We start from the raw sequence: 72,089 nt of genomic DNA, 5'->3' as shown, positions 1-72,089 counted from the left end.
AATTCCCAGCACTTGCATGGTAATCCAGAACTCCAGTTCCAGGGAATATGATGCCCTCTTCTGGCCTCTATGGGCACAAGGCACAGACGTGGGACACAGACATCCATACAGAACATACACACATAAAAATTAATTAATTAACTTAAAAGTAAATAACCCCTTAAATGCTAATCATGTTAGTGTATACAGGGACATTGATGGTACTTTATGTATTTACATTAGTTATTGTGGATATGAGTTAAAAGGGAAAGAAGAAACACAAAATAAGACTAGGAATTAACATTGGAATATTGAAAAAGAAAGTAGAGAAAAATCTAAGTACAAGTGGGAACTTTAGGGGGGAAAAGAAGATGAATGACTTTTGGCTCAATGTAGATTGATTGCAGACCCTAGTGGTTCACATCTTTAGTCCTATTATTCAGGAGGCAGATACCAATAGATCTCTGAGTTCAAGGCTAGCCTGGTCTACAGAGAGTTTCAGGAAAGCCAGGGCTACATAGAGAAATCCTGCCTCAAAAAACCCAAATAAATAAATAAACGAATAAATAAATAAATAAATAAATATAAAGGTAGACTAAAGGGAGAGAGGTAACTATATACTATTAGAAAATGTAGAACACTCACATCTCTCAAGAGACAGAGGCACAGTGACTGTGAAAATCAGGCCATGTTCGTTGTGTTGTTTTTCTGGAGCAGAAAGAGTAAGTAAAGAATGAAAAGTAAATGCAGATCAATAAGGGACAAGAGAAAATTGGAGCTAAGCTGTGATGCTAAGATTGAGTACTACTTTAAAAAAAATGGAAGCGAGCTAGAAGGAGAAGAGCTGGGAGGAAACTAGATGGGGAAACAGACTGGCCTGACTGTTGGCTTTCATCTGGACTCCCTTACATTACTTCTCGAGCCTGAAAAGCTCTTTTGCCTCTGGGCTGTCTTTAGTGGTGGGTAGTGACATTCTTCCCTCTGCATCTTCATTTGGATGAGCAGTTCTCAATCTATAGGTCAGGACCCCTCTGAGATGAATGACCCTTCCAAAGGGGTTGCCTAAAACCATAAAAAAAATCAGATATTTATATTATGATTCATAACAGTAGCAAAATTACAGTTGTGAGGTAGCAATGAAAATAATTTCATGGTTGGGGATCACCACAACATGAAAAACCTGTATTAAAGGGTCGCAGCATTAGGAAGGTTGAAAAATCAGTGTTTTGGATGATAGGATTAAACAGTGCTTCACGGTGGAATCTCAGATCTGGCCACACATCTGGGGATTCCTTCTTGGATTCCTATGGGAATGCTGGCTCCACAACCCTGCAGCTCTGGACAGTGGCTGTAAACGTCTCCATGTATGTTTTGGTTCCTACTATGTTTTCAGCCCTCTGAACACTATGAATGTTTAGTTTAAAGTTTCATATAGAAAAAGAAAAAAATCTTTCCTTCAATCCTCTGGTATTCTGTGTGTCATATTTCTGCAGGTAGTCCAACAACATTTGGTCTGGGTTTCCTGAGAATGTGGTTCTCAGAGGTTCTCTGGCTACCAAAGACGTCACAGCGGTAGAAATCTATCTCAAACTGTGTCTTGCTTCTTTGTGTATTGTGCAGGCCAAGCACCCAGCACCGAGGGTCAAGGCTTTATTCCTGCATTCTCCTGTTGTGGCTGCTGCCCCTCAGCCCTGCCTATGCTCCCCTTTCCCCAGCACTTTAGACTGTTCATTGTCTTTCTGGTAGCTTTATTTTCCCCAGATAATCCCAGATTATTTCCTGGAGAAATCGTGGCTGATAGTGCCAGAGTATCTTCCACCATCTTGGGTTCCCGAGCCTGCTTTGGTCTAAGTAATTCTATCCCAGAAGAGATGGAATTTTTATTCAAGTGTGGATAGATAGGAAATATTTTGCAAGGTTGAAGAAAATTATAATCTCAGAAATAAAAAAAGGAAAAAAAGTAGAAAAGTGAAAAGCTGGTAGAGATGATGGGGTGACATTAAACATGGAAGAAAGACTATTAGTATATTTTTAAAATGCTGAACGCTGGGGTGCTTACCAACATTGCAGTAATAAATGGTGGCCTTAAACACCCTAATTGTCGTGCTAGAAACCTCATCCAACTACTGAGGGATCTGGATGCAGAGATCCATGACTAGGCCCCAGGTGGATCTCTGGGAGTCCAATTAGCGAGAATGAGGAGGGTTTATATGAGAGAGAATTGTTGAGACCAAGGTCGGATAAAGCACAGAGACAAATAGCCAAACAAACGGAAACACATGAAATATGAACCAATGGCTGAGGGGTCACCAACTGGATCAGGCCCTCTGAGTGGGTGAGACAGTTGATTGGCCTGATCTGTTTGGGAGGCATCCAGGCAGTGGCACCGGGTCCTGTGCTCATTGCATGAGTCGGCTGTTTGAAACCTGGGGCCTATGCAGGGTCCCTTGGCTCGGCCTGGGAGGAGGGGACTGGACCTACCTGGACTGAGTCCACCAGGTTGATCTCAGTCTGTGGGGAAGGCTTTGCCCTGGAGGAGATTGGAATGGGGGGCGGGCTGGGGGGAAGGTGAGGGGGGTGGGAGGGGGGAGAACAAGGGAATCTGTGCCTGTATGTAGAACTGAATTGTATTGCAAAATAAAAATTTAAAAAAATAAAAATAAAAAAATAAAAAAAAATAAATGGTGGCCTTTATAGCCCAGCCATATGCTGTTTTCTCTTCTAGATCAGGTGACATTTTAGCTTAGAAGAGTATATTTTTAATAGTCTAGTCTACGGATTAATAATTGATAAATTGTAAGAAATGGATAAATGGGAACAGAGTCAGAAGTGTGTGTTAGTCTGTTTTTCACTGATGCTATCAAGTTTAATAGCTTTCTTGTGGTACATTTTGAAAGTTTGTACAAAAAGTACTGTAGAGACAACTGATTGCTACGAAAAGTTGAAAGGGGGAATAGAGTGTCATCCAAAGAAAGTAAAAAGGGGGTTTTCATTTTTCTCTATATGTTTATGAAAGCACATTTTTGATTTTTTTCTAACATGAAGTTATAATAATAAAAATGATTATTTAATGTCTTGATTCTTTACTATGCTGTCCATAGTTATGCATTTAATATTCATAACAACCCTAAAAAGTTAGTACTGTTCAAGTTAATTCATCGAAGTGGGGAGAAAACTTAAATTCTTAGCCCTAAGCCACTCAGCTAATGAACAGCCTTTGAACTTCAGTACTTCTGATTCAAGCACTGCTGGCGCCGCATCAGAAAGGGTACCACCAGTTTGTACCTGTGTGTGCTTAGTGTCAAGACCCTGGGTATGTGTTACAAGTGGGTGAAAAAGAATGCTGGCGCAAAATCAAATCAACCAGGTGTGGGGGAGCACAAAAACCCTCAGGGTGAGATGTGGAGGATTTTAATCCCATCTATGACTCACTGCTGGGTAAGGCTATACAGGAATACAGGAGCAAACTGTTTACTCGTCATGAACCTGGGAGAGTCACATTTTCCTCGAGCAAAGACTATAAAAGGATGATTGAATGTGTAATACCCCAAGGAAACAAATATGACATATGATCAACCTTAAAATTCTTTCCTTGGAGTCTTTGAAGCTGACATTTGAACTCTCTACAGGATTCATTGAGTCTATTTCTGTGCCTAAGCTACCTTTTCCATGAAATTTGAGAATTACTTAAAGTCACTTTACAATTCCATTAAAAGGAAGGGAAGTTAGACTTAATAGTTACAAAAGAAATTCTAGTAATAGCATTCCATTAATTGGACCTATTTACCCAGTACTGACAAGGTTATTCTAGAGATCTCTGGATGGTTCATTAGTAGAAAGTTATCACTGAAACAAAAAAGCAAGTACATTACAAATCTTCATAAGACCCTAAAGCAAGTTTGACCTGGGGCATGCTTTTGTCTCTGTGTGAATGTGTGAAGGGTATCTGTTTCATTGACCCAAGGTTATAAAAAACATATTTAGAAATTATTCCCACGTCATAGAAAGGTCAAAACAGATAACTAGTGGACAATTATTTGCAACACTGTAATTTAAACAGTCAGCGACATAAAATCAAGTTCATGTCAATTCAGAGCCCACAACATGCCTAAAAGATACAACCATTGAGAAGTTCAGAAATCTGTTTGTGGTGGCACATATCCAATGCTGACCTTTCCAGTTGGCACTCCTGGAATGCTACACATATATCCAAACTACATTAAATCATGGGCCTTGGTATGGTTCACAACCTACTTTAAGAAGTTTGGATCTAGGACATCCAAAGATTCGATATTTACTCTAAGCATCTAGTGAGAAAATGGGAAAGTGGTAGAGAAAAATGATGGTGAATATATATATATTTTAATTGGAAATGGATTTGTTTTCATACAATACACTCAAATCATTGCTTCCCTCCCCCGACTCCTCCCGGTTCCTTCCCACCTCCCCTCTCATCTGGATCTATATCCTTTCTGTCTTCCCTTAGGAAAAAAATTTAAAATAAAATAAGATAAATCAAAACTGAGCAAATCACATTGTGATATAACAACCAAACAAGAAAAAGAGCCTATGAAAATGTATAATAAATGCATATATATGCAGAAATGCATATATATGCAGAGGCATACACATTTTTACACTCTGGAATTGCTGCTTGAGTGGCCAAAAGCCTGAGACTAGATAGACCAGGGACCTAAGGAAAAACCAAATACTATTGTTCTACTAAAGGAATACAGTAATAAAATAACACTTTAAGATATTTTGCTCTACTCAATGATCCCTGACTCACTCAGCCATCATTAGAGAAGTTTATTCCTGCAGTAGATGGAAACACATATAGAGACCCACAGACAATATGCAAAGAGTAAGAAACACTGAAACACTCAGCCACAAAAGGGTTGTGGATAGATGTCTCTATCAACTTTCTCTGCTCAGGAACTCTGCAGAAAACAAGGCAGAAAGAGTGTAAGAGCCTAAGAAGTTAGAGAACACCAAGGAATCAAGGCCTTCTAGACACAATGGGGCTGGAGAACATAAAAACTCACAGATATTGAGGCAGCATGCACAGGACATTCATGGGTCTGTACCAGCCCGGGTCCTAAAGCTGAAAGAAGTGGACACATACACCCACCCCTAACACAAAAGCTATCTCAAACTGATAGCCACTTGCAAATGAAGAATTGGTTTTCTCCAGGGAAGTCTTACTAGGGAAAGAGACCACTCTTGAGGATATTCTCCATGTCCAGCAAGTAGATGGCCAACAAAAACACAAACTCAATATCATCATTGGAGTTTCTTTGTCTTATAATGTTAAGTCAGGGCATTTTGCTTAATTTTGTTTTTCTTCCTTACAGGTCCTTTGCATATATATTCAGGCCTAAGGTTTGGGTTTTTTTTTTTTTTTTATATTGTAGCTGGAGTTTTCTCCAGTCCCGCCAGGGCCCGCAGCCACTCAGACCCAAGTAAACACACAGAGACTTATATTACTTATAAACTGTATGGCCATGGCAGGCTTCTTGCTATTTAATTCTTATATCTTAAATTAACCCAATTCTATTAATCTATAAGTTGCCATGTGGCTTGTGGCTTACCAGTACTTTATATCTTACTTTTCATGGCAGTGGCAGCTGGCAGCATCTCCTCACTCAAACTTCTACTTCCCAGAATTCTCCTCTCTGCTTATCCCACTACACTATATTTCCTGCCTGGCTACTGGTCAATCAGTGTTTTATTTATCAGTCAATCAGAGCAACACATTTCACAGCATACAGAAAGACATCCCCAGCAGAATGTGTGTTTTTAAGTGATCATTCTGGCAGAGGCTTGGAAGAGTAAAAGGAACTGAGTGGAATCAGTGTTGATAATTTCTTGGAAAGAATAAAAGTTAACATGTATCTTTCAGAATTCAAGATGATAAAAATAGAGTATAAAACATATGTATCTGAAGCAAACGCTGAAACAAGGAATATATCCATATGATCACAATGTAATGTTTGTTCAGTGGTAATAATGGAAAGTGTACTGATGGAAGAGGTAGGGGATTGTAGCAATTAGGGACCAAGAAAAATACCTTGCTAAAGAGGATTTGAATGAAACTGTGATAGAAGTGGAGAAATAATTCTTAAAGGATTCCTTTTGTATCTCAAATATTTAGTGTAGACTGAAGAACTGCACATCAAAAACTAAGAGATTAAGCATCTAGCACTGTACAGTTAGTGTGTGGAGGTCAAGTTGTACAGCTCACAGACTTTATTTTGGAGCAGATGGCCTCCAAAGAAGACCTAGTGAAGATAACAGTAAAAAAACCAGGCAAGCTGTTGGAAAAGAAAACAAAACCAAGAAACAAACAAGCAAGTAAAAGACAGGTCAAGGGAATAAAGAGATTCGGGAATGTCTGTTTCAAATGCTGCAAAAAGTTCAGTAGAAAGAGTTCTCAAGGTTTCTTTGTCAGCTTTTTCTAGAGCACAAGCTTGTGCCCGTATTCCATAAAGGGGTATGAGTTCATTTCTGTCTCCAGTTACACCTAGACTGACTTGATTGTGGCCTTTGTTCAATGTGTCATTTCTGTAAGGCACATAGGACTGGATCTCTTTCATTTCTTTTCTTTTTTTTTTTCTCTTTTCTTTTATTTTTTGCCTTGGTTTTCTCCCCCACATAATATTTTTATTAATTAGTTGGGAATTTTATACAATGTACCCTGATCAGACTTCCTTCCTATTCTTCCCAGGGCCACCCTCCCACCCTTGCTACCGCTCCAAATAAAAATAAACAACAACAACAAAACACCAAGTCCAATTTGTGTTGTCCATGTACTCATTGGGGCATGGTCAAACTCCCCATGGCCAGCCTCTTAAAAAAAAAACAAAAAACAAAAAACAAAAAAACAAAAAAACAAAACCTGTGTCCGTTCCAACTCCTACCTGGACCAGAAGCTATCAACTGTGAAGAGCTACACTTCAGTATCTTTATCACAATATTTAAGGATTCTCCTCAATAGCTTCCCTGTCTGGGATCCTCCCTCCCTCCCTCCCTCCTTTACTTACTCCCTCCCTCCCTCCCTCCCTCCCTCCCTCCCTCCCTCCCTCCCTCCCTTTCTCTCTCCCTTCCTTTTTTTTTCTTATTTTTTTGGGGGTAGGGAAAGGTTGTCACAGAAGAATATCTATCATTCTCACTTATGGGTGTACAGTCATCAAGCAAAAGAAGCTTTCTTGCCCATAGCAGCCTGCAGCAGCAGAGATCATGGACTTCTACACGGTTTCAGGAGGCAGCACGATGGATGGTGGGCATCAACATGGTCTCTGGCCACAGACATCAACATGGCTTCTGACAGCAGAACAGACCATGAAAATCTTTCAAGGAAGCTTAATTCAGAAAATGAACCACTCTTCATCTCGGATATCTTGTTGTTGCAAAAGAGCCAGGGTGATCGTGCATGTGGTTGGACAGCATGTCCCGGGCAAGACCTGCCTGAGCTCCAGGCTGCTGTATACCACTCTGCCCTTGGCACCAGCTGTCCTGCAGGTACTTGGGGCATGCCCAGAGTGTTTACAGGCCTGTACTCTCCTCCTCACAACTGGGCAAGCAGTGCAAGTGGCAGCAGCTGCAGCGGCTCCATGCCATGGTCAGGTCTAGGGGCAGAGCAGAGACGCTGACCTGACCCAGTGGTGGCAACAGGGTAAGGTGGGCCTGGTGGGGGCCAAAACCTCCTAGTAGCACCACGACAGGCCCTACTCAGCAATGACATGCTCCTTTGTCCTCTGCAGCCATGCTCCCAAACCTGTTACTCCCCCAACTCTAGTTCTGCTTCTCTTCACCCACCATGGGCACCTCTTGGTTCCCTCATCCTTTTTTTCCAGTTCCATGAAACCACTTTTAAAAAGCATTTCCCATAAGACCTGCCTTTTTAAAAAGTTGTTCTAAAAATGCTACGTGCTCTGCATGGTCATCCTCCACCTTGGAGTCTCCTGGATGCCTCTGTGCGTCTCAGGCTTCTTGGAGAGGACCTGTGGCTGGTGATGCTGGTGGCCACCATCTTGAATCTCTGTTTCTGAATCTTTCATTTCTAATTTTTAGGGAAAAGTTCTATTTCATGGCCAAAGGGTAAAGTATGATGAAGAATTATTCATTTCTTCCTGTTGCTTTAAAATTGATGTATGTATTAATTGTATAACATAATGTTTTAATTATGGTATTTCATATTTGAATATTATGTATATGCATTTTTATCATAGTCAACCCTCCCATTGTGCTCTTCCTCTTCCTCCCCTCAATGGTTCTCTCCTTTTCCCCAAATATTCCTCTTTATACTTCATGTCTTCTTTCTTTGTAAGGTAGTTCCTGTATGTAGTAAAAATTCATGATAGTTACCTGAGTCTGGGTTATTTAACTTAACATGATGATCTCTAATATCATCCATTTTCCTGAAATGACCTCATTTTTATTCTTTGCAGATGAGTAATTTCATTGTGTATATGTGCTACATCTTAAAAAGTAAATGTATACCATTTTGCTATTATCCAGCCATCAATAGATGAACATCTGGGCTGTTTCCATCTCCTTTCTATTGTTAACAGAGCAACAGTGACCATGGTGAACAGAACAGTGAACAGGTGTTTCTGTAGCATGTAGAGAGCTTTGAGTATATACTCAAGGGTGATATAATCTGGCCTCATTTTAGACCTCTTTTTCAGGTTTTGAGGAAGCTCTACACTGATTTACAAAGCAGCTGCACCAGTTTGCACTTCCACCAGCAGGGGATGCTCCTCTTTGCCCACATCTGCTCAAGCATTTGTCACCATTTCCTTTTTTGATCTTAAGCATTCCAATAGGGGTATGATAATATCTCAAGATAGTTTTAATGTGCATTTCCCTGATCATCTAAGGATGATTAATGTTTTAAAAATGATTTTGAGCTCTTATTATTCAATTGTTAAGAAAAGGGAAAATTTGAAATTTGCAGGTAAAAAGAAGGAGTTGGAAACAATCATTTTGAGTGAGGTAACCCAGACTCAGAAAGACAAACATTGTATGTCTTCTTTCATTTGCTGATGTTAGCCTCTAATGTTCAGATATTTATGTTCCATTTGAAAAACCCATCAAGGTCAGGATATTTATAAGGGGCCATGGCAGTAGGTCAAGGAAGGGTAGATAGGACAAAATAGTATATAGGGCTAAAGGAGAATAATGATAGAGAAAGAGTTTAATGGAGAGGGAAATAAAGGTGTGGGAAGGCAGGGTAGATGATGGGATATGGGGAGGGATAACTAATATTAATGACATTTGGAAAACAAATATGAAAATCTACTACTGTAGAAAGTTCCTAAAATATATACATGCGCATATATGAAAAGTTTAAATGGAGTTACCATAGAACAGAGCAACAATATCCCTGCTAGATACTACAGGATAACAAAGGCAAAAACCCAGTGTAAGGAATGGATTACAACATTTGGAGTGTTATCCAAGTGAGGTCCCACAGATTCCTCAGACATTTCTGGTTATTGTCAATGATCCTGGTTATACTCAAAACATGAAGGTAAGATTTTATTGCCAAAGACATTGTAAAGTTGAGTCATAGAACACGGAGGACTCAAGCTGGTACCCATGTGGAGGATTCATCCCCAGTGGGTAGTTTTCATAGCTATAAGGCATGCTACTGGTGGAGAAAAGCAACCATCAAACTTATCCAGCTGTGACCTCTGTGAAATAAAACAATGACTGGCCAGGCATGTTCATTGGTACAATAGTGGTAGGAACACTATGGGAGTAATCGACCAGACCACCTGATTGGATTTAAGATCCTTTCCACAAGTTGAAGCACTAACCTGCCACTGCTACTGGGGCAAGGAAACTGTGGCTACCTAGGTGGTAGAATTTAGGGGAGAACCTATAACTATTAACTCTACTAAATGAACATAGCATTAAACTGAGACCAACTGAGTTATTTCTATACCCATAGGTTAGTGCGTTGGTCAGTTCTCATCAGGGGAGCTTGTTTTTGTACAAGATGGCTACTCACCCACAACTGATCAAGATGCAGGGGATAAGAGACATTTTTATCATACTGCATGCCCTCAAAGTTCAGGGATCATGACAGGAATATTGTAGGTCCCTGTAGGTGGTAGATGACTACAAGAAAATAGTATTTTTTGGACACAGCTGGACAATTGTGCTTATGAATTGACAGCAATTGAGACAGCTTGCACAAAATCTATACTGGCAAAGGCCAGGCAAAATTTCAGCATGGAATGATGAAGAGGATCTAGAGTCTTGCTCCATCTCTAAGGGACTATTGGTAATTGATAGCTGCTGGGAGAGGGAGAGTAAGTTTTCCTTAATGGTATGGTGCCTGGTGGGTTGAGTACTCTCTGGTGAAGGCTACCTTGATGATATTTATAAGAATGCCTCCATAGGCTCATATATTTTAATGCTTGCTAATTAGGGATTGGTACTACTTGAGAGAGATTAGGAGGTTTGGCCCTGTTGGAGTAGGTATGACCTTGTTGGAGGAAGTGTATCATTGGAGTGGGGCTGTGCTTTGGGTTTTCAAATGCTCAAGCCAGGCCCAGTGTCTCTCTTTCTGCTCCCTGCTGATGTAGGACTTTCAGCTATCTTTCTAGCATCATGTCTGCTTGTGTGCCATCTTGTTTCCCACCATGATGATGGTGGACTAAACCTCTGAATTATAATCCACTTCCAATTAAATTTTTTCCTTTATAAGAGTTGTCATGATGATGGTACCTCTTCACAGCAGTAGAACATTGTCTAAGACAGCTACACATCCAAGAATATATGGACAGCATAAACTGTAATTGATGTGATAAAAATGCATTGTAAGGAATTCTCAAAGAACTAATAAAAATGTGGGGGTTATCTACTCATCCATTGATGGGTTCCAAGGCTGATGCCATTCTGACTACTGTAATTAGAGCCACAGTGAGCATGGCAATACACATAGGTGGTTCCATCATAATGCTGCCTTGATTTCACGGGGTTTGTATCCATAAGAGGTATAGCTAGTATCTTCAGTTATTTTGTTTTGTTTTGTTTTTTCTTTCACCCAGGAGCTTGGTGGGAATACTTACATTTAGTGGCTAAAGGAAGTTGCACGGTGAACCTTGACATGAAAGAGGAGAGAAAATACTGATAAATTTGGACAAGCATGACTCTGTAATCCTACTTCTGTTTATTGACACCAGGAGAAATGAAGATGTAACACTGCACAAAACCTATATGCTGATGTTCATAGCAGCCTCATCCTAATCACCAGGAATAGAAACTACCAAAATTGATATCACCTTGGGATGGAAAGATCAATGTTAGGGGACTGGTACCATGGAATCATACTCATCAAGAAAAAAAAAATAACAAACTAGCAGTGACACAGGAAAAAAATCAAACTTCAGACACATTATGCTCCATGAGAGAGTCAGACTTAAATTGCTACAGGACATGCTATTCTACGTTTATGAGAGTGTAGAAAGGACAAACAGAAAATAAGAACACATCCATGTTTGTCAGAGAAGACAGTAAGTAGAAACAAAAGAATTTCAGAGGGGGTGATGGAAAACTTTCAAATCTTAATTCTCAGCAAGATGAAACAGCTGGGTGCATTTTTAAATTAAGCATCATAAAACAATTTTACAAACATTATTTCATGCAGTTTTCCTTTTTGTATAACCTTAAAGTAAGAAGTCACATTTACTTCTATAAATAATTACTTCATATTTAAATTATTTCACATATAAGTAAAGAGATAGTATATACTTTTGAATAAGTAGCTAGATCACTAGAGACAAAGAAAAGCATACATTAGTTTATATATAGCTTTTTGATGAGGGAGAAATTATTTATGATTCTAGATATAGTTTATGATAAGTATTACTTCTATATGAAATCTTACAATGGAGAAATTTAGTTCTTATATTCTTTTTAAGAAAATAATCCTGAGTATGTCATGACTACTAGAGATTTTATGGTCTGTGTATTTTATAAAAGAAGTTGGCATCAGTAAATGCAAAACACTTTTGAGTCATTCTCGTTCCATATGAAATACTGCATAATCTAAATAAAGAATGCTGTGCTTGATGGGCATAGTATTTTAATTTGGCAATTTTGCAAAACCGTGTTCTGGAAGTTTATAACTTATATGCACGTACAAAAAATTCAACTGACATATATTATTCAAGAGCAAATACTAACCTTTATTTTGTGTATTTTCTAAGAAGGTAGGGTAGAGGTAAAAATTAACAAGGCTATGACACAGGATTAGATATTTCTAAGACTCCATATAGATACATTCCTATGGGCTATCCATCTCTGTGTCATTGTGAAGAACTTACTGTTCACAGCTCCTATTTTCTATATGAACTCCAGGATAAGAGAGACACACTACAGCTCTGCCTGTCTTGCTTTCTAATGACGATGAACTACCAAAGTGCCTCTGTCCTGTGCACTGAAGTTCCTGTCTTGGTTTTGTAGTGTTTCCTAGGGTTTCAGAATATTTTGGGGGAATAGTTTTGATGTTTAAAATTTGAGTTTAAAATATGAATCATGTGTAATATTAAGACCCTTCCTACAGTTAAACTTTCCCTAAGCAGCCTTGATGAAGAGCCTCACCAACACCTCCATGTCTGATAGTGCTCTATTATGTAGGTATCCAAGGCTTTCAAATTATTCACCTCCTAAGTTGCAAAAGCTTTGAGAACTATAGGAAATAATAATAAAAAGTCATAAAAGATCTTCTTGTATTTAGTGATCACCACCAAAATATTCATAGCAAAAAAAAATACATTTTAATTTGGAGGAATGGAGCTAAATCTGACCTCTCCCTGAAGACTAGTTTTCATAGTACTGGAAGATGCTATGCAAGCTATCAGTAACAGAAAATAATCAATAGCCCTACCCAGATATGATGCCTATGAACCACGACAGTGACCATCATAGCAAGATATCCTGAAGGTGTAATAGTAGCATGTATATCTTGGTGTCTAATTGAACTTGAAGCCCACTCAACAGGAGCGAAATCATGCCTGGTACTGTAAACCTATGCAACTACCCATTACCAGTGAGGACATGGATCTTAGAGGAGAACATTAATTTCCTAAAGTAGTATAATTTTTAATTACATTCTAAATATGTATCCTTGTATTCATAGATAGGTACAGATCTTACTCCTCATCAAAGAAGCTTGTTTTTGCAACAGAAAGACAACTATAAAAAGTTACAACTGGTCAAAATGTAGAGAACAACTGGCCACTGGAGTTTTCTTGTGTCCCGCCCAGTCCACCACAGCTCAGACCCAAGTAAACACACAGAGGCTTATATTAATTAAAACTGTTCGGCCATTAGCTCAGGCTTTCCACCAACTAGCTCTTACATTTAAACTCAGCCCATTTCTGTTAATCTATATGTTGCCACATTTTCCTTGGCTTTACCTGTGTGCCATTACATGCTGCACCTTGGATAGCAGATTGGCATCTCTTTTTTTTTTTTTTTTCCGAGACAAGGTTTCTCTGTGTAGCTTTGCACCTTTCCTGGAACTCACTTGGTAGTCCAGGCTGGCTTCGAACTCACAGAGATCCACCTGGGTCTGCCTCCCGAGTGCTGGGATTAAAGGCGTGCACCACCACCGCCCGGCCCCAGGTTGGCATCTCTTGACTCAGCCTTCTTTTTCCCAGAATTTTCCTTGTCTGCTTATCCTACCTATACTTCCTGCCTGGCTACTAGCCAATCAGCATTTTATTTATCAGCCAATCAGAATAACACATATTCACAGCATACAGAACATCCCACAGTAGCCCAGCCCAACTGATCTGTATGTAAGTATGTATTTAAACCTCAGGAAATGTCACAGATGAAAAGGTAGAAAAAATGTGAAAGCTAGAAGTCCAGAAAGTCTGATATGAGTTTGTGTCTTCTAGATCAGACAAAGAAGCCACACCTATCACATCACAGCATTATGGCTACAGAAACAAGACCTGATCAAGTACAAGGCCTATAGATATATACAATCTCAAGAGGTCCCAACACTAGACGAAGGGCTATAAGTGGTTAATGAATATTGAGAGAAGAAAACCTCTTTCACAAGGAAGAGGCCTTCCAATCAATTGTCTATCCTATGCTAAGTGGTCAGCCCCCTAAAATATTATATATATATTCAATGTATTGAATATATAGACTTAGATATTTTATAGTGGCTTTTTTTTACAGGATACCTATAATCTACTGCCTCCCTCTCATGTCCTAATTGTATCGGTAGACTTTTTGGTTCTTATAAAGGTACAGGTCACATAACAATGCAAGACTCTAGCACCGTAATGGTATGTAAATTTCAAAAGAGAATTAAGATTGAATTCTAACTTTCAAATTTTGAATCTAATCTGAAGATGCAGATTCTGGGAAAATCACTCTAAGGCACTTCTGAAATTATTCAAAGAAGATTACACTGGCAAAAAAATTCAGCATTAACATTTGGATTCCGTAATGTGACTCTTCCCAGTGTCAGAGCAAAAGTGTGTCCCAAGGCTATCTACACAATTCTAGAGAATATATGAGCTGAAAACACACTTTCCTAAAACATGAAGAAAATTTAATCTCTCAAGATGTTCAGTATGCGTGCTTTTGGAAAGAGAAGGAAGGAAAGAAGGAAAAAATGGAGTGGGGCCAGAGGAGATAAAAAGCGAGAAAGAAAAGATAATTGGTAACAAATATAGTAACCATGGAAGACTGGCTTAAATCCCTAGCAACTCAGCTAGAGAATTCACTCCTTAAAAGTAATGATTATAAAGCCAAGAGTAACCTAGGAAATGACTACAAGTATAAAGACTGAGAATGTGACATGCACTGTCTAAAAAGGCATGTCTAAGATGTTGTTTATCTGAGCATTTATCTCAATCTGCTCACCACCATATACCCTTTGCCCACTGTCCTAACAAACACTCAATACATATGTATGATGTATTGACTAATCACAAAATAAACATTAAACTGAAATGCACAAGCCAATGAGAGTGTGGTTTCATGCCCCCATGTAGAATTATGCATACATGCATTCATTCTTAGTTTTTGAAATTTTACTTCCTGCCTCACCTCTCCTTACATATATTTTCTATGAGTACAGAGCGGCATTCATTTTCAATCTCACTCTACCTAAGTGTATGCCAGCTTATTTTTGGAAACTTGGCAAAATATATCATTTGATGAATATGGAGATTATACAAGACAAGGAACCAGACAGCACTTATTGAAAACAAAATTTAAGACATAAGACAGCATGCATTTTGCACAGCTACAGTCCTGTCTCTGTCCAGGGACAGCAACATCGCCCAGGAATGACTTCTTTCTGTGTTAGTTGTGAGCTAGATTTTCCATTGTACATTTATTCCGCAGCTAATAAAATAGGGCAGCTTCACTTTTTTTTAATGTTCTGCCAGTGAACATACTGCTACGAACAATAAGTATGAAATAATTTTTTTTTCAGAGAGAATTAGTTTTTAACCATGAAGTTTAGCCAAGTTAGGTCAATTAAGCTTACACTGAAAGCCTCAATTTTGTACAATGGAACATAGATGTCCTTGTAGAGTCTCTATGCAGATTGCTATTTCAGAAATCAATACGTGGCTCAGTGGATAAAGTATATGCTACCCAAGCATGAGGACCTGAGTGTGGGTTCCCAGCATCCATGTGAATGCTGGGTAGGTACACTGACCTGAGCATAGCCAGAGAGTGAAGAAGGTAGAGATAGGAGATTCCTAGTCATTTAGTTAATTATACAAGGCAAATTGGTGGGTTCTGGGTTCGACTCAAAGACCTTACCTTAATATGTAAGATTAGGAAAGCAAATAAAGAAGACACTTGACATCACCCTCAGACTTCAACATACAAATGCATACATGTGCAGCAACACACATGAAAACAAGCATGCACACAAGATGCACACACACACACACATACACACACACACACAGACATCATAGAGACTATGTTGTATAAACTGACCTCAGATCTCAATCTGCTTTTAGAATCAGGTGAGGTCTATAGATGGAATGCACGACAGTCAAACTCTTTCTAAAATTTTTATTTTCGGATTTATTTATTTTATTGTTTTACGTGTGTGACGGCTTTACCTCCTTATATGTACTACGTGTGTTCCTGGTACTCGTGGAGATCAGAAGAGAACATCAGGTCCTTTTGGAGTTATAGACAGTTGTGAGCCACCCTGTGGGTGCTGGGAATCAAATCTGGATCATCTGCAAGAGCAACAAATGCTCTTAACCACTGAATCAATTCTCCAGACCCTGTTCAAACTCTTAATTTCAGCCTTATGCATTTACATTCACAGTTGTGTCTTTCTGTTTATAATTATCCATGAACCAATTATGTGCTCAAGTAAAACATATTTGGGTTCTATCACTTATGAATTCTATGATCTTGGATGAGTTTCTAAATTCTTTTTTACTTCAATGTTCTCATACATAAAATGCAAGTAATGTCTCTGCCTATCTCAGAATAGCTGCTAGAGTTAAGTAAATTAACATATGTGGTGTTTTAAAGTCCTGGCATAAGATACAACCTTAGTAAGTGTTAAGCTTCTTAACTGCCTGGGCTGTGGACCAGGAATTGAATGTGTGGTGATAATAAAGGTAGGACCTAGTTCAGTAGTGGGTAGCACTACTTCTAGCCAGTTCTCTATGGATCACTCACATTTCTGCATGCCTCATGAGCAGCTACACTGATAGTAGTAGCACAACTTTTTCAGACAACAGTAAGGTCAAGGTAGAGAGTAATCTGCAAAGATAGTGTCTTCTTTATCCACAAAGATGGGTGTGCTTGCTATTACATATAGCCAGGCACATACTTTTTCACACACATATTTAAAAGTACATATGACAGTAGTGTCCTCCCCAGGACACTACTCTATGTGTGCAGAGTATGTGTGCAGGTTTGCTTGCAGCCCATTTCAATAGACTGTGGTATCCTAAATTTGGGATTCCTACTTGCAATGTTATCCTGTTGCCCGAGCAGGTGTTATCTGTCCCTTGTCACATTCCTTTGATGATAGTGAAACTCAGTCAGCCCATGCAAATATGGATATTTTGAATACTGATATATCTACAGATACAAAAAAGTATTGTTTTTGTCCTGAATATAGCTTAGATTTCGCTTTTTCACATGCCTGTGATATTTGGGCAGGCTGATTTCTTATTATGCTATCAGGATAGAAGTCTCAGGTCATTTACAATTTTTGACAACCATTAAGTGAATAATGAGAAACATAAAGCATGTTTGTATGAACTCAGGAAAACATATATATGTGTATACATACTGATGAATATAGGAACAAGAGGATGCTTTAGGTGGTTCATTGTATAGAAATGTAGTATTAGGAATATTATATTAAATTATTGCATTGACCCTAAGCATTTAAAATCAAAAGTGAATGAGGATCAATCATCTGATATAAAATGTGAGGCTGTGTTGGAAGGTCATGGTAATTTTCCCTACCACTTTTTCTCCTGCACATAGTAGAGCAAAGAGCATGTAGTATATACTTCATGAATATATATCCAGGTCTACATAGATTTGAACAAACATATTCAGAAGCTTTTGAATGCATCTAACAAATGTGTTCTTTTGGTTGACATTTTCCATAGAAAGTTAATAGGTTAAAGTTAAAACCTTCCTTTTGTTTAGACAGAAGAGGGGAAGTGATGGGGGAATGTCTTTCTGTACAGTGCAAATATATGTTGCTCTGACTGGCTGATAAATAAAGCTGTTTGGCTTATGGCAAGGCAGCTTAGAGGTGGGCAGGAAATTCAAAGAGAGAGACAAGAAGGCAGAGGGAGATGCCAGCGAGCCACCCAAGGAACAATATATAATGGGACTCACATAAAGTCACAGAACATGTGGTGATACATAGATACTATTAAGTTATGGGCTAATTTAAGATATAAGAGCTAACTAGCAAAAAGCTTGAGTCAGGCCCATGCAGTTACAATTAATATAAGCCTCTGTGCGTTTACTTGGTGGACGCAAGTGGGAGAGATTTGTCCTGAACCACCGGCAGGCTGGGACACAGGAAATCTTCTGACTACATCCACATGGGAAGCCTCGTCATTGGCTGAGCACTTGTTTTAGGAAAGTCCTGTTTAACACATAACTAAAGGTAAGAGTATGCTCTGAGAAAATAAAAACCATAAAGTGTTAGTGAATGACAATTTGATATCTTTGTAATCTCATCTCTCATGTCTTTCCTTCAAGAGATGGCTCAGCAATCTGGGTACTATCATACTGTTGCACTCTAGAGAAGTAAAATGAATATGGCAGCATCATCTCCACCCTACTTAATCAACTAAAGTTTGGTTTATTAATATTAATCCTTTCATTCCCATCCCTCCATTGAGACAACATTGACAGTAGCTTTTCCATGTTTGATAAGTGTTTATGGTGGAAAATATTTTATTAGCTCCTTGAGAATTACATACAATGTATCTTGATAATAATTACCCCTCTTCTCCAACATTATCTAGCTCCATTCCTGCTTCCCTACCCACCCAACTTTGTTTCTTCTTTTTGGTTTGTAAACCCATTAAGTCCAGTCTGTGCTATCCATATGCTCTTAGATGAATGGACTTCCTCTGGAGCAGGATTGACCTACCAGCGGCCATACCCTTAAAAAAAACCTGACACTCCCTCTCCAAATGCTTATGTATTTATCCCCCTTATTTTCTAAGGTGAATAACCATACAACAACTATGAAGACCTCACTAAACTGTGACAGTGACCACGCCGTTTTGACCATCAGGTCAGTTTTTGATGGCATGTGAAAGACATCAATATGCGTGGAATTTCGCACCTCGCATTATGTCAGATGAAGAAGGCAACGTGACCTTAATTTCTCAGGATTTAAACTCTAGAGTCTAGTTCCTCTGGGCCTTCATATTATCTAATGAGAATTATAAGTCACCAGGAAGGAACTTGCTGTATTCACCCACGCTAGCCTCTCTTCATTCCATCTCACCCTGTTACTTCTCCTCCACTTAGTCTTCCAGGCTTCAAACAGGCCTTCCCTCAGGGCAGAGTGACAGCTGGAAGCTGGAGAATAAAAACACCAAATTCCTGGTTTCTAAGCTTAAAAAAAAAAAGGATGTAAAAGGTTACTTGAAAATCAGGTTTTCTTTGCTTCTCTTTGCCTTAAAGAGATAAGAATTCTCTGGGGCCTGGAGATCTGTATCTCTTTAGAGAGCCTTAGAGGGGAAGTAGAGTCTTGGTGCTTGGCTTAGGAAGTAGTCTCCTCCCAGGCTTCTCCTTGGAAGAGTCAGCTTCTCAGAGGTGACCAGGAGCATTAGAAGCTCTTTCTAGAAGAGGTTTGATAGGATACACTGTCTGCCTTCTGTGCCCTGGCTCCTGAGTGGTAGCAGCCTATGAAGACCCAGAAGCAAGGAAAACCTATACTGTCTAGGTTAGTGCTAAATCTTTAAGTTTACCCGAGTAAATTGAGAAAACTTTGAGTTGACTGAGTTAATTAGCACTTTGCTAAAATTGCTTTTTATGTTTTCAGGAAGTATAGATTTTATAATAGAGAATACTTAAATGTCAGTTTCTTCTCCTTTTGAGGACACAGATGAACAATATTCTGACAACTGATGATTTACCCATGGATAGAAAAGACATTAACTTAAATATCTAGATTTAAATGACCATCTTATTTGACCTTATGATAGTTTATCAAATAGCATGACCAAAAGCTTTAGAATAAATTATTTGAAACTACATTATGATTCTAGATGTTAGTAAGAAGCATTGGTGGTTCTCCAGTTTTAATGTGCATAAGGAACGTGTAGAAAACTTTCTCAAATGCAGATGCTTATTTGCCAAGTTTGGTCTGAGATGATCTACTTTTTTTTTTTTAATGATTAACTTACTTTTGTTTTATGTGGATTGTTGTTTTTTCCTACATGTATGTTTGTGTCAGGGTGTTGGATTCCCTGGAGCTTGAGTTACAGACAGTTGTGAGCTGCCATTTGGGTGCTGGGTCCTCTGGAAAAACAGCCAGTGCTCTTATGTACTGTGCCATCAGCCCCGAGATTATCTATTTCTAACATACAGGATAACAATCCTGTAGGACCACAGACCACACTTTGAGCAGTAATGCTTTAGTTAATGATTAGTTTTTATATATTTATGGAGCTTGGAGTAACAATTAATATTTAATATAGTATCTCACATTGCCCAAGAATAGCTTCCCCATTTCTTGTCTCCCATCTGTTCCCATCAAGTTTCTCATATTCTCAGCCTATCTGCAGTACTATGACCTGATTATCAAATATCTGAAATTACTAGGTTTTTAAAAATACATTGGTTATTATCCATACAGAACATGATGTGCTTTCAGGAAAAATATAAACAAACAGTTCAGTTTTTTAGAATTTATAAAACTTTAATTCTGTGGAGTTGGCATCAACATGCCATTATTTTAGTATCCATTTTTTTCTTTATTTTTTTAAGAAAGAATGAAATTTTTATTTGGATACTATAAATGAAAGAACTAGGCAAATATTGAAGCAGGAGAAGTATCGTGCTTTTTACTATCTTTAAGCAAGATGAGTAGTTACTGTGTGTCTCTTTGGGATTACAAGATGTGATATTGCAGGGTATTATTGCCTTGTCCCTCTGGTAAAGTCCATTATCATCTAGAGTATGGAAAAACCACTGCAGACTTTAGAGATGACTTTGTCTGTTGAGCAGGAGAAACAAAGTTATAGATAAGAACTTGTGGGTTCTAATGTACAATAGGCAAAATGACCGGGATCAGCCCCAGCTATACATCAGTTCTCCTTTCCTTAGAAGAAATATGCATACAGGGTACAAGCTGTGCTGGGGAAACAGATTTCCTGAGTGGATAATGGTGGACAAATCATTTCCTGATTGGATAATGGTGAACAAATCATTTCCTGAGTGAATGATGGTGAAAGGTTATATAGTGCCCCTATTTTCTAGTCTGTATAATGGTCATAATTACTGCTTTCATTTAATGAGATGCTATGCAGAGGAAATGAGTTAATCTGTGCAAATCATGTAAGACTTACCTGAATTAATTGTAGGCACTTTAAGGGTCAATTATGATTCATTTTAAGCCTCATTATTAATGTTTTCACTTTGTTCCCTTGTCTTGCTCAAGTTGATATGACAGTCAGATAATCTCAACGAGCATTCTGCTTATTGTGCCATCAGCATGAACTTGAATTTACCATCAACAAGATGCTACCCGCTGAATGATGAACTGCTATCATTCATGTATACTTTCTATAATTCTAGTAAGTGTTCTGTCTTCATGTTGTGCTCTGAACTGCATTAGATTAAGAGGTTACCGTCATAACTGCCTAGAGCATAACAGAATTCAGACTAATTATCCAAAATATCCTAATGTTGACATTATTCTAGAGAAAAAAAATGTATCTATCTAATGTTCTATAAAATTTCCTTACCAAAGACTGAAATTACTCTGAATATAATATCAGGTAAAGTAGACATAAAAAGTGCTTGGCATCCATGATATTATTTGGCTGAAAGAGACCAAGCCAAGAGCCTTCTGCAACCATCTATGGACTAACAATTCCACAGATTAGACGTCATAGTAAATTCAAATTAAACTTGGCAGGTTTACACTCTTTACCTACCTTCAGTGCTGTGCGAGTCACTAACAAAGTATCTAACTCTGCCTTTTCCCTCCTGGAATTTATCTTTCCATAAGGGAAGCAGTTATCATCATTAAAATGATCAGAGAAACAAAGAACAATAACACTAATTTCAAAGAATGAAGTGTCTAATGTAAGGTGCAGGCAACACAGCATATGATGATAGAGAAGGGGTCTATTTTCCAACATCAAAATTCACTGCTACAGAAGGGACAACTTTAAATGGGCCACTGGAAGTGGATGGGTTATGAATATCTACCAAGTACCTAAAGACAGTGGGACAGTAGTGTTAAAACCTCCTTCCCTGGAGCCTATTTTTATACTGAGAATGAAGTGAGTAGCTGGGATGAAATTAAGTTTTAGGATTTGAAGATGCATACGCACTTCATTTTATGAAACAAACAAACACAAACAAACACAAAACACGAAAATCTGGAATTTGCTAGAAAAGTTATTTTATATCCATAAAAGTTACTAGACTTCAGAGTGGATTTAGAAAGACAAAGTTTCTTTTGTTCTTCTTAAACATTTTTTTAGAGATTATGATTTTTCTCTCTGTTCTCTGCTGACATCTTTTATGCAAAGAGAGAGCATAGCTCCCAGAGTCACCTTGTCCATCGGCCTGGTGAAAATCTGTCTGGGTAGTTTTTCTCTCTGCTGTCTCTCTTGTGAATGACAGCAGCACAGACCCTTGGCTTCATTTATTCTAAAATATTTAAATCAAATTATAAAACTAATGTATTAAAAATGAGAAATAAATTCAAACCAGATCCCTCTGGCTGCTGCGATTTATTAGTTCAATTGGTCTTTGTCTGTGGCTAGTTAGTCTTGTGGATTAGAACACAGTGTTAATGATGCCAAGATCAAGGGTTTAATCCTCCCTGGCCTACTTAGCCATGTTCCATTCCACAGGCAGAACCAAGCTCATAACCAGCTTGGCCTCATGTGAATACATCCACTCGTCAGAGGTAGACATCAAGAATATCACTGAATTAGCCTAGATTTGTCATCACTACCAAAGGAACAAGCAACAATCTCAAGGTGGGCATGCATGGAACAAAGGATTTGTTATGGAGCTAAGAAATACTTGTTCTTACTAATCTTTATTCACATATAAATTTTGACAGCATATGGAAAAATGAAGACATCTAAATATTTATTAGATGGGTTTAAGATTTTAAACGTGTTTTAATTGTGGAATTATTTAACCAGGTTAATCCACATAGCCATCCTCTTACCCTTCGCTTGCCTTTTCATACACAGGCTTAGCAGTATCTTGATATTCACTCATCTCAGATAATATTTTCTATCTTGGCATCTTCTATTTCTAAATATCTGAAAAGCATGTCAGACCAAAAGGGCTATGTAATCATTCAACTCCAATCAAATTTACACACACATACACACACACACACACACACATACACACACACACACATACACACACACACACACACACACACACACACACACACACACATATATATATATATATATATATATATATATATATATATATATATGTATAAAATGACCTAAAATAGTACAGGTTGAAATGTTAACTTTTACTGGGAGGGAGAGACCAGAATAATGCAGAGCGTAGCAGGTGTGGGCCATACTGATTCTTCCATACTCTCCATCTTGAAATGTCCTTAAAATCACTGGGCTGTGTGATTGACTCATGGATTTTTCAACTCAGAACATTGAAAAAGCCTTGAAAATTACCTTTAAAAGTAGTTTTTAGTTGTCCTGGGATAGATCTTAGTTTAGACTTTTGTGTATTTTAAAAATTTCTAAGGTAGACTTGTGACGGGGAAGTACCCTGATATTTTGATGTTCAAGCTGGGTTGCATTCCGCTCTATTTGTTTTGTTAATATTGTGTATTAACCCACACTGAGGCCTTCATAATATTACAGTGACCACTTAGATATATGAGAAGGTATTAGAAATGACAAGAAATATTATATTTAATAACATTAAAATCTGTAGATTGGTAACTATTAAAGAACAAAATGAGAGACCTGAATTCCCCTGTGGCTCTCTTACTTACGTTATGCTTTGATCTTGCAAATCTGGTGTGATTTTTGTAATTTTCATATTTAATTAGCATGTGGTTCCTTAACATGAATAGACACTTCATCTGGTAATCAACCCAACAGTACATTTGGTTTTTTTTTGTTTTTTGTTTTTTTTTTTTTGCAATACTAGATGTTAAACAATGTTTGGTACTTGTGGGAATACAGTAAATGTATATTCAATTCGTTTTCAGAAACTGAGGAAGATTTCAAAGTTAATTTAAAACAAATACAGACTAAGCATCCAAAATAAAATAGTAATCTGAAAAAGAAATTAAAGTAGTAATTTATAATATGTATGGTTTCACTTTAGTTATTAATTTGTGGAATCATGTAAAATGCATCCTTACAAGTCATCGACTATGAGAAACATTCTGGACATAAGGAGCATTTTATACTTTATTTGAGTGAAATAGGGGTTTTAAGATGACTGTAATCTCTTAAGAATATAGAAAAATATGAGAAAGGATGTAACACTAAGAAACTCAACGTTTAAAGTTTAAATACATAAAAATTTAATAGGAAATCGAGGAAGACTGGCTAACATGTAAGAAAACAGTAAGACAGGAGCATGCCACGGATGTACATGAGGGAAAGATAAGCAAGGATAAATTACTTTCAATATCAGTATTTATGAAGCACCAGCTTAGATGAGGTTCTAACAGAGGACTCTGTGTTTGTCAATGTGTCCATTACTGATAACATTATACATTTGGGAGTGAGATACTGTAGAAGAGTCCATGGAACTAGAGAACACAAAGAAAACTGGACTTGAATAATAAGAGAACTTTGAAGAAGACAGAGACAATCCTTGAAAAAGGGCAGAAATCAATGGAGAATTGTTTTAGTTGCTGAATGTTTCAGAGATCACTTAAGGCATTTGGTATGAAGGACAATGGAATAAACAGTCTTATTGTTTCACATGTGAATTTTTATCTCATTGCCATTGTTGTGATTTCACCAATATTAGGCCAGGCAAAGGCAGTGCCTCCCTTCCCTCTAAGCTTTAGAGTTCCCCTTAAAAGTCCTTTTCTTATTGTGCCTATCTATGGTCATTTCTTCAAGCATCTCCTGCCACATGAAATTATTATATTATTTTCCCATTGCTGGATAACCAATTACTATGAACACAGTAACCTCAAATAATGTATGCTTATTGTTTCCTATTTCAGAGATTCCAGAGCTTCTGCTCACCATTTGTGTCAGTGTGGCTTTATTCCTTCTGGAGCTCTTAGGGGAGTCCATTTTTTTGCCTTTTCAACTTCTACTGGACCCTTATAATCTTTGGTTCTTGAGTCCATTCCATCCTCAAAGTCAGTGACTGCACATAGAGTGTTTGTTTTTTTCTTGCTTTTTATGGATATGACATTAACTCTGCCTATCTCCTACCTCCGTAGTTTGAGGCCCCCGATAATTATATTGGTTCTACAACAGATGTTGATGGTTATCTCCTTATTCTAGGATCTACTCATTAGCAGACTAATTTCCCTACAATCTTAACTCCCCTTTGCTACATAAAATAACATACTCTAGTTAGGCATGGTGTTAACAACCCTAAAGACCAAGGCAGGAGCAGCTCATGTTCCAAGCCTATGTGAGCTATCAAGCAAGGCAGGCCTGGTTGTCATTACTCAGACAAAATGTTCCCCTACTCTTTATGCTAATCTGTCCCAAGAGATAATGAGAAAATCCATTACAACTTACCTCTCTTCCCCAAATTTGTTTGGGGATTTGTCTTACTACAATCCAGCTTAAAAAAATTCCTAGAAATTTGTGGTGGTATTGTGTTCCCCAAAATATTGTTCACCCTAATAAACTTATCTGGGGTCAGAGACAGAACAGCCACAATATTAAACATAGAACTTAGGTAGTGGTAGCACACGCCTTTAATCCTAGCATTCCAGAGGCAGAAATCCATGTGTTCAAGGATACAGCTAAGCATGGTGACTCATGCCTTTAATCCCAGAAAGCAAGCCTTTAATCCCAGGGAGTGGTGGTAGAAAGCAGAAAGGTATATAAGGCATGAGGACCAGAAACTAGAAGCAATTTGGCTAGTTAAGCATTCAGGCTTTTGAGCAGCAATTCAGCTGAGACCCATTCTGGATGAGGACTCAGAGGTCTCCAGTCTGAGGAAACAAGACCAGCTGAGGATCCCGCAAGGTGAGATAGCTGTGGCTTTTTCTGTCTCTCTGATCTACCAGCATTGACCCCAGTAACTGGCCTCGGGTTTGATTTTATTAATAAGAACTCTTTAAGATTCATGCTACAGAAATTTGATGAAGCTTAAAAGTGTATGGACCCCAAGTCAGAAAAATTAGAAATGTTTATAATCATTTATCTTTTGTGAGCACTGCAGGGGATGGGATATAGAAAGGCTGGGAAGATTCAGATAGCTGGGTTCAGATTCTACATCAGGACTCAAGAAGAGTGGGTAGTAACACCCACAGAAGATGAAAAGACAGAAAGGTAAACTGTGTGGAACATAATTAGCTAAGAATCTATGGGATCACATTCTATACAGTGCTCTTTATCTGATTATGACACCTGTATGTAATAGTGATGAAAATCTGTGCCCCAGTGACCAGGCTGAATTCTCCTGTCTGAACGACTCTCTAATGCTACATGCCATTGGCCTGTGCATATCATAAGCTTGATTTATATGTATTCATCCCTTCACGTGTTTGCATGTATTAATATGTCTGAGTATGTGTGGTCATCTGTAATGACCACAGACATATAAATTATACACGTTTTATTTATTTCAGTGCCTCACTGTAGGATGATGGGAAGCAGTTGAACCAAGCACTCAGAGTTTCAGGCCTCTTCCAGTCAGTGTCAGTTCTAAGCCCAACCCCCTAGGAGACCTCCATCAGACCACATGCTTGTCCATCTATGAAACAAATTTATAAACTGATGACTCCTTAACAAGAATCACCCTCCCTTTTTTTTTTTTTTAATTAACAAACCAGTGAAGACTACAGTTTTGCTTAAGTTTTTTTTTTTTTTTTTCCTTTCTCACTTCTTGGTCCATTCTTTGTCTAGATTCTAATTCTGGACATATTTCACTTCTTGGTCCATTCTTTGTCTAGATTCTAATTCTGGACATATTTCACTTTTATACTCATTTTCTCTGCTATCACTAGAAAATAGAAGTAAAATATCACCAAAATGTTATTTCCTTGTAAGAATATTTGGCAAGCACATCCAGCACATGGCCTTTTTTTTAGTACCAATGGGTATCCTTTCCTGTGGTGAATATTTGTAGCACACTGTCTTGAGTCAGTGTTCTATCGCTGTGAAGAGACACATGACTTTGGCAACTCTTGAAAAAAAAGTATTTGATTGGGAACTTACTTAGAGTTCCAGAGGTTTAGTCCACTATCATCAAGGTGGGGAGCACAGAAGCATGCAGGCACGCATGGTGCTGGAGCAGAAGCTGAGAATTACATCTGGATCTGCAGGCCCATAGAACTACTGGACCTGGTATGAATTTTAAAATCTCAAAGCCCAATCCAAGTGAAATACTTCCCTCCAAATGGCCACTTCTCTTAATCCTTCTAATCCTTTCAAAGAGTTCCACTCCCTAGTGACTAAACATTGAAACATAAGAGCATATGGTGGCCACTCTTATTGTAACCAACACACACACACTAAAGAACATGGAAGACATAGCAGTTTGGAATATATGCTCGTTTCACATTATTAGTAAACACACACACTAAACGTGGACTAAACACAGCTAAACACAGTCCTGTGGAAGAAACAGATATTTAACACATTATTTTGCCAAAACTAATTAACTAGGATATTCCATGGAATTGAAGTGAAAGTTGGAGCTGTTAAGATGGTTGGGCAGGATGTCTGACCTGGAGGGAAAGATGCCCTTCAATGCAAGCTCTATTTCAGTCACTTGGTTCTGTTGGTCTTAAAATTTCTCACAGTATAAGGAATTTCTCATTTTTCACGTAATAGAAAACTCAAACAATCTGAAACCATGTTCCTCATCATAATCTTCACTGATCCCATGTGCCCTCTGATCTTTTACTAATTTATAATTATTCTGAGTTATTTTTGTTGTTGTTCTGTTTTAAATACCTTATACAATAGATACTTATTAAGCCAACCGTTACATTTTTGGGATTCAGACGTAAAAGTCACATGTTCCTGCACTGAAACAGCCGTGGTTGTGATGGGCAGACTTAAAAACTGGTCAGCAATTGACTTCTGGCTCCCTGAGAAGGACCTGATCTCAAAGCTGTTTAAAGCACTAGCGCCTTGGTTCCAGGGTCAGGATGGGAGCTACACAAGGATGCTGCAGATCCCTAGTCAGCTGAAGGAGCAAGATCAGGCCAAGACGGCAGTGAAATACAAAGGGAACTGCCTCCCTCCCCTGCCTCTGCCTCACAGAGACAGCAACCTCACTCTCCTAAACCAGCTGCTCCTGGGACTATAGCAGGACCTGCACCATAATCAGGAAGCAAGGCTCCACAGGATCCCCCAGGGTTCAAATGCCAAAGACTTAACAGGAGCTGGAGAGTGCACGGCTCTCATAGGTGTGTTCACAGGCCTTGGAGCTCTTGTAATGTGCGACAACTGGAAGTAGCCTTGTAAAGTGGACTGTTGAAATGGGGCCCAGACCTTCCTGCTGGCTCATGGTTCTCTCTTTGCACAGTAGATAAAATTTTGGTGTGAATAAAAAAAAAAAAATTGTTCAGCATTGACTATTTTAAGATAGGAATCCTTTAAGAACTAGAAAGAGTTCTTAAATGTAGAAGCAATGTAGCAAATGTAGAAGATCGGGGTGGATAGCTGTTGACTTTTGAAAAGAAATCATAGTAGGAAATACCAGGCTCTTTCTTCCTCTCCATCCCACCCATTTTTTTTTCTGAGGTTATAACATAACTACAATATTTTTCCTTCCCTTTCCTCCCTCCGATATCTCCCATATGCCCTTTCCACTGAGTCCATAGAACTGTACTTGTACGCATGTTTTCAGGGCTGACCATTTGGTACCGGATAACCAATCTGTATGCCTTTCCCTGGGGAAGTCAACCTCTCCTGCTCCCCACTTTCCTCAGTTGCCTATAGTTCTTTGTGTAAAGTCGGAGCCTTGTGGACTTTCCAACTTGGCATATCTATCTATCTATCGGTGGCACCCATGTTCAGCTCTTGCTTAGAAAATCACGTTGGTGAGACTTTATGGGTGCAAACTCTCTGGTCTTTATACTCTTGCAATCTTTCTGCTCCTTCTTCTGAAATTTTCCCTGAACTCTAGTTGTGGGAGTGTTTTGTAGATGTAGCCATTGTTGTTGGAGAAGAAATCTACAACCACTACTTTGCTAAACCAGCATAATACCTAGCAACAGTCTAGAAAAATGTGTCCTTACACACACAGATAAGAATAGTCTTTATCTCTCAAGGAAACTTCTTTTTGAAATACATGGAGACAACTACAGAAAATCACAACCAATCTCAATGCAGGGTTGGAAGAGCCATGTTCTTTCTTAAAATAAGAGTTTCATACATTTAGAGATCTGTATGAATGCAGGAGAGGGTGTTATGAGTAGGAGTCAGAGTTGGAGGCTTATAGCCCAATTCTACACTATGGAATGTGAAAAGCTACCTTTAAAACACGAGAAAAAGCATCAAGGCTCCATTGGATTTACTGTGGCTAAATCATTCTTGGAGTATGGATCCTGAAGACTAGGTCAGAAGATGTTTGACCACGGGTCTAGGAAAACTGTAAAGGGCATCATCCAAGAGTCTGAACGAGAGGGACTAAATGAACTAAGAGTTATAGCAACAGATATAAAAGCAGGAGAGCAAGAGCATTAGAAGAAGTGTAAAATTTAGGATGTACTAAAGGCTAAGGCCCTGTGAGGAGGCACTGTGAGAAGAGGGGATGTTGGGAGATCCCCAGGTAGTCCCAGTTCAACTGAGAGGTAGGAGTTTCATTATCTAGGGTAGACACGAAAAAAAGAAGCTTAGATTGGGATATGGGTAGATGGATGCTCTTATGACTCTGTACCGTGTGGAGCTGCCTGGACAGGGGCTCAACCAATGAGTGTGGATTACAGGAAAAAGGGTTTAACCAGCGTCTATCAACTTGGGACAAAGGAGTTACAAACATATAAAGCAAGTTCTTCTATATCTCCTTGGTAGGCATAGTCTCCCACCAGAAAGAACACAGTTTACATGAACCCTTAAAAAATTGTACTTTAAGATTCAGTTAATAAAATAATGAATAGATGAGGAAAACTCGTTATGGGATGGCAAAAGTACCCAACACAATCGCTACAGTTTGTGTGAGTGTATGTGTGTTGTACAGCTTTGTATACACATGTAATCACACATATCACCTCTTTAAAAAACTGTCTCCAGATACAGAGGGGGTGGTGGTGGTGGTGGTGGTGATGTGTGGTGCTCGTGCGTGCGTATTTGTGTGTGTGTGTGTGTGTGTGTGTGTGTGTGTGTGTGTGTGTGTGTTTTACTCTATGGCAACACTAATACATTTGACATGCAAAGTGGCATTTCCTTTGAGAAAGACTATGCCTTTTGGTCTCTGTTACAAATTTTTTCGTTTGTCAGAGAGGCAAAGGTTAAGTTAGATTTCATGATTATACTGGAGTATAATAATATTCTTGAAAATAGAATTTTTATTTCATTTTGGAGATTTTAGTCCGTTTGCACATAAGCAACACCTTTAAGGTGTAGCCAAGTAAGTAGCCAATTATCTTCTCCTGCTGCCTTCAAACCGGTTGGTAAATGACGGAAAAGGACATACATCCTGCCAGGATGACAAGCCACCAAGATGTGCCTTTCAAGGGAAGACGCTGCAAGGGAATTCCATATTTTTGGCCTGTGGGCACGCAAGGCAATGTTAACTTTCACTTTGGCTTATTTCTAATGTAGGATCTAATTCTGTATTTTAACCCTGGCCTGTTACAGAACTCTCTTTACACTTGGCCTCCCTTTGATCTTGTACAATCGTCATCGGGGCTGATGCTCCCTGAAAAAAAGCTTCTAGGACTTGGGCAACTTTGGCCCAGCGGCCAGGTGACCGAGACTGGGTGGGGACCCGCAGAGTTTTGTGGGCGCGGAGCCTCTCGCATACCAATCTCCTCCCACCATCATCGCTCGCCGGGAGGCGGAGAGGAAGGGCTGCAAACTTCGCTCCAATCCGCTGCCGCTCTCCCCAGGGTCCCCCTGCTGGGCGACGCGCCCGCTGTGGACTGGAGTTGGTGGAACTTTGCAGATAAACTGCTCCTGAGAGCTGGGGAGGGAAGCTCCCCGCCTCCCCACATTCCCGCTCCTCGGCCCCCGCCTCCCCGGTCCTCGCCCAGCCGCCCGCTCTGGTGATAGGACGAGCCCCAGGCGTGCATTGTGTGTATGCAAAGCATCGCAGGGCTCCTGGGGCAGCTCGAGCCGGGGACTCGGCGGCTGCTGCGGCTGGCGCTGGCGTGTATATATGCTGCTGCTGCTGCTGCTGCTGCTGCCACGGGTGCCACCGCCCGAGACTGAGCCCAGCGCTGTCATGCTCCTGCCGCGGGGCGGGCGGCAGCGTCGTCCTGTCGCTATATAAGCGCGAGCGGAGGGGCCACCCGGAGGGGCTGAAAATGAAGGTGCCCGCGCATGGGCCGCCGCTGATTGCCAACCCCTCCCGAGCTCGCTCCCGGCGTGGAGCCCGAGGCCGCCGAGGACCCGCCTTCGCCGCAGTAGCAGCAGGAGCAGCGACGACGCGGACAGCAGCTGCGGCGGCGGTGGCGGTGGCGCCCCTCCCGCCAGCGCGCAGAGCGGCGGCGGCGACTCCGGGGCCGCCGCTGGCCCCGCTGCCATGAGTTGTGCGGAGGTGATGTATCACCCCCAGCCGTATGGAGCGCCCCAGTATCTGCCCAACCCCGTGGCAGCTGCAACCTGCCCCACAGCTTGCTATCATCCGGCGCCCCAACCTGGCCAGCAGGTGAGTCACCGGCCGGGCAGCCTTCCGGGGGCGGGGACGAGGGGCACCCGGTATCGGTGTGGGTCTCTAACCCGTGTCCCGCCCGGACCCGAGGCGCGGAGGATGCTCTGGGACCTGCAGGGAGTCACAGAAAGAAAGAAAAAGACCAAAGGGCAGGACTGCAGGTGGCGGGGCTGGGATCCCTGGAGAGGCTTTACCTGGCCTGGGGCTTCTTTGAGCTGTGTCACCTGGACACAGAGGCTGTTAACTCCTAGCTGCGCTGGTCGTTGGGATTCAGTTCTCTGAAGCTCACCAAAGGCGTCTGTCTTAGGACTGTGTGAGTAAACTTTTAACCCGAATACTTTGTTTCCTTGGGAAAGTAGGGTTTTTCAGCGTTTTCTGGATTAAGAGGAGAAAGTGTGCCACGGAGGTAGCAGAGGTTACCTGATCAGTGAGCTTCATGAAATGATCGTTCAGGGACTTTTAGGGTGGAACTCTGCTCTGATGGAAGACACATTCAGAGTTAGAATTTATCCATTGCCTTTCTCTCCGGGGCTGTGATTTAGATGACGGGGTTGCCCAAAAGACTCTTCATTCATTTTCCATCCCCAACAAAGCACAGAGCTTGTCTGTGTCCATCTGGGGACTGGTGTTTCTCAGCCCAGAGGTAGCCTTGAGTATCAGCATGCCTGGGCCGCACCCAGCCAAGACATTGAAAATGTCAGTAAAAAGGGCCGAACATCTAGGAGATGATAAGAAAGAGTAGACACCGGAAAACTTGACACTGGGGATCCTTGAGTAGTACTTTGTGGCCACATAGCAAGCGCACCAAAATGTAGTTAGCACTATCTTAAAATCAGGAAAATGTGCATGTGGCAAGAGACGGTACTGAAACAGAGTCCTTGGACTCCAAGGATTAGAGTAGGGCTAATTTCATTGAAACTTAAAAACTACAGCTAGATAGAGTTAGAAAATAATGATTTACAGATTTTATTGACTTGTTTTCATTTCTTAGGAACTGTATGTTTTATTCTGGCCTTCAGGGTTTGGCCCTTGGAGGAATCTGACCTTTGAATTCCTATTTTTCCTTTGCCTCTGTCCCTTTTCTACAAGTACAGGGTTACTCGTTGGGAAAGAGACTATTGCCCTCTGATTAAAATGTGCCGGCTGTTAAATTCAGCTGGCTCTGAAAGGGTACAAATTCAGGATTCACCATTAAACAGCCCCGTCTTAATTAAGACCAACAGGGCACATGAGAGAAGAGTCCACCTTCTCACTAGTCTTAATTTATTTTTTTACTTTAATATTTGACAACTTTACCATTTCAAAGTGAAAAATGACCTTTGATGGGAGAGATGGCAAGCGTTTTTCTAGTTTGTGGTCAAGGGTGATAATTGAAAAGGTTTTAGCTGCTGATGTTTTCTTTGACATATACAAAACAGTAGTATTGTAAGTTCAAGGGAGGCAAGAAGATCTTGGATGTTACTAACACCTAGTTCTGTATGAAACACCCTTTGCTCCATCTCTGATGCCGCAGAGGCCTTCAATTATCAGTTGGAATGTGGATGAGCAACAGACTGAGATGTTTCTAAATATTCAGAAAGACAACTTTCTCTTCTGAAATGTAAAGAATAGTAGAAGTTGTGAATAAGGTTGTTGCTTATGGAGTTATAAAATTAATTCCATTAAAATAGGTGTCTTTTCATGGTAGACATCATCATTGTAATACTCTTTCAGCTAAAACAATCAAAGGCTGTTTTAGACAAATTAAAAATCAGTAGTCATGAAAGCTAGTTTTCAATGAGAACTGACTACAGGTACTTTATCTTATTTTGTGATAGCCCTAAGTTTCAACTCCAAATTCCATTCTTTTGCTAAAACTATCAACAAGCTGACAAATGAATTAAAGATAAAACACCAGAAGAGTCTAAACTGTCTGTGTTGAGAAATTACATAATGCCCAGCTTCTGCTATATTCTGAACTATATTCTGTAGACTTCTTTTAAGTAGATGTTTGGCTGAGTTTCTTGGAAGGATTTAGTTGAGAGGTGTGCATGGAAACTTTCATACTTCTGTGGCTAATTGGCTTATTTGATATTTAAATTTTTCCCTAGTAAATAAACTGTTGGACTGTTATTGGTTGATGGACTAAAGAGACTTGACAGTGTGGCTTTCTTTTTTCTCTTACTGTCGGAGTTTATTTTGATGACCTATATTTTCTATTGGAAGAAAGAGTAAGTCAGGAAATTCTTATCAGCCTGACAACATTTTTAGACTATGCAGTGCGTGGGTGAAGTGGGACTAATATTGACTTGGCCCTAATACAGTCATCTGAGAATACATATTTTGGTTGTTTTTGCATTCCATAAGGTTTTATCATTATTGTCCACGAAGGTTGTTTTCTCAGTACATGGGATTTGACCCCTAATAACATCTTGCTTGGAAGGCAAAAATGAAGACTGCAACTCTTGCTGCATAAAAACACAAACAAAACAAACCAAACACTTGATTTGTTGAGGAGGGGAAAAGAAAAGAAAAGGAACATAAAAAATGGCAGTGTAATCAAAAAACGTAATGGTCATTTATGAAGTAAGTGCCGGATGTGAGATTTTGACATTTAGTACTACTTCTGTATTGAGTTGTAGTAATGTGTCCTTAGTTGTTCTCTCTCTTCAAAACTGGCTGTCTAGAATTCTTGTACACTTGTTTTTATTTTTTATTTTTCTGGAAGGAAAAAGAATCAAATGCAGAGTCTCACACATGCTAGGCAAGCAGTATACCACTGAACTACACACACCCCTACCTCTAAAGTTCTTGCAAATTAGTATATCAAAATAGTTCATTATAATTGATCTTAAGCATGGGTGCATTTTCATTGTCTGAACATTCTTTTTAGAAATGAAAGACCCTCATTTTCCATCCATATGTACTACAAGCTTTCCCTCTAAATCTGAAAGTTTTAAGCTTAAGTTTTTCATTGAACATATTGTAGGTGTAGGTAGGTAGTAGATGAGTGTTTAAAAAACCCAGTAATCTGCCTGCATACAATTGCTGCACTAACAGGGTCTTATTCCAGTTAAACCAATCAAACTAATCTGCACGTGTCTGATGAGTTAATTCACGATCCATGGAGTTAATTCCTTGACACTGTGTGCTGGGCTCGAATCTTCCAGTGAACTTTACAGAGGCAGAACTTTGTGAGAGATTCTGAGCACCTAGTCCCCAGCCTCACCAGCTCTCCATAGCCTCCAGACAGCCCTCCTCCCTATCTCCCTGGGAGAAGCCTTGACTCAGTCTCAGCACATGCTCTAAGGCTGATGACACTGCAGAACGTGAACAGAAAGGAATGCGCTTGTAGTCGACCAGTGACAGTAGGAAACAGCACAAGGTTTCGAAATACGTGTCAGGAAAAATTGAGGGCAACGATATGAACTCACAGATTCCCTTCATACCCAGTGGACTTCTCATCTTAAAGGCAGACAGTCTGTTGTCTAAATCCTCTCCCATATTAAGAATGTTAAATTAGAAGTACACTTAAAGTCAGGCTTCTGGAGGAAAGGACAAACACAGACAGCAGTAGCTGAAACTTCCACATCTATATAGATTTGTTTATGGTCATTTTCGGCTTCTGGTAAGTTAGAACCAGTTTACTCTCTCTTCCTCAAGGATAACAGCTGGGTGAAAATGCCCACAGGCCATCTCTAAAAAAAAAAGTTTCTTTGGGAGGGGAAACTTCTTCAGTAATGTTTATAAGGAGTTTTTGAAACTCATTGTCTGCCTACTGGTACCTTGGTTAAGTTACAAAATGACCCTGAGATTCTGTTTCTCATATGGGAAAATCCTAGAGGGTGGGGAACATACTATAAATGGGAAAATTCAGGCCCGTGGGGTTGGAATTCCTGGCTAAAATTTCCATGCTCATTGGTAGCAGAATCAGGACCAGCAGATCTCTTTTCCTGGAAGAGCTTCCTTCTACCTTGTCATGCAGTTTCCCAAGCATTTCCCCCTCCTTATTACACAACAGGTTAATTTTTGTCTTTAGTACCCCAATCAAATTTTTTGATAAAGAAGATTAATATGCAGTAGATTCTTTGGCCTTGGAGCTTGATATTTTTTCCAAGTCCTTGGTAGTGTACTTTTTAAAGTTTAAAAATGTCAAAGCCTTTGTGCAAACTGTTGTAGTGTGCTAATGACTTTTGCTCTCCATGTTACATACTTTTTGAAAAAAATTGTGTACCTACTTAGCAATTGAACATTTGCTTATTTAAAATAAAATGCAAGCAATGGCATTAACTATCACATTTAGGTGCCTCAGTTTTATTGGTACTCAAACATAATATTAGATTCATTCAGAGGAAAGAACTCAATTTTAACCTAAATAGTTTCATTTACACAGTCAAATTATTTAAGGCTGGGGATTTAATTTTCTTGTAACTGTAAGCAAGGACTTAAGTATATTTGCAAGGATTTCTACAGGACTTCTTTGAAAAAGAGCAGCCTCTATAATCCCATGATACACAAATTAACTTGACAGCAAAGCTTTAAAAGCTTAAGTTGTCCAGAGTTTCATGTTTCTAGTAACTTCCCAGCAGAAGGAAGTCAGAGACAGAAACAGTTAAGCTTTAAAGTAACCAAAGTATCCACAGGGCAGTGATTCAGAATGGAGATTACAATGATACCAGAGAGGGTGGGATTAAAAGCCACAAAAGTCTTACAGAGTGAGGATGTATTCACCTAGAAATCAACCACTAGGAGATGGTAGGGTTAGAAATTTCATAAAAAAAGTATTGGCCCAATATGCAAAGAGCACCACTTCACCTAGCATTTGGTAGACACTCCACAAAGCTTGAAGTGGTGCAGGGGACTCCCAACAAGGGAAATCAGAGAAAAAGCCCTGCTCCTTTGCTTGACATCTCTTCCAGTACTGCAGGTGAGACACTAAACTAACCCTGTTGAACCATCTGTGCAAAGAGAATTTTCCAAGAGAGAAAAGCAATTATGCACGTGATGCCTGGGGCGAGTCCTGCAGTACAATTGTCAGGTAGAGGAATGTCATTCTAAAAGGTGTTGCTCAGCTGGATCTCATCCCCCATGAGCTCTGTTTCCAGTGAATTTCTTTATTTTTAAGTCTCAGAAAGCATACAATATTGTCTCTAGAAGAAGGTTCTAAATATTTTCATTTGAAAAACTAGCATTCTGTAGTAGATCCAGCAAAGGCAGTCGTTTTGGTCAAGGCTCTGTTTTGAGTTTTTCAAAATGCACCTCTTCAAACAGCTGGTTTTGTGCTTTGGCGACTCATTTAGGCAGAGTCAGAAAGTGCCTTGAACTACTAGACCCACACAGCTGTTGTTAGATCAACTCATAAATGCCATATTTGTAGATAGTTTAGTGGATTCTAGACTTATGCCAATAATTTACAAGTAGAGTCTGACTGGGGAAACAACTATTTTTCACCCATCTCCCAAAATTAGCAGAAAGAGAAGATGACCCAAACTCAACAGGTATCTTTTCTTTTTCCATCTATCTTTTTGTTTTTAATGCCAAATCACTTTTTCTTGAGAGCTGGAGGAGGGCTGAAAAGATGTATTCATTCTTTCTCGTTTATGTGGTGATAGATAAAAGAAGCATCCTAGCTAATTCCTAGGAGCTGAGCTAGGTGACAGCTGGAAACAAATGAGGCTTCCATGGCTTGTAGATTTTGTGTTTTGGCTAGTATCCTGTAAATTCAGAAGATGTAGCCAATATAGGAAACAAAATCAAGTGCGCATGTGCCTAAAGAGCCAACATGTTGCTGATTAGAATATATATTCTAATTATATGTATATATATATTTATTATGAGACCTATAGACCTAATATTCACATCAGAATTCCCCATCTTCAGAAGTGGCAGCCAAGGGCTACCAGGTTCAGTTACTTGCTCAGACTTGTGGAATTACTTTTGGTCAAGTCATCTTTGTGATTTTGGTTTCTAGTGTTGTTTTTCTAAATGAACCTCCATAAAAAGTTGAAAACAATTCATGGCTAGCCTGATGTTATTGCCTTGCTTGTCTTACTTTCAAATTTTGGAATAGTAGATACTTGCAAAAATAATACAGTTTACCTCAGGAATAAACCACAGGGTCAGTCTCTATTGCTTCCCTAGCAAGGCTTTTCCCACTATGTGAGCAGATTCAGCTCTGGTCCTAGCTGAGCTTTTCAGTTTGCATATCTAAGTACTTGCAAAGTTACTGACACAATATAGGAATGAATGAATGAATGAATGAATGATACTAATTGTAATAGAGATTGTATCCTAAGCTTAGTTAAAGGTTTATACAAATATAGCAGAAATTCCACATCGGAAACTTGTTTCATTCAAAGTAGTTGCCTTGAGAAAGAACACATTCCCTAATGATGTGATCATAGTTTAAAACATTTTGGGAATGCAAATTTTGAAATTGCTTCTAAGCCTGTGGCACATTTTTTTTTAAACATCGTAAAAACTAGAAAATTTTCATTCTTAGAGTGGGTAGGTTAGATTTTTGATAATGACTAGATTTATTTGGGGGTTATGGATTCTAACTCTTATCAGGTTGAGTAATGATGTTTTGGGGTTGCCTTTTCTGCTATTAAGAAAATAATTGAAAAAGAAAATAAGCAAATATAACAGACACAGAACCCTGAAGTATGACTGGCTGACTCTGTTCACATTTCCAAAATAGGATTTTCAGAAAAACTGGAAACAAATGTAGTATAAATGTTTCCAAAGAGATGGCCTATATAGACATAGAAGTTAATTGTCATCTAGGAATATACATATACATATACATATATATGTCATTGTATTAATTAGTAGTTATATCTCTGATACATTTTCACTTTTATCAAAAATTATTTTTTTTGTGTGACAACAGGGATCAAATCTAGGGCTTCATGCATTCTAGGCAAAGTGCTCCAGTTACATTTCCAGCTTGTTGATGTTTCTAATTCTCATTTCTTGATGTCGTACATAACTGTAGACTGTCTTAGTCAGCATGTGATGTCATATTGTTGGCTTCTATTTATTTCCTCAGTCAAAATAAATGTCCTATAGAGACTCATGCACATTGGCATGTTTTTTCAGCACATGATTTGGGGACAGATAGAAATTGGTTCTAATCCCATGACCGTTACTAGTCAGGTGATATGGAAAGAAGTTTTTGCATTTGTATATTGTAAATAATCACACTGTGAAATATTTGCAAATGTGAGGAAATTAAGTGAAACAAATGATAGATGGATCAAGAGATAGCTTAGCATCTAAAGGTACTTACCTCCAAGCTTCATGACCTAAATTCCATCCATATTATACTTCCACCAACTCTTACAAGACATCCCCTGATCTTCATATACAAAGTATGGCACACATTCATGAGAATACAAACACATACACATATACACACACAGGCACACAAACACACACACACACACATGCACACACTTAGACACACACAAATGAACAAATGTTGGTTGAAAAATCTGAAAGAGAAGTTCTCTGTCATATTTTCTTTAAGCTAATCGAACCACATATTTCCTGGTGTACCCACAAATCTCTGAGATATTTTAAAGATATGTTTTACAAGTAAATTTTTTAAAAAAAGAATAAAAGATCAGTGGGTGATTTTATGGACTTAATGCTTTTGAAATAGACTAATGTTCTTTTTCTACAAATTCTAAACTTTCCCTTTCTTTTGTTAACACAAAACAATCACTTCACTTCAAAGAGATAGTCAGTAGAATTTTTGTTTTTCTCGAAACTTTTTTTCTAAATATCCAGTGATTTCAGTGATTCATTAAAATAGTTTTGTTTCCTTAGGAAGAAACTTTCCACACATACACAATAAGTGCTTGGCATTTTGCGGCTTTAAGCCTTGGGGAGTTAGTGGTATTTGGCTCCTGACCTGGAAGTCTTTCTCCTGTCAGACAAAATCCTTCCCCTGCACATTCCTGTTGAAGTTTGTTTCTGTTGTGCATGATGGCAGGCTCTGAGGTGATCACTAGGGTTTGCACCGCCCAGGCCAACTTTCCTTCCCTTTTCTACCTTTCTGCTTTGTGAGCTGGCCTCAACTCTGGCCATTAACCCCTTCATTGTTTCACCAAACTGGAATCGTACTACCTGGGGAAAATGGTTTCTACTGTGCAGCGGCACCGAAACACTTACTTGTGAATTACCTAAACCAACTTTCTTGTGTGTGTGTGTGTGTGTGTGTGTGTGTGTGTTATACAAATGTGCATGTGTGTATGTGTTCCAATGATTGTGGATGTACATGTGTGTAAGTGGGTGCTTGCGTGTACGCACAAGTGTGTGTGGACGCCAGAGGTTAAATTTGAGTGTCTTCCTCCATTTCTTTCCCCCACTTTAAATGGTGAGGTAGGGTCTATTGTATGAACCAGAGCTCATGTATTTGGTGTTTGGCTGCTCTAGCCCAGCCAGCTTGCTCCAAAGATCTTCTGTTACTGCCTCCTTGGTGCTGGGATTATAGGTTAGTTACTAAGCCCACCCAGCTTTTACATGGATAACTGGGGATCCAAACTCAGCTCTTTAGGCTTACTTGGCAATTGTTTACTCATTGCATAATCTCTCCAGCCCAATTTTTTTGCAATCTCGTGAGAAGAGTACAGACACTTATCAGATATTCGGATATATCCTGGAAAGGGATTGTATTTTGAAAAATACACAAACAGGGTGACATTTTGATCTTGATTCTGCAAATCTGTGCTCTGACACCTTGAGACTTCATCTCAGCCTTAAGATTTATATATATTTCCCCAACAAAAACATGCATCACTGGGAGAAATAGCATGCAGGAATAAAGAGCAAGTGCAAATCGAACATAGCTAAAGTGTGCGTGGTGAGGAATATGTTCTAAGAAAAGGCACAAGGAACTAGTGTCTGAAAGTGGTTGGTGTTCGAGTCTGAGAAGTTAGGTGGTGTGATGGTGGCGTGTAAGCCCCATAATGTTTCATTGATGTGTTTCTATTTCCTTCCTGCAGTCATTTAAGTTAAAATACTTCAGCAAATTCAAACTTAGCAGTTTTGGTAACTATGAGACCACTTGGATGTTTGGAGACTCTTCCTTTAACCAGGGATTATTTTGAGATTACATATGTGTTGGAAATGTAAATACTCAAATAGTTTCAATACAGAGTATGAAAGTTTCAACAAACTATGGGGAGAAAGTACAAGTAAAATCATACACGTTTGTGTGTTCTGTTGTTGGTAGATCATAGGCTCACTTTTGATTGAACTGCAGGCATCCACAATGTCAAAAGGGTATATTTTGTCATGCATAGTGACACATGTTGTTTATGTATGGATATAAAAACACAGAGAATCAATTAGTAAATGCATGGACAAAAGAATGATTTTTACAAATTAGACTAATGATGGTTATTTTGGCATAAGACTTAGCTTACTTCTTACCTCATTGCCTACGGATAAGGACAGGATTTTAAATATTAATTTATTTGTAGTTAGCCATTCCACAGCTGATAGAAAAATCCCCCGTGATTTATGCAGCATTAACAAAGCTGTGCAACCTTAGATTGAAAAGCTATAGTTTCAATTCAACTGCCAGCAATTGATCTTGAGATACTTTATGACTGCTATCACTTACAACAAAGCATTTTTAAATTTATGTTGTTTCATAGTTTTTTTAATAGTTTACTTGTCTTTTATTTATTTAATTTAAGAGGTAGTTGCTGATAGCTAACAGTGAAACAATTTCTTTCATTTATTTGGCTAATTAACAGAATTTAAAAACTAAGGAAATGGAAGAGATATATGCAAAGCACAACTCACAAACTGAGGCTGTGAAGGACACTGACAGGAAAAATAAATCATTTTCATGGGTGATGGTGAACACTCTGAACAGAGAGAGAAACTACTCTGTGGATCAGTTTTAATTTCCTTTCAGTATAAAGGCAGTATTCCAAATAAGCTAGAATAGCCAGGACAGAGTTATGTATAGGTATAACCATGCAGGTTTCTAGTACATATGCATTCACCCAGAAAAATAACACTGTGATTTGACCAATAAATCATAGCATTTTATAATGAAATTTAAAACTAGAAGTCATTGAACTAAATTCCTGCATTTTGTATAACCCCTTGTAATGCAGTGTTTTACTTTTGAAGTCAAATTTGAACAAAACCAGATCATAAGCAGTGTAACCCGATAGCATTATAACTACCTATTCATCAATAAGATACATGTATTCACATGGAATAAATTATCTATTCATAAGAAAATACTAACTACATTGATGCAAATTTTAAATAAAAATGCCACATATATTTGTAATTAATATTTCCCAAATAATAATCAGCTCCTCATCATATGCCCATTTCAGGAACCACCTGGAATAAGAACAGTATTATTTGTTGCTAGAAGAAAATGATTGATTAATTGAAGGTGCACTTACAATTGGTGGTTATTGGTTTCCAAACTAGTAATTATATTAGAAACATAAAATCTGAGTTATATGTTGCTAACACATGCAAAACTACTGAGGATTCTGGAATTATTGGTATTTGCTATTCATGCTCATTTTGCCAGCATGCATAATTTCTCCTGAAATAAGACAAATGATATGATAAGAAATTGAATTTTGCTGTTATGCTACTCATATAGAATGTTTATGTGGCCTCCAGGAGTGTATTCTTATGTATCATTTACAGTGAAGTTGTTGGTCATCTTTAAGTCATACATGTTCAGTGAAAATGTTTGGAAAGGTTGAAAAGCAGGTGTGAGGAAAATAACAATTAGCTACCAAGTTTCTATTCAGTAAAACAATATTGGTCATAATTACTTTGTGACTTTTCCCTCTATAGTAGATACTGCTTTCTTACCTCCCAATATGGCTTGTACATGAACATCTACACCTGCTTACTTTCCTATGCATTGTCAGTCATATACTTTGTGACTGTTGGCAGCTTACTTAGCTTCTTGGTCCCTTAGTTTCTTTAAGATACACACAGCAACAATAATCATGTTATAGGAATGTAAAATTCACCTCAGGTCACATATGTGAAGTTTTAGGAGAGATTCTTGGATAATATATATTTATGATTACTGTAGATATGACTGTATCTTGACATATTTTAAGATATCAAATTCTGATCATTTTTTATTTGAAGAGTTAATCCTTGCTAGTATTTTATTTTATTTTCAGTAAGCCACAATAAACTCTTTCTCCCCTCTGTGTGATAATAGTAGTGAGTGGAACATATGAAAAACATGGTCCGTGTAAAATGGATCTTCACACAGGCTCACTCTGTCATTTCAGTTTGAGTTTTAAGAAATGAGTTCGGCACATCTGCCAAGTCCTTTTAGAAGATGGTGCATTCCTGTTTTTATTTTAGTTTATTTCTTTTATAAAAAACTGTTTTTCTTCTCCACCCTACCCTGGACAGTTAGTTCTCCTGTCTCCTCTACTGTCCTAAAGTAGAATGTTTCTGTGCATTAAATCTTTAAATGTAAATAAAAAAATGAGCATTAAAAAATCTGGAAAGGATCTGTCACTTAGAAAAACATTCATTTAGTATAGCTTGGTTTAAAACAAAAGCAAAAGAATAAAAAAGGAAAAAAATCTGTCTGACATGCTGAAATTATACAATTTGATAATAGCCCCCTTTCTTTGCCAAATTTGGAATAACAGACTTTTTTTTTAGTGTGAGAGGGAGGCAACTGGTTTGGGGAGGGAAAAGATGGAATACAGCAGATGACGGAGAATCAGTTTGCAAACATATGTTAATATTTAGATTCTTTTTTTTTAAGTGAAAAGTTAACTAGTTAACGCTTTTCCACAAACTGTCTTTGATACTATGTTTTGTTTATTCTATCCCAGAAGTTAGCGGTATACAGCAAGATGCAGGACTCACTGGAAGTCACGCTTCCCAGCAAACAAGAGGAGGAGGAGGAGGAGGAGGATGAGGAGGAGGAGGAGGAGAAAGACCAGCCTGCCGAGATGGAGTACCTTAACTCTCGCTGTGTCCTTTTCAATTATTTCCAGGGAGACATTGGGTCAGTAGTGGATGAACACTTCTCAAGAGCTTTGGGCCAAGCCAGCACCTTGCATCCAGAATCTGCCATTTCAAAAAGCAAGATGGGGCTAACCCCCCTATGGCGAGGTAAGAATTCGAGAGCAGATGCCCTTCGGAGCACGCTGTTTCGCAACTGGCCTCTACCAGGCTCCAGCTGGAGGCTTGCCCCTGGAGAACGGATATCCACTTGCTTTTTAATTTTTAAGGACAGCAAGGAATTTCTTTCAGACAACAGCTGGATCAGTTTTGTCACATGTGGAATGCAGGGTTGAGAAGGATGCTCTCACACCCCTTAAATTCCTCATGGAAAAAACAGTGATACAAGTGGCCCCAGTTTGTAGTGGCCAGACTGAGCTCAGAGCTCTATTCCTAAAGCCCCCGTGGCCCAGTGTGGAGCGCTAAATAATAGGCGTGCCGGAACCAGCTTCTAAAAAACATGTTCTTGCTCACCCCACTAGGTGTTACGTGGTGACATAGCTGAGTTCTGATTGTGATCCAGGACCACAGACTTTGAAAGCTGCCTGTGTCCTCTTGGTGGCTTTCTCTCAACTGACTTGCTGTGAACAGGGCATGGTCCTCTCAGGTAGTGTCTTGGTGACTTAACCCATTGTTTTACCTCAGTAAACAAAAAGTTTCGGACTGAATGAACTCTTCTTTATTTCCTTCTTTTTGGCGAGCACAGTGATTTGCTTAGTTCTATGCTCTAGCTTTAAAAAGTCAGTGGGTGAGTGGCATGTTAGAAATAGTGATTGACAGGGCGGGGAGGAAAAATAGTGCACACTCTAAAGACAGTTTCAGAGAAATGTTTTATATGCAAGTGTTTTGTTCCAAACTCACTTGACTCCAAGAAGGGTCTAGTAGAATTGTTGTAAACTGCCGTCCTCACCAGGGAACCTTTTAGAAAGCAACGTTCTGGCGCCTCATCCAAGCCTTGTGGGATGAGAAACCGGTGTGGGTTAATTTGTGTTTACCCAGCCCTGCCAGGGAATGAGAACCAGGCTTAAGTTTGGGAATCAGTGACCTGAAGTCCCTGTTTGTGAGGATTCTATAGGGTCAGAACATCAGCAGGAAGGCGGAGGGAATCACCAGTAACAATGGTCTTAAGAAGTATCTGAGGAGGCAAGGCTGTCCACCTGCCGTGGGGTCTCGTGATCGCTGACTATTGGCTCATGTCGTGATCACAGGCGTGGCTCTGCTGTTGCTGGAGAGGATCTCAGCTGGCACCATTGACCCTTATCTACAGATACACGGTTCTTCTTCCTCCGCGTGTCCATTTTGTCATTCTGTCCCTTCTGCCTGCCTTCCTACTGTCCCTTCATTCTTCTCCTTTTCTCTTCCTCTTCCTTTCCCTCACTACTTTTTTCTCTTCTTTATTTCTTTTCCTTTCTAGCCAATGTATTCAATATGAAGCAGGCATTGTAAGAGGGCAATAGAATATAAACTCAAATAACAGAGGCTTGCTAGAGTAGTCACCCACATGACTACTGCTGAAGTGACAAGTATGTGCTGTGAACTTCGTTTAGGAACAGAGAGCCCTTCAGAGTTCACGATATTTACAGAAGGAGCCAATATTCTATTTGCTAGCTCCCGAGAAATCACATGAATAATTTGAAGAAAATTTCTGTGAATCAGATGGTTTTAGGTAAACAATTTTATATATCAGTAATTAATCACACCAACATAATTGGTTCCAGGAGAGTAATGATACAGTGGTTCCTTCTTTCAGCATGTTGGCATATGTAATCCTGTGATGATCTTGTCTAGAAAGGAGAAAGTAGGATGCCAAATTACCTGGAGCATAAAGCCTACTGTAGTGCCAAAGCCAGAAGACTTTTAGTGTGTGTGTGTTGACTCTTAAACAATTCAACTGTTCTATGTAGAAATTAGAATCAATCAGAGGAAAGCTTTGTCTAGCTGTCTGATTTTTATACAGAAGTGGTCATAATATAAATATTAATTGACAAAGCTAGACAGGATTAGACAATTCAGTCTTTGGATCCTACTCATTATGGATTCTGGTCATCACCTAACTCCTTGATGTTTGCAAAGTGGTATTGGAACAACAGCTTAAAATCTCTGTGAGGCCAACTTCTCCAACAATAGCATATTTTCATTACTACTCATTTTAGGTTATTACATAAAATGTGTTGAAGAATATATAAATGATTTCATGCAGAGCTTGAACCAACATAATGAGTGAAGCAGATGCTTCTTTTTCCCTTAACTATTTCCACTTACTTGTAGATGAAAGACCAGTGTTGAGTCTTTACCAAGGAGCTTTGTTTTCTGGAAGCTCATATTTTTAGCACGAAGCCATATCTTCGATATAGTAGGGACTCAAAACTATTGATAATGTTAATGGAACCATAAGAGATAGTTTTGAAAGAAGCTGCTGGCCACCTCACCTGCATAAAATACTCTGGCTTGTAGCATGGAGTTATTACAGTCCCACTGATGTGCTACATATGAACTTACAGCTGGATTATATTTGAACAATGTATTTCCATAGTAAATTTTTAGACAAAGAGCATATATCAGCTAAGAGAAGAATAATCATAGTTGAATTCATGTCTTCTTGATAGGGTTAGGAAATGTGTTGTGACAAGTACATCTGTTAGAAAAACAGTTAAGGTAAAGAAAGTTTTGTATCTTATTTTGGTACAATATCTTGTGAGTTATAACACACCTCACTTTGCATTTCAGTTAAGAAAACAAAATAAATCTGATTACCCCTTAATCCCATTTAGCATCTAGACTGAAACCACAGTTTTAGATACACTCATGCTTTGTTTGTTTTACAGAAAATGTGTGAGTCAGGGTGTGTGTGTGTGTGTGTGTGTGTGTGTATGAAGAAGGGCAGTGGTCAGGTAAGATGTAGCAGAGTAGGCCTCTGAATTAACAACATTGCTCTACGGCAGTTACTGCCATTTATTTTTCTTGCATCTTCAAAATAAACTTGTTTGTCACTTAGCTGATGCTTAGCTGATGCGGCTTGGGTCTGCTTAGGAACTCAGCCACATGGGAACCACCCCTCAGAATGAATAGTACAGATCAAGCAGAGCCAAAGAGAAAGGGAAAAAAGGGCTATGTCCTGAGGGAGTGCAGGTTCGGAGGAGCAGGCTATCAAGGAGGCCCTGGAGGCTGCTTCTTCCAGGAAGTGCTAAAAGCAAGTGAGGGGAAGGTGAGGCCTGACTCACCTCATGATAGTGCCCGCAAGGGTTAGCTCTCATTGCAGTCAGGAGGCTGATTTTTGAGCAATGCTACAAAACCGGAACTGGAGGACAGACTTTGGATACCACGGCAATGCACAATTCCTGGATGACAGAAATGATTGAAGCACATGTCATTCTTTTTCTGACCTGACAGTTGGTTTCTGTAGGAATCGGAAGAAACCAGGGAAAGGGCCTTAAAAGGTGTCAAGAACCCTTAGGTTAAGAGTTGAGATTAAATAGTCTTCTTGCTTTTTTTTTTTTTTTCTCTTTCTTCCTCTTCCTCCTCTTCCTTTTCCTTTCCGAGGCAGGGTCTTGCTCCCAGGTCTGCCTTACCTGGTAGATACTCTTAGCCCAGGTTTTCAGTGAATTTGCAGACTCTTCTAGCCTCTTTCTCTTTTTGAGTGCTGAAATTACAGGCATGCATCCCGATGCTCTAAGTATTTTTTTCTTTATTGTGAATTTTAAAAGAAAATGTTATGTTGGACACCAATATTTTTCATCTGTATTAACTCTAAGAATGTGTCAGCAGTAGATTATTAGAGATGACTTATGATAGCATTTCTCTGCCTTATTTTCCATTTAATATTGTTTTTATTATCTAAAAAAAATAGAATTTGAACCTTTCCTAAACTGTTTCACAGTTTTTGTTCTTGCTTTTTCTTTTCTCTTTCTTTCTTTCTTTCTCTCTCTTTCTTTCTCTCTTTCTTTCTTTCTTTCTTTCTTTCTTTTTTTTCTCTCTCTCTCTCTCTCTGTGTGTGTGTGTGTGTGTGTGTGTGTGTGTGTGTGTGCAGGGTTGCTATAAAAAGTACCCCAGTATTATGACGTTCAAAAAGAAGTGCTTGGCCTCTGTCATCTATGTCCAACTCCTCTGTTTCTCTATGAAACATTTTTTTCCCTGAAAGTCAGATGGTGAGATTACTGTCATGATTTGGAAAGATGATATTGGACGACACAATTTGCTTTGTCTTTCAATTTTTAGAAAAAAAAAGTGTGGACACAATTTGCTTTGTCTTTCAATTTTTAGAAAAAAAAAGTGTGTGTATTCCTAAAAGTGAACTCAACAAAAATAATATTTAGTTTATTATATTATTATTATTATTATTATTATTATTATTATTATTATTATTATTATTTCTGTGTATGAGACTATCAGTTCGGGCACCATCCAAATGCCAGTATTCTATGAATGTTGAATAATGATGACTCCAGAATCCCAGTTGAGTCTTAACGTTATGCAACTCTGAATCGTTCCCACTAACCTTAGAGGTAAATTGCATGGAAACAGCTCCCACAGCTTTTCATCTGCTTTCTTATCCACCAAATGTGGCTGTGATTAAGTACTCGTAAGCAAAGAGTCAGATAATGAAAAAAATTTACATACATATGAAATAAGCATGCTGTTGCCAGCTCAAAGCCCCTGTGTAGCGTCTGTTTCTTTGTGCCACATTTTTTTTTAAACAAGCAAAATACCAAATAGCGATCCTGAAGCAAAGATTTCTTCATGAACATGTTTTCCATTCAATATCACTTCTCTTACGTGTAAAATGCAATGGTGTTTGTGGAAAAGGGCTGCCTAGATCCCTACAAACTTTATATTAATCTCAGGAGACCTTACACAGACTGGGAAAATATTAAGTTGCTTTTAATTTTATTTTTCCCTGGGGAATTTTAAAGAGTGGTTCAATTTTTACTGAGTGCCTTTAAAAAAATGATAATATGTTCACTCATGACAATATAGTGCTTCATAAATAGGACAATAATACTTCAGTAAGGAATGCGTTCATTATGAGAATTTGTGCGTGCATATATACAATGTTTATACAGATATAAGAATAAGAATGATTCCATCTTGGTAAGAATCAAGAGGAAGATAGATATAAGATAAGTTAGGTATTATTTCTGTACTTTGGACATTATCCTCAGGGGGTTGAATAAGAGGAACTTTTGTCCCTGGCACATCATCAGGAATTGTTAGTTTTCATATTCAGGTTCTGGTTGTGCCAGGAGATACAAATTATGAGAAGAATGGTACCAAAGATGGGAGGTGTGTCAGTAAAATGGAAAATTGCTGGTTGGCAAGCTGCCCTACAATGCCCATAAGGCTGACTTGTAAGTGCTATCTTTTAATCAGTGGTGATTGTCAGGAAAGAGTCATTCATTGAAGAGATTCCTGGGAATGAATGAAGGCTTCAGCAACAATTTCTATCCTTCCCCTCTTGAAGAGCATCATAGGTTTCTTCAAGGGTTTTGAGGTCCATAGTAATGCTTAGAAAGAGATGATTATGAAAGTGTGGGTCCCTGGCCACAGGGTGAGGGGGTGATTCATGGCAACACTGGTGCAGATTTGAATGGGAGAGAGTGGGTGTTCATGCCCTGATAATACCAAAATCATTAGGGAACTTAGAGAAGGTGCCAGAATATGGCAGAGATGGACTGATTTGGTTAACCTCATGATATATGTGGTAGTTTATTCAAATTATTTATTTTAAGGTTCATGCCCTGGAAGTGTAAGAAATGATAAACATGCTAGATTAAATATTTCTAATAATGAGCACCTCTGAGGATACCCGTTGTTCAATGGTAAAAATCTAGATTATTTTTTATGTTGAACCTGGCATAAAAATATCAACAGTGAATGTACATAAGTAATGCCAGTTCAACCTTATGTCAAACATCAACAGAAATAATCAATAGAATATTTGACAGAATGAAAAATATTGAGCAATATAATTGCAAATATATGAATTAAAGTACTTTATTATTTTTAATGGAAGAAAGTGACAAAGAGATCAAGAAGTCCACCTATGGTTATACAATGAGAAAAGACATGTCTGTAATGGAAGTGAAGATTCACAGGGCACAGCTTCTATAGATACACATTGTTATAAGAAGCTGACTATGGGGTGGGCAGAGACCTTTCTACATACACATCTGACCTTGTCATTCCCTAGATTCAAACCTTTCCATGCTCCCTGGGAGGCCTCTTATGATAAAGTTCATTTCAGTTCTCTGACCAGGAAGGCCACACTCTTCTGAGTCCTTCATATCTCCGTTCTGTCACCCTCCCTCTCTCCTCCCACCACTCTCTCTTTCTCACCAAATTTCGCCTATTGAATTTTATACCTTAAATGCTACTGATGCTGGTGGTATTGTTGTTGTTGTGTTTGGCGAATCTGTGTAGATTGTGTAGATGTGTTAATATTTCACCTGCTGGTCCATCAGTCTAGAACTCCACCTCACCCCTTCATAAGCCTAGCTCCTCCTCAGCCATTTGATTTCGACACGGTTATCACTTTTCTGGCTCATTTTGTGGGCTTGCTCTTGAAGACATTTGCACGTCTTCCTCCCTTGTGCATCTCCTAGTGTGATTAACAGTGACAGGTGTCTACACAGCTCTGACTTTCTCTCTGTCTGACCCATGTACGTTACCTGTAAACATTGAGACGAGACAGTGAATTGAGGGAGCTGATGGAGGAGGATGCTCCTTCTTCCTTCCCTGTCTGCAAGTGTGTACTATAGTTTCCCACAATTCCCTAATATGGCCTGAAAAGTATAGTTCGACCTGAACTTTGCTGGTTATCAATTCTAAAGACTCTCCAAATCCAGGCGACCTGGTTGCAGTCATAATTGTTCCCTCTAGTGGCCATTTTGAAGTCTACCATCCTTTGACTATTGAGGCAGGGTGTCTGGTTTTGAAGGGTAGGCTTGTGCTTGTCAACACCTTATACTTTTGCACTGTCCCTATTTTCTCATGGGACTGGAGTGAGAATTCTATGAGCTCATGAGTGGCTTTGGGGCTGGTGTTGGACATTTGGAATTTCTCATTAAATGTAAACCATTGTTATTACCAAGACCGCAAGGCTCCTAGGTTTCCACAAAAGTAAAGATAAAATATATTCCTTTAAATGATCAGTGATTTGGTGGGGACAATCACATGTGATCTTACTGCCATTTCTTACTTTTGGCATGGAAATGTTATTTTAAATAAAAATTTTGTTGGCATTGAAGTTAATGAAATTGTTTCCAATCTACACACACCCCATCAATGGCACAAAGGTTCACCAGAGAAATATATCGTAATGACCTCGGTTTAGAACTAAGAGCCACAAGGCTCCCAACAGGAAATGAAGCTTTTCAGTCATGAGATTGAAGCAAAATTCTCAGCTCAGACTGGGACAGAGGAAGCCCAGCAAGCAAATCCAGGGGCTCACTCAGTGCTTTTAATTTTGCCCTGTTGCCCTGGCATGGGACCCCAGAGGCTAACCCTGTATCAGCTAATTCCTATTTGTAGAGAAAAAAAGCGCATGGTAATCCACTTGCTTGTTAAACATTACAGGACAAGCAAAGGCAAATCTATCCCAGAACTCTATCTTATGCAAATAATGTGTTTTCTGTCTTCTCAGACAGCTCAGCTCTCTCAAGCCAGCGGAGTAATTTTCCAACTTCCTTTTGGACCAGCTCTTACCAGCCTCCACCTGCGCCCTGTTTGGGGGGAGTTCATCCTGACTTCCAAGTCACTGCACCCCATGCCACCTTTACAACAACAGACCCCAACTCTTGGCCGGGACATGGTCTGCATCAGACTGGCCCTGCCCCACCCCCTACTGTGTCCGAGTCCTGGCACTACCCTCTGGCATCTCAGGTGAGCCCGTCCTACAGCCACATGCATGACATGTACATGCGGCATCACCATCCTCACGCCCACATGCATCACCGCCACCACCATCACCACCACCACCACCCAACTGCTGGTTCTGCCCTGGATCCCGCCTATGGGCCCCTGCTAATGCCATCAGTGCGTACTGCCAGGATTCCTGCTCCCCAGTGTGACATCACAAAGACAGATCCGACTACAGTCACCACTGCTACCTCAGCATGGGCTGGAGCCTTTCATGGAACAGTGGACATCATGCCAAGTGTGGGCTTTGATACAGGTGAGCTGATAGATTTCCTCCTTTCTAGGTAAAGAACAAAATGTTGAGACATAGGTTTGGGAAAATACTTTTTGCAAAGTTTTCTCTTGAAGCTAATATGCTTGTAGAACAGAGGCATTTTGCAATAATTCCCGCATTCCTGTGGAAAGTTGAATGACTAGCTCATGAAAGCTCTGCCTAAGAAAGGTCTCAGCACTTTTCTTGAATCGCCTATGTGGGGGATCTGTTCCTTTGAACTGGATTTCTCATACCTTATGTTTACAAATAACTCAACCCTTCTTTAAATCTCCCATGACTCTGCACTCTACACCATGTGTTCTGCCCAGTAGATTTCAAAAGTAGTGGTATGCTTCAGTTATGCATTGTAAAACAGATTGTCTTTTGGAATGTGGTCTACAGTCCAGACTTAAAATAAATAGGGACCATATTTGAGGAGTAGATGTTTTTCTATTCTTTTCTCTCTCTCTTTTTTTTTATTTTTTTTGTTCCTTCTTTGCTCTCTTTGTTTTCTTTCCCCTTCCTTCCTGTTCCTATTCTGTCTGATTTAAGTAACAGAGGACATCAGTGAGTACTGTAAATTTATATTCAACATACTTAGAAATAGTAATGAAAATGTTTCTTTATAGAGCACTTGTCTCTGGAGTCCCTAGTCCTGGAGATCATGGTTTTAGCCTTCCTGCCATCATTGTCCTCCTCTACCTGTTTTAGTTTCCTGTTGAGTCTACGGTGAGGACTGGGTTAGCTCTACTGCTGAAGAGCGTCTGTAGTGCTAAGCATCACAGGCTGCCCTTTGTCCACTGTCATATATTAACAGAAGAAAAAAGCTGACGCTTTTTAGTGTCTGGGGACAGATATTGTTGGGGTCTCAATGCAGTTGCTGCCATCTGGAGCTGTGTGTCGGACAGAGGCTTGCTGTCTCACATCTGTGGCCTCTGTGGGGTCAGACTAACAGTAATCCTGACAGGCAGGGGATGACTTTGCCTTCTGTATGTTCTGTCAATAAAGAGGAAATGGGCACAATTCCTTGTTGCTTTCTGTTTCTAATTCTCTGCTAACTTTTGCTTATTTTTGTACTTGTGAAGTTGGGAATGAGTCTGGGGCATGCATTTTTTTTTTCAGAATTCCAGATTGAAAAAAGTCTCAAGATTAAAAGCCATACTTTTAGCTTTTAGAAGCAGACAAGAGAGAGGTTTTGTTCACTGGGATATCTTGAGAGGCTCTCCTTTGGTTTATTAATCCATGATTTAATTTAATTTATTAAGCATTTACTGTATGCTATTAGCAATTTTTTCTTCCCTTTATATACATACGCCAACAAATTAGTACGTTTATATATTATAGATAATATTTATATCAGTATATAACATATATGATAGGTTTCTCATGCCCCTATGTAGTGTTTCAATTTCCCAAACTGATCTTTGTACTTGCTCCAAGAGTATTCTCAGCTAGAAGTTCTGTGGCTCCCTGTGCGGCCAGAGTAACAGTGCTGTACGGAAGCAAAGTAAAAAATGATAATGTTACAATAATTAGTAGTTTGGAAGGGAGGTTTCCTTATTGGATGTACAAAAGGGTACTCATGGTTAGTGAAAGCTAAGTGATTAGATAGTAATTCAGATTCACTCCTGGTCTGTGTTTTCACCCAACTGGCAAAACAAAGCAACCTAACAGATTAAGATCATTTACTGGCATAATCATTTGAGATCTCTGATTTGACTGCCTTCAACAATGGACTTTTTATTAGCTGGAACTAAATTTATATCCTACACCAGGGGAAATCTGGACTTCAGAGAATCTTCCCATAGTCATCTCTGTCACATTTCAGAGTGCCATGACTATAATAAGAGCTGTTTTTTTTTGCTTTATAGTTGCCTCTGAAAAGAATGGCTTAAGGCACAACATGGTGTGTTTACCCTGTAAACTGCAGTAGAGGGGGGCCAGCCCCTCTGGCCCGGGCCAATGATGATAGAGTAGAAGACGCTGAGTCATATATGGTCAGTTTCTACTCCAAAGTTCAGACATAATATCAAATGACACATTTAATTTCCAACTGGAAAAGCATGGCAGGGATCAGTTTTTACAGGAAAGAGCCTTTGAGCCAGTTTGTGGGATAATGTTCTAGGGGATCATATCTTTGGTGTGAGAAAAGTCCTTGAGCCCAAGGGGGTTGGCTTTTATGTTTCTGCATTTACAAGTTCTTGGTTGTGGCTTGCCTCTGGGAAAAGGAACATGACACTGGATAAGGTGTCTTTGCTTTGTTGAAGCTAACTCTCAAACAGAACTGTTCCTGGGAGAGTCTTGAGGTAACAATAGGGAAACGGATGCTTCAATCATGAAGGGAAAGGAATTGAGTGGTACAGCATTCATTCTATGGGACCAGTAAGAGAAGGAAGTAACTACCCTTCTCCTGCCCAGACTGACTGTGATAACAGATGTTTCCATGTAAAATTTAAAAGCAAGGCATGAGTTGTGTAGCTGGATTAGGGATGAGGAGTGTCTCTTTCTGAAATCCATGCCATAGTGACCTGACTGTGCAGGCAGCCCCCAGTGTTGAGAGACCACCGAACAGTCAAGCTAAGAGGAGGATGAGTCAGGTGAGGCCGTCAGAACTTTTATCCAAATCCATGTATCTGAACCAACAAAATATAGATAATTTTCATGTTCCTTAGATGGCAAATAATCTAATTCAACTACTTTGAGAATGTTTTGGTAAAGGACATAGTAGTTTCACCCATAAAAGACAGAACTTAGGGTGGCCATCACAAAAAACCATAAGCAGGATGACTTCTGGACAGCAGAGAACTGATTTTCAGACTTCTGAGACATCTGAGATCAAGGCCAAAGTATTGGTCATATCCATGTCACAGGAAAACCTGCCTCCTTGTTCACAATTGGTCATCCTTTGGTATCATGTTCACATGATGGTAGGACCGTGTTAGCCTTGTAGCTGCTTTTATATGGCACCAATCCCATTCACAAGGGAGCGTCTTTCTTGATGTAATGGACTCATCTCCTAATACTATTACTTTGGGGATTTGGATTTCAGTACATCAATCTGAAGAGAACATAAACATTCCATTAGTGCCAGTGAAATGATAATTACAGCTGCAATTCTATTTTGCAGAATGTAGAGAAATTAAGGGGCTCTAAGGAGGAAGATTGAACTTGGTATAATGTTGACTGACAAAGGAATTTCAAAGCATTGTATATAGTATAAGTGGACGGTTGATACCATTTTTTATGTGTAGGGACCGATAAGAACATTCCATGTTTTTTCTGGGTCTTTTGCCCCTTTTCACTACTACTTGGCTCTCCTTTGGTGGCACTCAAACAACTATAGAGAAAGCCTAGGGGAGGATGTCATCTCTCAGAATTTTCTGGAAATTTGAGTAGCTCCAACTTGTTAAAGGGTGTTATCTCTGCAAGTTAGTGGATATCCCGAGTATGGAGAGAGACTGCCTACTTTTCTAACTCAGCCTGGTCTACAAAATAAAACAAGGTGGACACCGAGCAAGGTGCCTCTGCTTTGTCACCTATAAAATATCTAGCATTATTCTGAAGGGAGAGCAAGTCAGTTCAGTAAAGCAATTGATTACAAAGGTGCTATCACATAGAAGGTACTCCATACTTTCTATTTATGTGAGACCAAACTTGCTCTTTAACTTTAAAAGTTATTGTGCAGTTACAATTTAGAATAACATATGCTCTATTTTAATGTGTATGACTCAGTGGTTTCCAGTTATTCACCATCTTGTGTAATAATCTGTAATGTCTAGTTCCAAACATTCCATCACCTCAGTAAGAAACTGTTTGCGTGTTACTCTCTTCTTCCTGCTACTCTTCATTATTGGTCGCTGTTCACTTACTTAATACCTCTACAGAGTCACCCCTTTCTGTTCACTGGAGAGAAATAGAATCCTACAGTATGTACTTTCTCTCACTTAAACTGATGGCTTCAAGTGTCATCCACCTTATGTGTGAATAGATTTCCATTCTTCCCAGGAGTTGAGCTTACTTCATTGAATGACAGTATAATTTTTATTTTCCCATTCATTATTTGGTAGGTGTTTGGTGCATCCTACATTTGATTTAATATGACTAATACTGCTGTGAGTTAACCTGTACAAATGTTTGTATGAATATATTTTTAAAATATCATGATTATATCTTGTGATATTGAGAGAACCTCACTTAAAATTTTTATGTGCTTCTGTATTTGTGGGGTTTAAAAATAATTTACTGTATTTGAAATAGTTTTTGTTTCCAACTGTATCTCAGTCTTTAAGTTAACGATAGCATATAATAGTAGAGTTCTGAGGTTGGTAGACAACATTCTTCCGTAAGAATGCAATGAGGTGACACCATATTTTCTGAAGGAATGGACTACCCTGAGTGCAGTCACTTGGGCGCACAACTTAAAGTTCTCAAAGCTAGAGGTGTGCACACCACGTATCCTTGAAATTTGTGCTGCTGTCATGCTTGGCTTGCTTTTGAGCCACTGTTGTCTCTGTTGAACAGGTTTTACATACATATATGCTGATACAATCACCAGTCACCTGTGTCTGCCCTCTTTGCAGAAATCCCCACCTTTACCCAAAGCCCGTTATCATAAATCTCACATTAGCCTTTTTCCTTTTGATTGGCAGTTTAAACACTGGGTTTGGCAAGTCCTGTGGACCAGTACTTCCAGAGTGTAGATTTGCCTGAAAACAAGATCTCCGGTCAAATGAACTTTTGGACATAGGATACTTTGTAACTCTCTTAGCAATCACCATTAATTTCAGCATTTTGAAAGCTTTTATTTATTCTTCAGTAAGTGCACACGTTTTTTTGCAGGAGGAGATTTTCACACTTTGTGTTTTTAGGACCATACTGTGTTTTAAGCACACTTTTCTCAGAATGTACTTTGAAAATTTCACTTATCTTAACTTTTTCCTCATAAGAAACCTCAGTTTTCAATTTTTGTGAATAATGATCAGCTTACACTAAGCTACTGTGAAGGAGTATAGGCTAGGAATAGCGGGTAGTCTGAAGATAATATGGAGAATGATAAGATCAAGAGAAGATAGGAAGGCGAACTTCAAGCAAACTCAAAGTTGTTGGCCTGGGTTTCTGTATGTAAGGAGGAGTTAAATGTGGGAGTGTTTGCAACTGTGTGCATCATGTTTATTATCAGACATAGATAAGATAGGATATAACAGAGCAATCCTCATCAGCTCACCTTTCACTGGTCACAGTGATTCTCACAGTTCAGCGCAATCCTGACATTCAAATTTATAGTTTTTGTTCATAATTTACCTAATGTAAGATGTATAATCTTGCAATCCCCAGTCATTCTGTGTTAACTTTCCAAGTAAAGCTTTGCTAATGAGGCTTCTTTACGGAAATACAAAGCTAACTTCATTTGTAGCTTTCACATCCTTCACTACATTTGAACTTAACACAACTAGAAGGAGTTTTACTTTGTGATGTAGCTTCTCTATAAACACAAGCTGTTCCTGGCTTCAGCTTGTATTCATCTGGAGATCCACAGATTTATTTCTCTTACAAGACCTCATGTTATTTCTGCTACAAGTTTGTTATGATTTTGTTTTTTTCTGGTGATGAATGTCATAATGCCTTATATAAGTGTGTGTGTCTGTGTGTGTGTGTGTGTGTGAAGATGATCAAAAATTGAAATTCAAAGGAAAATAAAGAACATTTTGTACTAAATCATATTTTCAAAAAATCAGATATATATGAAAAGTAACAAAAACATGTTGATATTATTCTGACTTCTTAAAAATACATCTAAAGACCATTAGATATAAATTTATATAAATTACTACTAAATATTTAGAGTCAGTGAGAGAATTTTTAGATGAGCCTTCCCCAAAATATAATGATAGCTAAAATATGGTTCATCTCTCACTAACCAAGTTATATATCTTCAGATTTCCAATCAAGATTGTGTGTCATAAGGCAGGTTTTTTTTTTGTTTGTTTGTTTTGTTTTTGTTTTGGCCAGGTAGAGACACAGAATTATTCTAGATATTAGAGACACAGATTACTTGAGAAATGAAGGCTGCAAAGTTTCCATAAGCACAGAAAAACTACATTTATATGACTCCATCAAGATATTAAGGCATAAACTAGATTATTTCTGAAGGAAGCTTTCTTGAGCCCAGTGTGATGAGTCCTTTGGGTAAAGGCAGCTTACCTGAATCTGATGATCTGAGTTGGATCACCATGGCCAACATGATGGAAGGACGCTACCAACTCCTCAAAGTCTGTTTACCTCTGCATGTCACATGCATTCTCTGCTGCTCTCTTTTGGTCTCCATGGGCACTGCACCCACATGTACAAACACACATGCAGTCATACATGTACACACATGTACAAACCCACATGCAGCCATACATGTACACACATAAAGAATGCATCTGCCAGGTGCATGTCTTTGATCCCAGCACTCAGGAGGCAAAGTTTGTGGATCTCTGTGAGTTGGAAACTAGCTTCATCTACATGGTACACTCCAGGTCACCCAGGGCTACAAAATGAGCCCTGTCTCAAGGACAAATTATTTCAAAAAAACAAATAATTTCTTTGAGAACATAAATTTTCAAAGGATAGGTATTGAATAACACTGGAAAATAGTAGACAATGTCTTTGTCTATTTATTTTTCTTTATAGGCACTAAAGCTGATAAAATATACAAGCACAGTCACATTAGTTTTCTGAAATTTTTATGAAGTTTGATGACAAAATTCTGATTTAAGATGAATTTTGTAATCTGAATATCTAATGAAAGTGGGTCTTGTCCACAAATGATGAAATGTCTTTGTCTTTTAATATAATTCAGGTTGGAATTATTGTTGCTCAAAATTGTAATATGCTGGAACTCTGGGAAGAACTCAGTAACAAACTGTGTGTTGAGTGTGTATAAAACCCTAGGTTCAATACCTAGTGTCCTCCCAATCCTCCAGTCCTGCTCTGTGTTGCTACTTAATGTGTAGTGTTCCCTTTTAATAGGCTACACTATGTGCCTGGTTAAGATTATGGTAGTCAGTACTATAAGGCTGCTTTGCAATGGAATGGATTGGTGAAGCATATCTTTGTTTTCATAAAAAACAGAGAACTAGGATGAAAATCGTTTATAAGAACAAATGAGAAAACTTCTGTTTATTGAAGAAAATTAGGGAATCAGGTTGCATTTTTCTTTTTCCAATTCATTCTGTAAATTTTGTATCTGTAGATTCCATCCTGAAATCTGTGCCTGCTTGTTGGCAATTGGTAGTCATGTGCCAGCAGAACTAGGCTACAAAGATTGGATAAATGTTTCCTACATGACTTAGTGATCACTCATAGCCATATTATTAACTCTAATTCAGTTGTAAATTAGCTAATTTATATCTAGTAACTTTTTAAAAACCATTCACATTCATAAAAATGATTAAAGCAAACCAAGCATTACTCATCCAAGACCCTTGAATATTTATTGATCTCACAGTGCCTCAATTTAAGGCTTTACAGTAAAGGAGGGATATTACAAGTTTGGAGGGGAATTGTCAAAGAGCCACATGAGTAACAGGTGCTATAATTCAATTAAAACACAGAGGCACTGTGATATTTTCACCCTAGAGCACAGAAAGCACCAAAGAGACAAATATTGTAGATGCTTTATTCAAAGCATTCACTCTATTTCACCTCTTCCCACAAAACATATATTAACTATCTGGATTCTGGATGATTAGAAATTTATTGACATTTTTATTGACAGTTATGATAATTTTTATAAACCATTAGTGAGAAATTTTGAAATTGTCTTCAGTATTTGTATCAAAAGTATAGAAGCTATTTCTAAATATTCTATTTCAGCACAGAGAATGCATAAACCAAATTTTGATGTAGAAGCCAACCCTAGGACTGTATGATTTTTCAATGGCAATAATACTGCTCACTAATGAGTATTGGATAGTAACATTTTGCTTCTTCCTTTTTTCTGGCCTGACCCAATTATGAAAGTCAGTGACTCAGGGAACATGGTTATGTTTCCGGATGGAGAATTGTGATATGAAATGAACTGTTCCATGTAATAAAGACTTGTAACAGAGATGAAACACTTCAAACCAAAAAATTCACACTGAATGTGTGAGTCATCTTGAGAAGTTGATGCAAGCTTGGAATACTTCTATCACACTGGGACTATCTAACTAAATCTGTTTATATATAGGCGGTGGTGGTGCACGCCTTTAATCCCAGCACTCGGGAGGCAGACCCAGGCGGATCTCTGTGAGTTCGAGGCCAGCCTGGTCTCCAAAGCGAGTTCCAGGAAAGGGACAAAGCAACACAGAGAAACTCTGTCTCGAAACCTCGCCCCCCCAAAAAAAATCTGTTTATATTCTAGAAAATTAGCTGTGATATTTATTAGCCAAATTCATCAAAAGTAGGAAGCAGTGAAATTTTTTTTTATTGATTGAGCTGAAAATGGAAATGGTGGGACAAAAAAAAAGGAAAAGAAACAAAAGAATTTGAGAGGTTATCAGTGCATAAATCTTAAGAGATTTTTAAGATATGGCTTTCTCCTATACTCTGTACTCTACATATAGACTGAAGGAATGAACACATTGGTCTCATCACTATGTACTTGTGTACAATGAAGATATTTATCCTATGTATTCGTAGAGCTCAAAAATTGTATGTTTAGCAAGAAAGTTAGTCTATGAATTAGACTCAAAACAATCCCACTGGTTAACAGTGTTCTTTGAAAGTGTTAACTTAACATTAATTTTGTAATTGAGTTTCAAAACTCATTCACCTTAAGGATTGCTGCATAAATTGCATAGCATTACTTGCTTCTGAAACATAATTTCTCAAAGCTACAAGCAAAATTAGTAACTACTATCTTTTCTCCTTTTTATTATAAAAAAACTTGCTTGCTTAAATAATTATACATATCTACAGATTGCAATGTGATATTTTGACAGCCAAGCAACATGCACTAATCAATCATGAAATTATTTTATCAATTCTGTGTGTTTAGAAACTCTTCAAATGTTTTTGTAAGGCAGTGTATTCTACTAGCTGCAGCTGGGAATTTGGGAAGTTTTCAAATAATATTATGGTTTCTTTGGGGAAATCTTTTCTTCACCAAAAAGAAGCTGTGTAGGAAAAAAAAACCCACCAACTAAACAAAAACAAACAAACAAACAGAGAAACCCAGATGATTATTGCATAACTTTCAGTGGAGAATGTGCAGGCCCTGAAATGTGTTTCATGGGTCAGGGTTTTGGGGTATCAGCAAATAATCTTTTCACGATTGTTCTGCTGTTTGAATAGCTCACATTGGAAACCATCTAAAGGACCAGCTCGAATGAAGAAATCTGTTTCAGAATTCATTCTCAGCCAATTTTGCATCAGCTTTCAAGTAGGCTGCAAGGATTCTGGGAAAGAATTCTCCGTGGCCTGAGGAATTTACAGCTATCTTTATTCCCTCTCAGGCTGCCGTACTTTCCTCTTATTGTTCTATTTATCAGCAATATAAGGTTTCACAAACAGTTGTCTGTGGCCAATATGTTCTGAATTCCTTGGTGAAAAGATGACATGCCAAAAAAGTCTTGCAAAGGACTGATGAGAGGCAAAATGTGCCATTTTTTTCTTGTGGATACAACCTGATATGTGAGAAAGTCGAGTTCATTTTTTTTGTTTTTAAACCACAGGCATGTGTTCTAAAGTTTATTTCATGCTGGCTTTGCTTGTGAATATCAAGTGGCACCTAGCATCTTCAGTATCACTGAAGCCCTATTTACACTTACTAGGATGGAATAGGCTTTTCTGGAACATGTCAGAGAGCAAGTTTGCATCCAGGTCACAAGGCAGCAGAAAACCCCAATGATGTCACAACAGGAATTTATACACATTCAGGGCATCCTCCGGTCGAGTCTCTTCTAATACATTTTGCTTCAATGGAGAGATTGATGACTTAAGCCAAATTCATATTAAAATATGCTTGTATTTAAGCAGTTTTGAAGTCATTTTTAAATTTTGGAATCTTTTAATAATTCATACTCCCAGATATAAATGTTCTCTTTTGGGGGAGTGGGGGCCTCGGGCAATGGTCTCAGATTAGCTCTTTCTCTGGTTGGATGATCTATTTTCTGAATCGTAAAGCTGTCATGGCATAACCTAGAAATCTCTTTAAAGATGCATATTTGGCTGCATGTGCATGTGTTATCCAACAGATGTCTGGATAGTTAGAATCTCTTGAGAGCATTATAATGTGTGGTTTTAGTTAAAATAAGTGATCCAAACTTTTTCCTCTCTTTGGTCTTGCTTTTCTCAGTTCTGAGAGAAAGTCTGTAGTTTGTAGAGAATTTACAAAAGAATATATTTCATTTCTTTCTTTCTTCCTTTGTTAATTTTTATCCCTATGTTTAAGATGTCTTTCTATCTGCTTTTCAAATGAGTTTCCTGAATGGGTAAGCAGTGTCTACATTCCCTATCATGCCCATGGTCCTAAGATTTTATCACCCAGGAGGTGCTCAGTTACATTGACATTTAGGCTTAGAACTCAGTATATGCCCATTATGATAATTAAAAAAACAAAAGAAAGAAAGAAACTACCAGTCACTGTGTATAGTTTACATCAGCCACAAGTTCAGTTTTGTAGAGATTGTCTCATATTTGTAATGCTGTAGGTACCTGCCAGATGTCCATCCAGGTGGACACGGTACAGATGCCAAAGGCAAAGGCTGGAGGCCCCTGTGCAGCAGGGACTGTGGTTTTGGAGCAAGGAAGACTCTAAGAGTGGAGGCTGACTACCATGGCTTGTTGTCTGGCCCTAGGAAAACCAGAGCAATTGGAAACACCTGGCAGTAAATGGCTTTGTCACCCACAGTGTTTGCCTCAGGTGTACAGGTGCGGCCCTTCCTAGCACAACATAGTGAATTATTGTCTAACAGCAACTTTGAGTTTGGTGGGTTTTACATTTCTACTCTTCTTTTGAATCTGAACTTAAAGACATTTTGACAAGTTCAGGCAGTTTTCACCTCATTGTCCCTGACAGTACTGTTTCTGTGGAGATTTTTAAGCAGATTGTAAATGGGCCTCCAGAAAATGTCTCTATAAGTAGAAAGGTCTCCTTTCGCTAGTAAGTCCTTTACATCCACAGTGAGCTATCATTCATTGTTCATGTGCAAGAGTTGTAATCGTGAGTTGATAAATGTTATTGAAATGTCATATGGAATGAATTTAGCTTTATATCTGGTTCAAGAATGCATCTTTTATGTATTAAGTATGAAGTTAAATCATCAAATAGACAAAAATACTTAACAACACATGAGAAAAAGTACTCATATCTAATGCTCAAAAAGCACATAATAATCAAGGAGGACTTTAATCTTTGAAAAGCACAAAACTTGATTAAAGATAAAAAGGTAAGAAAGTCATAATCACATGGTGTCCATATTCATTAACAGTGAAATAATGTATACAATTAGACTTGTTAAATCTATAGTAATAATTATAAAAATAAATTGAATATTTAAAAAGTGAGGGTTATAATCATCTTGAGCACATTTGGGCACCACAATTAAATATGCAATTATAAGTGTCTATATTATAGACATTTATATGTGGCTTATATGTGTGGTTCAGCAATAATGCAAATAAGTTTTCAAACAGAAGTTTGTAACTCCTAAAGAACTCATGCCGATAGCAAACATATTCATGCTTATGTATATGTTTATGTAAATGCATGTGCATATGTGTATGTATGTCCATTTGCACACAAATGATAGATATCTGCAGAGGATTGTCTCACTGAAGAATAATTGCTATGAAGCCTCCCAAAGGAATAAAGTAAAGGTACATATTCAGTTTCCCAAAGATAAGGCTGCTGTGATCTGCTCTGCAGTGTAAAGACTGGTGATTACTCACAGATCTAAACATACCTTAAAGATATTGAGCACAATGGTGGAATAAACTATTACTTAGACCTTTTACTCTGTAAATACTATTGATCATAGTTTTAAAAATAAGAATTCTGAGATGTGCTGAGATTTAAGTGATTTGTTTAAGAAGTTGTAAAAGACGTATGGTGATTATACTTCATCTGTTTTGATATCCACCTGAAATCACATTACAGTTCCCCAGATGGGTAGCTCTTGCTTGTATTCTCCATCCCTCCTCAAAGTTAATAGTAAGGTGCTATGTTCACATGGATCTTATTTAGGAAGCCTTAACTTACATTTAACCTGATTACCCCAGCCTCAGGCAAGCAGATGCAGTTGTATTATCATTTGCAGTGCTAATTTTATAAAGTCATAGAAATGCATATGACTGTCTCTTGAATGTCTCTGTGGTCATTTGTCATTCTGTCAAGTGGGTGAAAGTTGGGTATTTGGCACAGCATCCAACACAGTGTTGTATGTATTTAAGTTTGTAATATGTACTATTTACTTTTAGCATAGCAGAGATGTTTATTTTAGTTTTGAATACAGGAATAAGTTGCCAGCTTGTTAATCTAATAGCAAGTGTTATTATGTAAATAACTTGCATGTAACCCCTTAACATCCGTGAGATGAACAGTTTATACTTACTAAGTACTTTGTTTCTTTTTAAGGTCATAATGTTTTACCCCCATTCTTGTGTTTTATATCTAATTTCTCTCCTTATTTCAATAGTATGTTTTCCATTGTATAGTTACTTCTTTTATCTCTAGCAAAAACAACAAAAAATTGAAAACATTTTTTTTTTATTTAAAGAAGTGTGGTTGATGGCATTTTCAAATGATCATGCTTCCTTAGACGTGGAACATGTTCATCTAGTGGGATATGACTGGCAACCAGAGAGTTCCCCAAACCCAGCTCTGCAGCAGTATAGAATGTTCACTTCAGTTTATTATTTATGACATCTTCCTAATAGTAGAAAAATGATACCTTCTTTTCTCCAGCTCTTCTTTTAAACATTTCGTTAATTCTTTGATACTTTTATACATTGTATTTTGATCATATTCATTTCCCTCCTCCAACTTCTTCAAGGTTGATACCTTATTTAGTACCCACCCAACTTTGTGTTCTCATTTAAAAAAAAAATCCTGTCAAGTCCTATTTTACCTTTACACTCTGAGGTGTATGGGCATCCTCTGGAGTGTGTTAAACCTACCAAGGGACACACCATTAAAGAAAGCTAACTCTTCAGGCAGCTATCAATTTCCAGTAGCCCCTCAGCTAGGGGTGGAACTTTGTGCCCACCTCCAACCTCCATGCTGGATAGTCTAGCTACTCTTTAATTAATCTAGTGATTTGCCATTGCTCCCACTTTGAAACAAAAAGCCCGTTTACAGTTGAAACTTTTCAAGTTTTTCTTTCATCCTCTCCATGGGATTTAGCTCTTAGTTCTAGGCAGTTATGCAAACACCTAATTAGTAGTTTGCAATCTGCCTTTTGGTGTTGTCGTTTCATTCCTGTTCTGCCCCTGATTTCAAATCTTTCCCTCCTCCACCTTTTCCTTTATGCATTCTCTACTGCTTATAAAACTTGGCAGCAAACTCATCTTTGCACTTGTGATCCCTCCAAGATGCTCATCCAGAGTTGCCCATGCCACCTCTTCCACTGTAGGGTGCAGACGTTCCTGTGGACTTAACAGAATCCTCTCTGAGCCAATTCCTGTGTCCTCCATGGGAGTTTTTGGGAGCTTCAGTATATTTCCACAAAATTCTTTGGAGTTGAAAGAAGTTAGGGAGGGTGAAGACTTTAGATTTCTCATGTTTACATACATATAGTTGCTATTCTGATTCTTATGTCCATAGCCTTTTCCAGACACCAACCTGTGAAACTGTTGCCTCTTGAAATTTAGAGTATGACTTTTTCCCCCCAGGGGTGGAGAAGTTGGTCCCAGTAACATCCTTGTAAGAATCAGTCATTGCTGTGATGTGGATGTTGGTGTCCTCTCCAAAGTTTGTGTTGAAATCCTGACTTCTACATTGTTGATATTAAGTGGGGCCTTTGGAGGGTGAAATAAGTGACAGGGGCTGAGTCCTCAGGAATGGGATCCATTCTCTTCTGAAGGGCTTGAGAAAACACACACACACACACACACACACACACACACACACTTCCTCTTTAGGATACAGTGAAAAGGAACCACTATGAACCAGGAAGCAAGCTTTCATCCAACACAGAGTCTTCTGGTGTCTTGATCTTAGATCTGAGCCTCTAGAATGTTGTTGGAGCAACCTCTACTGTCGATCAGCTTCCCGGTTTGCAGCATTTGTTTCAAGACCCTGAACAGACAGACTTCCAGACTCACAGACGTTGAAATGAAAGCAAACTGTGATCCTCTACCATGACCATTTTTCTCTCCAGTCCTAATTACTCCAAGTTTGTTTGCTTGAGTATGATCACTCTTCTGTGTTGATCAGGTGGTGTTGGTGTTGGAACTGAAATGAGGAAATGTGTTTCTGAGCTTTTAGTTTCTTTCAGGCTCTTTTCCTAAGCACATCTCCCATTCAATCTCTGAAGTCAATAATGTGATATCTTTCTTTCCTTGTTTTACTTGTGATTTATAATAAACAAGCAAAAGGCCATGAATCAAATGTTCTCTATTTTGAAAAAGTTCACACTAGGGAAGTGGATGGGTCTGGAGCAATTACATTACAAATAAACACAGAAGAGTCCATTAGTTGATGTGACATAGCCTATTATACCAACGTAATGGTCTAAAGCATAACCGACTATAATGTAATTCTTTATTATGTTTGAGAAACAAATGTCAAGTTAATGTAGTTGTTAAAAAGAGATTCATCTTAGTCTTGATATCAATTCAGAAAAATTGGAATATATATATATATATATATATATATATATATATATATATATATATATTTAAAGAGTTGAAAGGGGATTATAAAAATTGCTTAGCATTTTGTGTTCTTATTTTGTAAGACACTATTTACTTAGGAGTTAGGTTGAGTGTGGGTACTGTCATACTGCCAATACTTACAACCAGCACTGTTCATATAAGGTGCACATATATGCTGTCATTAAGACTATTGTCTCTGACATCAGAATGCTTCTTTACTAACCTACCACTGCCATCGCTTCCCCTGATTTCTACACTCTTGTTGAGTAAGATGTATATCAAAGCATGACTGAGTCATTTCATGTAAAATGTCTAGCACAGAGCGTGGCATATTCAAATCCTAAGAATGTTAGCTAGCCTTGGCCTCATGCTTTTCATTTTCCTTTCTACAAAAATAGCCTATGGACTGAAGAATGAAACCAGGATGGAATTGATAACACAAGGAAAGTAAACATAGGGATTTCTGACAGCCAGTGGAAGTTTCAGAATGTGTTAGGACCTAATTTCCTATAGATTTGATTGGAATTGGACAAGCAAAGGGAGTCCAAATAGGAGCAAAGATTGTAGCTCGCAAAAAGTTTTGGAAAATGGTGGTACATATGTAGACCACATAAGGATCATAATTAACAGTTTTGTCTCCCTTCATTTTGTTGGGTAAAAACTAGTGACTGGTTCTTAAGTATCCTGAATCACCACCTGCAATTGTCTTTACTAGAAAAATGGCAGTCCTGCGTTTATGATGCAAACAATGTATTAGTAAGGTCTTTTCTTGCTGTTCTTTTTAAAATTATATTTATTTTGAAATTTACAGAAAATGATGCCTGGAAATTAAAGCAAAGATTTTATTTATGTCTTTCTACTAAGAAGAAGCTAAACCATCAGGATCCAATAGCTGTTTAATGCCTGTGAGGTTATAGATGAATTGGCAGATGGACTGGTTTTTTTAAACTATATACTCTGGTGTGACATAGAGACATGGAATCAAACATGGAAGAGTTGCATTTATAATAAGAGAATGATTTCTGCTATTCTGGCTGAAAATTTGGGGTCAATCTTAAGTAATTCCATACTTAGCTATGACAAAATGCTCACATGATCTGAAGGAGTCATATATCTTTGCACATCAAACTAGGAATTGCCTTGATTTTAAAAGGAAAAAGTCAAACCATTTGATGATTACAATGGTATTCATGACTTGCAGTGCTGACATTCTATAGATTGATGCAGTCTTCAGCTGGAAATACTGTGTCATCTCGAAGATGAGAAGTACTAATAATGAAAAAAATATTCATGTAGTCAGCAAATTGTCAGTAAAGGTGGCTTAGATTATACAAGTCACCCCACAGAGACTACGTCAGGTTGCAAATTATTCTACCCACAGTTATTTGAAAATGAATAAAGCAAACGAGTGTCGTGATACATTCTTGATCCTTTATTTTTCTTCCTTCCCCCTCACCTTCTTTTTTATCCTCCTCCTCCCCCTTTTTTTTTTTTTTTGAAACTGGAGTAGAAATTCTGCCCTAGGTGAAATGCCAGTAATCTTAGAAAATAATAGACTATTCTTTTGAAACCCATGTTGCCTTTAGTCCACACTCTAGTGCTTTCTTCTGGGTAGAGTAGTCCTTGCAATGCTGATGTGCTTCCTGTGTTCCTTTTATTTATTCCCTGTCATATTATGCTGTTGTCTTAATATCTGCATCCAATGACAGTGTTTGTAATGATATCATTATTTGATAAAAATTCCTTGATATTTGGAAGGACAAGAAGTACTGTTATAGTAACAATCAAAATGTAAAACTATCCTTTTTTTTCATTTTTTTAGATTTCTAATATTCAACAAAGACTGATATCACTTTTAAATAAAGGGTCAGGAAAATAGCCTAATATCCTGGCACCCACATAACAATTGTCATATCTTCCTACCCACATTTGGAGGCCTCACTTTACATTTTGATACTTGGTTCTGAATGACTGAAGAATTCATCTAGAGTGTTCACCCTTCCAAATTATATGCCTCTGATATAAAAATAAAGGAAACTGAAAGCTGTGGTGGACATGATAACCGACTATGATAACTGTTTCAATATATATATGTACATAAAAGTATTTAAATATGTGCATTCAATACCTATGTGTATGTTTATCAGTAACATCTCAAAAAAAAAAAGCAAGGAGTATCTACACAAACTGAAACTTGACTTCAGGTGGGTTTGAGGGGCAATTCCTCTGCAAATTGCCTGTATCAGAAATGAGTTAAATGACTGTAGTAGACCCAAGTCAGAATCACATTTTCTATGTACCCTCTTAAATCAACTTTCAATTTTACCTGTCAGTTGTACGTTAGATGTGTTTACACATCTGTTTTATACTTAATTTAATCTCAATGCCCCTCAGGCTCTCCTGAGCCCACTTTGAATTCATGATGAGAAAGATGTTAAAAGAAGTAAATTAATAAATATAGTATCGGTCTGTACTAGTCACAATATGGCCTACTAGCTTATCAATAGTACTAAACTCTGTGTTTAATCATATTTAACCACTTGCTGTGATTTTAATGATGCTCCTCTGAATGAAATACATTGTAAAACGACTGAATATATTAGTCCACAAGTCTAATTGCTGGAAGTTTTAACTGAAGCATCGTTCAAATGTTCAAGTTGTTTATGTCTCTTTTCTTTTACACTGTTATCTCCTCTTAAAGTTAAGGTACCATTTCCCATTTTAATGCACTCCTAATCCAAGAAAATAAAAAATAAACATAGCGAAGAATTTCTATTGTATTAACAGCATTGTTCTAGTACAGCATTCTTTTCACATTCTGTGCTCCTGCATCTTTTTAGAGACCAGGTTATCCTTTGTTCATTTCTCATGATTGCCAGGGTTTCACTTTATGTACTCAGTGTATTGCAGGTCATGAGCACTTATGACTGCTACACGTGTATGCTTGTTCTTCATCATTTTCCATTCTCATCCTTTTAGGTATTCAGCATCAGGACAAGAGCAAAGAATCAGCTTGGTACTGAAGCATGGTATTAGCAGATCATATTGCAGCCTGAATCCCAGGTCCCACTGGGAAAAGATGCCATGGGGATTTCCTATCCAGCAATGGGACACAGAAAACATGGATGGAGAAGAGGACATATGAGGCCATTATCTTTTGATTTGAACCTTTTCTGGAGAAAACAGAGTGGGTCCCAGTCATTGAAGAGAAGCATTTTGTCTGTTTTCCCTCATCTGAGCCTTTGTCAACTATGCGACGTCTCATTTTACTCGCCTTTTACCAGTATGTTGGGTAGTTTCTGTTTGTTTCTTCTTTTTTTCCTTTGGAACCAGCAGCCTTGTCAAAAGATGAGCCACCAAAAGAAAATGCTCATTCTTTCAGGAAAACCATTTTGTAGCTCTCTCTTCATCTATTTTTGTAGAAATACAGAAACTTTGGTTGAGCATGGAGGGGATATTTTGGAGGGATGTAATTTTTTTTTTTTAATATTGTAACAGTTGTTGAGTTCTGTTTAAAGAACTTGCTCTCAGAAAAGCACTGGCCAAAACGTGTTGAAGCACAGATCTTCAAAGTGTCGGTGATGCGCTGGGTCTGTGCTTCCGAGGGTACCTCAAGGGTTTCAGCCTGTAACAGGGGCACTGCCATAGACAAACCAGTACAGTGTTGTGTTTATATTGAATCTCAGTGAAGATTTAATTCCATGCTATCTCCCTTAGTTTGCAGACACATATGTGCAGCTTGAAGAGGCACTTTCTTTGGAAGGGCCACAAATGATAGGGTATTTTATTACTTTGATGTCTCCCAAAGAGTTCTAGGAGGTTGGCTAACAAGAAAGTTTAGGTTAATGAGCCCAAACTTTACAGTCCCATCTTAATAATTAAGAATAGAGCTTAATAATAGCTCAACACAGGAAAGACAACTCATTCAGCCATGATACCTGTGGATACCAGTAACTGATTTTTCTAATTTCTAACCATTCATTTGCGGCAATTTCGGGAAGTCATACTTGGAATGAATTCATTTCCTGGAATGAATTCAAATGAGCAGTATTAGGAGAGGACGTAGACACGTGACAAAGTGCTGACTGTCCCTCACCATTGTGACCTGACAAGTCGTGTATTCTGTATGTAATGGTATAAATGGAGGATTTGGCAATATTTTAATTTTCTTTCAAGTGTAATTAGTTTCTCAAAAATTACAGAAAAGCAAAAGTGGCAATAGATTTAAGTTTATGCTTCAATTACAGAAACTGGATTAGAAATGGAAAGCTTGAGAAGTGAGCCTCGCATGGCACACAGATAAAGAGAAAGTGAAGTTGGGACTAACTTTAAGAGATTAGGCCAAGGTTGGGATTATAAAGGAAGTGCTGACTACCAAATCAAGGACACAGTCTGTTGTTCCTTTCAGTTGCTCCCGGCCATCGGTGACATTGGACGTGATTGTAGTGCAGATGCTATCATTTGATAATGTTTCTCAAATTTTCCCATCTCTCTCAACCCACACAAAGCAGAATGTTGAGAAATGTGCTACTTTCTGGTTTTAATTGTGTATGTCATGGGTGTGAATACTTTACACATTAACGACCAAACAAGCGGTTCAGCAGAATTCTCACAGCTCGTTTCCCAACATTTTCCTTGGCTGTATCAGGGACATTAGTTTCTCCTCCAGCTGCATTTGCATTATAAACCCATGTCCTTGCTTGTCTCCATAGACTCTATCATTTCTTCATCTTGATTTTCCTTAACACAGTCTTCATATTTTTCCCAATACAGTCTAGACTTATGGCACCTTCCACTTGCTGGTATATAAACTTGAATGTCCAGACAGTGGCCTCATTAAATTCTGTGCATTTTTATCTGGACTTTGATAAAAAAAAATTGTTATTTGTTATCTGCACAAATATGTGGACCACAGAGTTGAATGAATCTGTCAAATTCATTTTGGCTTGAGTCCTCCTAAGTTTTGAGAACCAAGCTCTCAGCGACTCCCAGCGGGGAGACCCACTGGCTGTTATCTGGTCTTGCCTTGGAACATACTGACTTACAGTGCAGTGTCTTAGGACAGTGCCACAGTGAGAACTCAAAGAGCATATTTGGTTGGCTATTGCAAGTTGAGATGAGGCTGAGAGAGCCAACTCTCTGCTTCTTTCATTGTCATTAAATTGGACTGAAAGAGAAAACAGATAATTTAGTGATTTTGCTCTTATCTCCTCATAATGACAGGCAAAACATTTGGCATGAGTCCTAAGGAAAATGAAAAATCTGACTTCTATTGCATGCAGCAAAGACATATGCTCTCCCTTAGAGAACAAGCATGGGTATCAATGGTACACTGTCATCAAAG

General features: G+C 38.6%; 1 protein-coding gene across 1 annotated transcript; it reads left to right on the top strand.

Annotated features, from left to right (window-relative positions):
• Positions 1 to 43,583: 43,583 nt before the first annotated feature.
• Positions 43,584 to 69,997, top strand: Vgll3 (vestigial like family member 3). The gene is made up of 3 exons (XM_059277715.1): positions 43,584 to 43,845; positions 51,374 to 51,904; positions 69,725 to 69,997. Exons 1-3 carry the CDS (start codon positions 43,584 to 43,586, stop codon positions 69,766 to 69,768), a joined length of 837 nt encoding a protein of 278 aa, XP_059133698.1. The 3' UTR covers positions 69,769 to 69,997.
• The last annotated feature ends 2,092 nt before the right edge of the window (positions 69,998 to 72,089 follow it).

Source organism: Peromyscus eremicus, chromosome 12, assembly GCF_949786415.1.
Source record: "Peromyscus eremicus chromosome 12, PerEre_H2_v1, whole genome shotgun sequence".
In the NCBI taxonomy this organism is placed as follows: Eukaryota; Metazoa; Chordata; class Mammalia; order Rodentia; family Cricetidae; genus Peromyscus; species Peromyscus eremicus.
This window is presented reverse-complemented; position numbering and strand designations above follow the sequence as displayed.

Coding starts and splice junctions, on each gene's coding strand:
- Vgll3 (XM_059277715.1), top strand. CDS start 43,584: ATGCAGGACTCACTGGAAGTCACGCTTCCCAGCAAACAAGAGGAGGAG. Junction 43,846..51,373: donor GCTAACCCCCCTATGGCGAG/GTAAGAATTCGA, acceptor CTGTCTTCTCAG/ACAGCTCAGCTCTCTCAAGC. Junction 51,905..69,724: donor AAGTGTGGGCTTTGATACAG/GTGAGCTGATAG, acceptor TCATCCTTTTAG/GTATTCAGCATCAGGACAAG.